At 47.0% G+C, this 71,741-nt stretch overlaps 1 protein-coding gene across 1 annotated transcript; it reads left to right on the plus strand.

Moving 5' to 3' along the window:
• Positions 1-9,659: 9,659 nt before the first annotated feature.
• LOC129148264 (cyclin-Y-like protein 1) lies at positions 9,660-35,538 on the plus strand. The gene is made up of 10 exons (XM_054712881.1): positions 9,660-9,858; positions 12,604-12,666; positions 13,407-13,441; positions 19,113-19,210; positions 22,124-22,159; positions 24,680-24,731; positions 27,206-27,325; positions 30,308-30,474; positions 33,474-33,636; positions 35,288-35,538. Exons 1-10 carry the CDS (start codon positions 9,660-9,662, stop codon positions 35,396-35,398), a joined length of 1,044 nt encoding a protein of 347 aa, XP_054568856.1. The 3' UTR covers positions 35,399-35,538.
• The last annotated feature ends 36,203 nt before the right edge of the window (positions 35,539-71,741 follow it).

The following is a 71,741-nucleotide window of genomic DNA, read 5'->3' on the forward strand; positions in this document are numbered from 1 at the left end:
TTTTTGGTTGGATTGTTTATATTCCTTTTGTTAAGTTGTATGAGTACCCTGTAAATGTTGGAGGTAACATTAGCAAATATGTTCTCTCATGCAGTGGGCTTTCTTTTTGTGTTGTTGATGGTTTCTTTTGCTGTGCAGAAGCTTTTATTTTGATGTAATCCCATTTGTTTATTTCCTCCTTACTTTCCATTGCCCTAGGAGCTATATCGGTAAAGATATTGCTACATCATATGTTTGTTATTTTGCAAGGAAGAGGCAGAAAGAAACATTGAGGCACAGAAACCACATAATGTGCTCAGGAGACAGGAGATTACGATGAGGGGCAGGAGTGGTTCAGCTAAGAGCAAAAATGGTCACAAAGCCACGTGTAAAAGGTTTTGCATCCATGCTAGGCAGCGTGTGCTTTATCCAGCAACAATGAAGGGTTTAACCAGGGGAGAGAGACAAGCTGATTTGCATTTCAGAAAGGTCTCTGACATGCCTTGCTATACTGGACACAGCAATTCTGGTATTCATTACTCAAATGCCAACCATTTGAATGGGCTCTGGGAAGGCTCAAACTGCACCTGTGAGAAGTGCCACACAGCAGCCTGCTCTTATCAGAGAGTGTGGTCCAAGACAGTGAGGCTGGTGCATGCTGCGGTCCCTGGGGGACAGGGCCTCCTCCTTATATTCAGCTCCATCTTCAGCCAATAACCTCAATGGCAACTAGGGTGGTTACAGAGTGCATCACACAGAAACTGCTCCCCATTCCTGCTCCAACACCAATGGCTTCATTACACCAGGGTAGACTCCAATCAGCTGACCCAGCCTCTAGGCACTCCCTAGCTCTTCCTTTCTCTCTGGCTCTTCTCACTATGTTGCAGCCATAGGAGCCTCCCTGCTTCTGTCTGGCATGCCACACTCAAGGCCAGGGCCTTTGCACCCGCCCTTCCCCTTGCCTGGATCATTCTGCCCCTCCTTCTCACAGCACTGGTTCCTTGTAATCCTTCAGGGCTCAGCTTCATCACTTCCACAAAGAGGTCCTCCCTCATTCAGGTGAGTCACTCTGTTATTCTTTATCATAAACCTGCAGATTTTCTTCTGGGCTCCTTTGACAATCTATAATCATTTCACCTGTTACTGTGTTTAACCATTTCTTGCCCATCTCCCCTAAAACACTGTAGGCACCATGAAGGCAGGGATATGGACTATCTTATTCACCTTCAAGTCACCTATACTTAGAACATACCCTGGCATATAATAAGCATTTGATAATTATTTGTTGATTAATTGGACAATGCAAAAATAATACCCAGGGTGGAGAACTGCTGAGAATACCTCATTGTAATTATTGCCTCAATGTTCATTACTAGACATACCCAAGACACAGGAAAATGAGAGAGGTAGTGACACAATACCTTACAATGTTACTGTCCTATATAATAAAGAGGTAATATGCAAATTGACCCCCACACCCTCGCACAAGAAGGCCACCCCCATGTGGTCAAAGATGGCTGCCCCCATGTGGTCACAAGATGGCCGCCACAAAATGGTCAGCAGGGGAGGGAAGTTGGGGACGACCAGGCCTGCAGAGGAGGGAGGGCAGTTAGGGGCAACCAGGCCAGCAGGGGAGGGCAGCTGGGGCAATTGGACCAGCAGGGGAGGGCAGTTGGGGGCAATCAGGCAGGCAGAGGAGTTGTTAGGCGTCAATCAGGATGGCGGAGGAGTGGTTAGGGGATAATCAGGCTGGCAGGCAGGTGAGCAGGTTGGGAGCCAGCAGTCCCGAATTGTGAGAGGGATGTTGTGGGGAGCGGGATGTAAGATGACACGGTCCTTGCACCTGTAGGGGCTAGCAAGGCTGGCACCCTACCCACACAGATTTCCCAGGCCTGTTTAGATGGCAACTAATCAGTATAACGAGAGAAGCCCCTGCCTACAAAGCTTTCCCAGGGTTTGTTTATATGACTGCTATCAGTAGGATAAGAGCTACTTTCATGGTTTGCCAAGAAATATGTATTCCAGTTAGTGAGATTTATTGTAACAAGAAACCTGTCCTTCAACTTATCCCTCCAGTAGTGATTTTAGAGAAACAAAAGAATGTTTTCCTTGTGAGTGATTCCCTGCTTAGTGTCTTATGTTTAAAAAGCACTGTATTACTAATAAAAGTCGCCAGAGATTCTCGAGAGTCCGTGGACCTCCCGAATCACACTGTCCTGTCTTTCTTTTCTCAAATCCCACCTCCCTACCTCAGCCCGGTTCAACCATCAGGCTAGCCCTGACAGGATGTCTAACTGCTGGTTTGGGATTGGTCCTAAACCGGCAGTCGGACATCCTCCAAAGGGTCCCAGATTGGAGAGGGTGAAGTCTGGGCTGAGGGACATCCCACCCCCACCAAACACATACACATAGTGCACAAATTTTGTGCACCGGGCCTCTAGTTTCATTATAATAATCTTTAGAATGAAAGTGTGGTAAGAATTCCTGCCTCCCAAGTTGGCTGTCAGTTTTAAAATAGAAAGGGCTGTAGAAGTAGCACAGGCAGGGACATTTTGAAGCTTAGCATCTTTCCCGACCAGGGGAGGAGGGTCACTACTCAAACTTTCACCTTACTGTCAATCTTCCTCTTGTTCTCTATAATCACATTGTCTAATACAACCCAAATTAGAAAGATATGAGGAAACTTGTTACTACATAGCTTTTCTTCAAAGCTTGATTCATGATTGCTTTATTTTTCCAAAGCCCATAACTTGCTCTACTAACAAGGCAAAAGATGTCCAAATACCTAGCAACCCGTTTCCCACCTTTATTTTAAAAATAAAAGGTACAACTTTTATTTATTTTTTTTTATTGGTAGTTTTTTATTTATTTCTTTTTTTTCAATTAAATTTTATTGGGGTGACATTAGTTAACACAAACATATAGGTTTAATGTGTGGATTACTAAGTTGGTGCACATTTTAGTAATGACCGGTTAAGAACTCACTGTCAGCTGGTGCGGGAAAGGCTTTTCTCCAGGAGCCAAGTGGGAGTTACTGCTTTCGAACATCAGTCTCAGTTCAAGGTTTCCAGACACTCAATGCCAAATCTTCTAGCTAGAAATGTCCTCACAACTTCCTATAGATAAAACCATTTTGGAAATCAGTGAGCTCCTGCATTTTCCATTCTAACTTAGCCATAATGCCCAGACATAGCCAGGCAGACCAAGAGATGACCAAAGAACCCAGACCGCCTCTGCAAAGTCAGAAGCACTGCTTGGAGTTCACACAAACAGGTCCCGTCAGCGTTAATGTGCTGGAAAATTATTTCCTTGTTGGAACCTCAGTCTCCTCATCTATAAGCTGAGGCCATTGAAATGGATTTCCTATATATCTCTTTCAGAACTAATCTCCAGTGTCCTGTATTGAACATCCATCCAAGTGAAAGCACTGTGTCTGAAGGTTCTCCTCGGCCTTCTGTTTTATTAAAGTTGTAGTTTGTATTTTAAGAAAAGAATGTCTCTAGTTCACCTGGGGCCTGTGGACAGCCATGGACGATGGGGGAGAATGTGTTAGGTTGGGGGAGGCCAGGTCCTGGGCCAGTGGTCTAGCTACAGCAAGTAACCAGTGGTGTGGCTTGATTAATCGCTTTGCTGGTCTGAGTGCTATTTTCCTTCACTGTAAAATAAGTCATGGGACACACAAGGATCGATAACCTTAGTTGCCGATTGACAGAGGTTTGTGAGCTGGAGACCAGTTTTAGGTTTCCACTGTACCCTTATACCATTTGTACCCTGTGAGTTTTACACACACACTTGTACCAACTTTTCATTAAGCAAATACATGTTTAAAAATCTGTAACCTAGAGAGTTGACATATTTCCTTCCATAAGCAAAACCTGCTGTTGTGTTCCTAGCCTACAATCTATATGCTTTGGAGGGTTTATAGTGCCCCCTTCATTTATCACCGTCATGATTTTATGAACAAAACTTGAATCTGGCTCTACGGAAAACTAAATAAAATGACAAAGAAAGCATCCCATTCTGATGCAGGTCATTAATAGGCGTGAGGGGGTCCAAAGCTGTTCCCCAGCTTGGAGCTCCCATTCCACAGCTGGCAGCACAGAGCACGGTGACACTGCCATGCAACCGCGCCTTCTTGATTGGGAGTGCTCTCGCAGGGGCAGCCAGGATGTGCCTGGTGAAGGAATGCTGCCGCCACAAAGACAGCCAGGCTGCCAGACAGAATTTTCACTGTCATCACATGGAAATTGGTTTAGTTAATATAATAAATTCCATCCCCAATTTCATTTAATAGGAAATTGGAACCTGTGCACTAATGCCTGGTGATTTCCCACATGTGAGCTGCATATTGTGGGAAAATGTAAGATATGTATGTGTCATATGTGTGTGTGTATGTGTGTGTGTGTGTGTGTGTGTGTATTCTCTCAGATGTATGTTGGAGTGAGGGTACGGAGGATAGAGGAGACAAAATTATGAAAGTTGGCGGCAACATCTCAGAAGCAAGATTTGCAAAAGATTCTATCTAGATTATAATTTCCCAAGTCTATCCCAGTAAATTTCCAGAAACATGACAGGAAGATGGCTCCTTCACCATAGGCTGTTTTATATGAATCCTTTTGAACCCTGACCTCGGAGCATCCTCTGTGTGTATATCTTTGAGATTTGAAAACTGAGTGCCAGAGGCATGCTGGTTGTTCACAATCAGCAATAGCAAAGGGATGTGCAGGATTCCAGGGATAAGTTTTTGTTTTGTTTTTATTGATTTTTAGAGAGAGAGGAGGGGAGAGGGATAGATAGAAACATTGATGAGAGAGGAACATCACTGATCAGCTGCCTCCTACATGCCCCACACTGGGGACTGTCCACAACCCAGGCATGTGCCTCAACTGGAATCAAACAGACGAACTCCTCGTTCCTGGGATGATGCTAAACCACTGAGCTACACTGGCAGGACAAAGTTTTGTTTAATCACTTGATGTAAGCAGAAAGAAACCGTCTCAGAGATGTTGGGCACTCCCTGGTGGTCACACAGCCAGCAGGGGCAAGCAGGAACTACAATGCTTTCAATACGTTTGATGGCTCCCAAGAGCTTCCCATTTCTGGCAGGTGAACATGTGACTTTCCAGGTCAGGAAGAGAAGCTGGGCAGCTGGTAAAGGTAGAGTTTTCCCCAAAGAAGCGACCAAGAAGCAGCGTGCAGTGGACGTTTTATCCGGGTCATTCATGGTTTCTGAACTGTGTCATCTGAATCTTTACCCTTTTTAACAAGTATGAGATTCAGAGGATTGTTGCTGTAGACCCTGCTCTCCGAATGCTCCAGCAAGGCAATCATTTGCAGCACTGGCAGCTGTACTTAAGGCTCCGTGATTTATCCCATCTTTGACCCACCAAGGACTGTGAGGTGTGCCAGATGCTCTGCAGAGCCCGACACGGGGGTTGCTCTTCCGTGGGAATGACTAAGCAGCTCTGATTATTTCAATGAACCTCTTGAGTGAAATAATCACCTTCTCAAAACAGACACCGGATGGGAAGAAGGGATACTGCCATCCAGGTAAGGACACTGTCTGGGCCCAGGCCAGGTGTGCTGAAGGCATGCTCAGTGAGCAGTGATATCCTTGGCCCTGCCAGGACCCGGGTGGGTTTGACACTGCAGTTCCTGGTGCAGCAGGATAAAGAGGTGGTGCAAATAGCGGTACGCAGGTCGGTACACAGGTCGTGGGCAGTGCCTATCCCAACAGTGAGGATGTCCTAATGCTAACCCGTCCTGACTGTTCTGGGTGGCAGGTCTAACCCAGTTACAGACCTACTGTGTATCTGTGTGCGCCTATGGAGGCACTGTGAAGGTGGGAACAGGTCGAGAGGTGGGTCTGTGGGCAGGAGGGAGAAGCTGGGTCAGGAGGGAGGCCTGAGCCACCACACACACCCTCCCACCCTCACCCCCCCAGCCCCCACAGCAGGAATCCAGTTTCCTCCAGGGAACAGGCCTGCACACTGGGGGCTGGAAAGGAAAGGTGGCCTCTGTGAGATCAGGGCACACCCCTGCCCAGGTGCCCCATGTGCCCAGGTTCTCCAAGTCGGTGCACCCGCAGATGCAGGTCCCATGGTCTCCCCGGGCCCCGTAGCAGGTCCACCACCTGGTGCCTCAAGATAAGTAGTGCAGGACCAGCCTCCCCTCCCCTCCCAGCACACCCGACCTGCACAGACATCACTCCTGTGGACAGACAGCCTCACTCCCGAGGGGCCACCGAGCCATGGCTTCTGACAAACGGGAGAAAGAAACTCACAGGGGCGCCTGAGGTGACATCTTTGTCCCTCCCCCCGCACTGGTGGGGGAAGCTCCCCTGGGGCTCTGCTTACCTGCAGGTCCCCGCAGGGCAGGCGGTCACGGCCACACCCAGGAGCCTTCAGCCCGGAGCAAAGGGCGTACAGGGCCAACAGGGCGTCACCACGTGCACCAGCCTCCTGACCACAGAGCTCCACTCCCGCAGCCACTGGCCAGGAAGGCACGAGCACGTGCCCAGGGCATCAGCTCACATGCCCCGTGCGTCAGAGCACGTGCCCCATGCGTCAGAGTGCACGTCCCGTGCGTCACAGTGCGTGCCCCATGCGTCAGAGTACACGTCCCGTGCATCAGAGCGCGTGCCCCGTGTATCAGAGTGCACGTCCCGTGCGTCAGAGCGCGTGCCCCCAGCGTGGAGAGCGTGTGCCCTGGACGTCCAGAGCGCATGCCCAGCTGCACGCGGCCTCCCCACACCCCCGGCAGCTGGAGAGCCACGGAGGGTGCGTCTACAGGACACTTTCCGGGCACAGACCAGGGAGACCGCAGAGAGAGCTGGTCAGCGGGGGCTCTCGGGGCCTGCGCCGGGCCCTGCCTGGGCCGCTGTGGGGAGGGGGAATGGCGTGTGTGGTGTGGCGGGCTGGAGCCAATCTGGCGGACAGGTCAGCGGGGAGGGCAGAGAAGCCGCAGGCAAGGGCCATGCAGCGTGCGGCAGGTGTTCATGGCTGAGAATTCGCGCCTGGAAAACGGTATTTGGAGGGCTAAGTAGACCCGCTCTGGGTGCCCAGGGCCTCACACATCTGCCAACCTCAGAGGGAAAGCTGGTCCAACCCACAGGGACAGAGGACCAGGCCGCCCGGGTCTCCGTCCTCAGGACACGGGAGCGGGCTCTTCCCCAGGAGAGGGGACCCCCAGCTCAGCCCTGAGGACACGGGGCGGGGCTCGCCCACCAGGTGGGGCTCACCTGCCCTCCAGCTCAGCACAGCAGCGTCCCCGCCTGCCCGCCAGGCTCCCCGAGGCCGCCCAGGCCCCCAGCCATCACTCGCCGGCTTCCGTGGGGTGCTGGGACTTCGGGGGGCCCTGAGGGGTGTCACGGGGACCCTGCCCGGTCGGCCTGGTGCTGCGGGGAGACCAGAGCGGGTTGACCGAGTCCACAGTGAGGAAGTGGGTCCTGGCTCAGGGCCTCTGGTCTGTGCGGGTTCGGAATTCAGCGAAGGCGTCAGGCGGGGGCTCCGGGCGGGCGTGGTCGCGGGGCGGGGGCAGGGGCCCCGCTGCCGCCCCCTTGGCTGTGGCTGGGCGGTTCCTGCGGGGCTCTGCGGGGTCCTGTGCAGGACAGGAGGAGTCTGGCAGACGCGGATGTGCCCCTTTCTCCCGCCCACACGCGGATTCCATAGGTCCCCCTCTCCCGGATGGAGGTGCAGAGATGGAAGGCGGGAGGCAGCTCCTTCCTTCTGGGTCTGTGTCTGTGTCCGCAGGCATCCATGGAGCCTGCCCTGCGGGGAGAAGCCAGCAGACACCCGGGGACAGGATGTCTGACAGTGAGGCAGGGCCCTGGCTCCCTGAGGTCTGGCGGCAGTGTAGGGGGCCCTGCTGAACAAATGGAAGGGGGTCCAGAGAGTGGGCTGCCTGGTGCCCTGGGACAGGCGTACACCCGCTCTAAGGGGCTTTCTTCTTGTCCCTCCGCGGAGGGGAGGGCCGGAGGAGGGGCCGAGTCCGCAGAAGGAGCACGTTTTCCTGGGTGACTGGGCCCCGAGGGAAAACCTTAAATGTCTGGTAGAGGAAGTCTGGTTTTTGTTGGGTGTGTCTCTTGTTAAGTGCGGGCACTGTTTTACCACATCATCTTCAGTGTTGTCTCAAGCTTACAAGAGTCATCAAACTGCTGTCTAATGGCATTCCTAGGACTTTAGACAACAATATTATTAACTAGAGGCCCAGTGCATGAAATTTGTGCATGGAGGGGGGGGGGTGTCCCTCAGCCCAGCCTGCACCCTCTCTAATCTGGTACCGCTGGAGGGATGTCTGACGGCCCATTTAGGCCTGATCCCAGTGGGATCTGCCTAAACTGCTCGCCTGCCTGCCTTCCTGATTGCCCCTAACTGCTTATGCCTGCCAGCCTGATCACCCCCTAACCACTCCGCTGCCAGCCTGACTGATGCCTAACTGCTCCCCTGCCAGCCTGTTTGCCCCCCACTTTCCTCCTCTGCCAGCCTGGTCACCCCTCACTGCCCTGCCCTGCAGGGTTGATCGCCTCCAACTGCCCTCCCTTGCAGGCCTGGTCCCTCTCAACTGCCCTCACCTGCTGGCCTGGTGCCTCCCAACTGCCCTCCCCTGCTGGCCATCTTGTAGTGGCCATCTTGTTGTGGCTATCTTGTGTCCACATGGGGTAATGGTGTGTGTTGGAGTGATGGTCAATCTGCATATTAATTTTTTATTATATAGGATAGCAACTAGTTATATCCAGGTCCTACGGATTTAACTGGATGCTATTTAAAAAAAAAAGCACTGAAGTTCATCAGATCATTTCCCATTCCACTGTGGTCTCCACATTTTAAAATATTACTCATTCTTGTCACCAAAACATACTTATGTCTCTTATACTGTTGAATGTTAATAATCTCTGCTTCCCTGATTTTTTGAGGTGACCTTTCTCTCCTGCTATCCTTTTAATAAAGGAGAACATTCCCTCTGGTCCTTTCTGTGTGTGTGTGTGTGGGGGGGGAATCTATTTGATTGAAGGGTTTGTAAACGTTTGTACATTTTGTAATTATTGTATACGTCTTTTTCTTCTTGATTTTTTTTCTATTCTTCTCCAAAACGTGTACAGTAATTGAAAAATGTATTCACTTCTTCACCCAGTTGCCACCGCCATGGGCATTTGTAGGTTTCCTGCCCTCCTGACAGCATTTGACTGTGCTGAGGAAATTCTGTAAGGAACCCGAGACTGGGCCACACGTGTGCGCTGGGAAAGGGGTGGAGGGCTGCAGGGCAGGGAGGGCCCCATTCTGACCCGCTGCCTTCTCTGCCAGGCGGGCACGCGGAGGGAACTCTGCCGTGATTGGTCCCTCGTAACCAGGTGACCACAGAGTGTGCTCTGGTTGGCTGGGGCCGGCCAGGAGCCCTGCCTTCAGTTGAGAAGCGCTGTGGCAGGCGGTGGAGCTTCGGCTGTGCTCTCTTCTTGCAGTGGTTGTGATTCTCAGCAGTTGCCTGATCAGCACGCCTTTGAACTGAGTGAGACTGCCGGCTGTCCTCACCGACCGGTCACCTCAGTGGACGCGGCAGCGGCTGACAGCTGTGTGGGGGGGCGGGGGGCAGCAGGGGCGGGGTTGGCCATTTTGGGGGGAGAGGGTGGGTTGGGGGGACTGTTGAGCGAAGGCAGTGACAGCAGCGAGGAGTAGAGGTTCCTCATGGGGAACAAACTCACCTGCCGCTGCCTGAAGCCCAATGCCAGCCCCAAAGTGGGCCGGAGCTTGGAGTGGGTGAATCCATACCCCGAGTCTTATGTCTGTGAGGTGACTCGAGCTGCCCGGGAACATAAGGACGTGGGTTTGGTCTTCTGCAAATGCCACCCTGTGCTGCGCCTCAGTGACCTGCAAATGCCCAAAGGTAAGGAGGTGGCAGGTGCTCAGTGCTGTCAGTTCCACCTCTGGCCCCTGCTGACCCCAGGATGCTCTAGATGAGCACCACCTCAGACGCCGTCTTGCCTTCTTTCTGGTATCCCGAACCTTTCTTTCTCCCTGTCGTGTCTGGCCACTTCCTTTCCCTGTGCACTACCCAGATGTCCAGTTCTTTCTTCTATACCCAGCTCAGCCTGAGACCCGCCTGTTGTCCCTTCCTGTTCATGGTTCTGTTTAATGTCTCCTGGGACTCCAGGAAGAATTCTGGGTATATGTTCTCCTTTTTTCAATGAAAACTTGAACATCCCAACTGCAGAGTTTCCATCCCATCTCCCTATCCTTATCGAGCTTTATGGTACGTAGTGTAGGAATGAGGTAGGGCCCAGTGATACCCTTGCTCCCACCTGTTAAGATGGTTGATACTCTGGACAGTTCAGCTGCAAAGATTTTAGGGTTTGTTATGTAAACTCAAAATCAATAACTGACATAGAACCTATATGTGTTCTTGCGTAGGCTGTTTTCAGTTGCCTGGATAGAAGCTGTTTACTCCTTCCAACTGTAATTTGAACACAGAAGGAAATGGTGGGAGAGGGAACTCAAAATTTCTCAAATGATGTGAAACATCACTGCCAGACCTACAGAGAATAGTTGTTTGTTTGGTTTTTACATACAGGAGGACCCAGGGAGTTCTGATTCATATGTCCACGTTGACACAAATTTCCCTCTGTCTTACTTCAGTGACCTAACAGACTTCCCTGTCATATCGCTTGTTCTCAAGGAGGGATGGGTTGTTCACAAGAATGTTGGTCAAAAGTTTCCAAAGAAAAACACATACATGTAGACTTTAATTTGTAACATAAAGTCTTGGCAGTTAAGATGTAAAATTGTGCACAAGAATGTTTGTCTTCATCGTCTCTCCTACTGCCAGTAGATTCCTGTTTAACTGTAAGAATGTTGAGATAAAAGTTCTAAAGACCAGATGCCTGAAGAGGAGCTTGGGGAGTGGAGAAGTGGGAGGAGAGAGGGAGAAGAGAGAAGATATGGTACTTGGTTTAAAATAATTCTGGGTAACAATGTAGCTAATGAAGAGTGATTTGTGAAGTAGAAAACATACATTTACAAAGATGTTAAAGCCCCTTTGGCCCATTTTTTTCCATTTAAATGGCAGTGATTATTTAATTATTTCATAGAGAAAAAACATCATAGCTCGTATTCTATTTAAACTCTAGATGAGCTTTTAATTTCTTTAAAAATTAGAATAATTAAGCCCAGGGATTCACCTGGATGATGGATATGCCTTTATAACTGAAAAGTACTCCCTGTTCAGAATATTAAAACAGTGTGAAAAAGTGAATAAATTATGTGAATTAATTAATTGTACCTTTAAACACAAAACAAATGAGAACCTGTGAAATTTCTGTTCACTCTGTTTGGTGCTGTAAAGTATGCCTCTGTCTGAGTGATTTTATAAACCAGTTAGTAGATGGGTAGTATTGGATGCGAGACCAAAATAGGACCTTTATATGGTTCTTTCAAGATTTACAACTCACTCCCATGTATAGCCCATTTGGTCCTTCTAACTGCAAACAAGTCCTGTGTATATTCTCCTATTGCTGATGAAAAAACCGAGACTTAGAGATGTGAACCAACTGTGAAACCAGCTGCTGAACAGGAAAGGCTGACATGCAGATGATAGATGTGCCCAATTCAATTTGGTGATGCATACAAAGCTATTTAGAATGCAGCCTATATATTATAAACTCTCCACAAAGTGTGTCTATTTAACTTGCTCCAGTCTTGATTATTTCCATTTGAAATTGTTGTATACAACTCAGAAGCAACAACTACCACTCCATCTATGTCTAAAACAACAACAACACACTGATGAACAAAATTGATCCAGAGACACAGAAATATGAAACAGCTGATGAATCTCAGAGGGAAGGCTGGAGTGGGTGGGTGGGTGGGAATAGATCAAGCAAAGACTTGTGTGCACATATGCATAACCCATGGACACAGACAATAGGGTGGTGCAGGCCTGGGGGTGGGCTAGAAGGGGACAATTGTGGAAAATAGGGGACATCTGTAATACTTTGAACAATAAAGATTGAAAAAAAATCACTTTGATGAAAGTATAAAAAGTCACTGTCATGAAAGGTTCCCTGTAGATTAAAGCATTGAGCTTTTATACTATTCTTTTAAGTGTGCCACGATGAATAGCCCCAAGTAAGCCACAGCTAACTAAATAAGTTCATTTTGTGAATGGAGTGAGAATTAGCCTAATAGTAAAGAACATTTGCCAAATACAGCTCATGTGATTTGGGCATATTTGATATATGAGCAGGTAGTTGACAATAATTGGCCACAGTTTAACTTGTTTCTTGACACTTTCTGAAATGTGTTGGTAATATTAGCACGAAAGAGAGTGACCATTTCTAATTGATAAGTAGACATGGGGAAACACATACATAATTCATAGATTATTTAGGTCCAAGTTAAAAAATAAAGTCTAAGACATAGCCTGGTTTTACTGCACATGTATAGCAAAATTCTGCAATTTTGAATTTTCCTAGTAGAATTTTTATATCATTGCCTTTACTAAAATTAAAATTGGCTTATTACTATTACTTAAAAAGACTTCCCAACAGTAAGTGATATAAATTGATGTATAGCTATTTTTTAAATTATGAATTTTTCTACTCAACAAAATTGTATGCCTTTTTCTGGGCTTCAGGTTTAATCCCTTCTGACCATCCAAGGGCTGGCACAATTTTCCTGAAGAAATGTCAAATGATTGGTAAGTCAAGATAGAATTTAGGTCACAGGTTTTTGTTTGAACAAATAAAAACATTTCAGTTGTTTATATATGAGGATTGAATTTGTGATCTTACATAGTGCTCAAGCAAAGGATGCTATCTCACATTAAAATTTGAAGCTATTCAAACTCTCTCGCTCTATGTAATGCTACCAGGGTACATCAGAGGAACAGAGCCCTCTTGGGTTCCCCAGAAGCTTAGCAGGAGCATGTGCAACAATGTCCATTTCCTGTGTCCTGTTTGTTTTAGGATAAGAACTCAGAACTGTAGGATTTTAACGCTTCTGCTTGCCTGCTTATTTTCCTTAACATTATGTTCAGTCAAGTTTACTTGCTTTAAAAGGCACACGGATCGAGTCTTTCAGTTGATTGTGACAGCAGAAGTATAGGCAGGGAAGGGTCCATTTTATTTGAATCCATGCAGGTCAATAAAAAGTGGGGGGTTTAACATGCATTTTCATGGCATGTGTACATGACTGTCTGGAGCTGATCATTTTGGTTAGGATTGCTGTATGTCTCAGTTTCTTCCAGAGCCATGGGCTGCTCACCGGTAGAGAGAGGGTGAGACAGTAAAGAAAATGCTATCCTGTGCCCCTCTCTGCAGTCCTAAGGAGTGTGTGCCTCCAGTTTTGTATATTAGTAATCTTTCAGGTAATCAGTAACTTCTGTTTTTTCTATGGCATTTGTATCATTATTGATCAGTTAATTCTTTTTATTCTTAGTGGGAGGAAAGAGAAAGAACAACTATTTCTACCATGTAAGTAAATAGTTGAAAAGTTATGTAAGAAATAGTAATTTGAATTAAAAATTGCCTGCCATAATTGTTAGAAATCTATTATGAACCAGGTATCATTAGCAGGAACCTTTTTTGGAAGATTTTCTTAATCACTTATGTTATCTTAATTAACGAGTTTACATATTCAGGAAAGTTTTTGGCTTAGTAATGGTCATTTTTTAAAGGGGTTCTGACCTTTAAGTTAAATGTCAGTAACATGGTTGTGGTATAAAAATCTGCCTTAATTTTTTGCCTTAACTTTTAATTTTGTTTTTTAACAAAATTAACAACAAGATAATAGCTAAGGCAATTTTTGTGTTATCTATTGACTAATTGTAGCAGCTGAAAGCTTAGCTTCCTCTCTGCAGGGTGGTCTTATTTCCTTTCTTCTGTTCTCCCAACATGTATCATGGTTTTTAGTAAATTAGAATCAGTGTTTCTGTTATCATGACTATGCAAATATTTGTTACTGTTGAGCCATCTAGTTATCTGGCGGTGCCTTTTGCTTGTATACCCTTCATTCTTTTGATCAAAAAATGTATATGCACTCTGCATGATTATGTTGGTGTTTATTAGCTTACTAGAGGCCCTGTGCACGAGATTCATGCACTGGTGGGGGTGTGGCCTGTGGGCATAGGCCCACTGCTGGAGCAGCCAAGCTGCACTCCCATTGTGGGCATGCACTGACCACCAGGGGGCAGCTCCTGCATTGAGCATCTGCCCCCTTGTGGTCAGTGCACATCATAGCAACCGGCCATTCCACCATTCGGTCATTTTGCATATTAGTCTTTTATTAGGTAGGATAGTTCATTTTCAAAATTTGAAAGACTCTACAGAAGTGAATAAATTTTGTCAGTACCTGTTTTCCAACTGATGACCATTCTGGTCCAGGCACTGCTGGCAAAACAAAGCAATAGAATTGCAAATGTCAAGAATTAATTATTTTAGTCGATAATTGTGTGCCCTCAATTTGTCACCTATTGCCAGTTTTATATCTCCCCATTAAAAAATGTCTAGTCAGAGTTTAAAGTAAGTTTTCTTTGTTCAAAGTATACGCTGGCTTTACCTATTAATTTGAATCAGTTAAACCTGAAAAGGAGTAAAAATTGAGTTATCACCGCAGGTTCAGACATTTGGTGTATGTGCTTGGCTGAGGAGCCGATGGGGCAAAGCTACCATCTGTGGGATTATGACTGAACGCCTCTAAGTCAGAATCCCGCCCAGGCGGAACGATATGGCAGCACCGGGGAGCCTCGGTTGGCCTCAGATAGCGGGTTCCCCGCAGTCCCTGCCAGTGGGCCATCAAGCCCAACCGCCTCGCTGAGGTGGCGTGGCACGCTCCGCCATGCTTTGGGACTGGGTCCGGTGCAGAGAGCCCTTTGTCCTGGGAAACGGGGTGGGGCCGGAAAGGGGGCCACCCCCATGCCCTTCACGCATTGCACATTCGTGGGGAACCTGGTGCTAAACCATTCATAGACTACCTGCTTCTGGGTTGGGGTTTCGTACTTTGCAGAGCAGCTCCCTAGCTACAATCTATTGAAAGTCAGCCTTCTACACAAGGGTTTGTAAAGAAAGAAAGAAAAAAGAAAATTGAGTTATCAGCTGTTAAAATGTGTATTCATTTTTGGGACCCCCTATATTACTGAAATTTGAGCACTGCTACACTTCTCCAGGACAATCCAAACCCCTCTTTCTCATCAACATGTCTCACTTAGCCAAATGCAGCAAGTAGGCTGGTCTTTCTCATTTCAGAAATAACTGCTTTATATCTAACAACCTAGTAACTTGGCAGAGAAAGATGACTATTAGACAAATCACTACATTTATGCTACATTAACATAATACCTAGTAAGATTTCATTTTTATGTGTGTGGAATTAATTTTTTTAGTGTAATCACTTCTTTTCTTTTTTTCTGAACATGCTGTGACATTTGTCACATGCCTGTCAAAAATATTTTCCATGTACTAAACACATTTGTTCCATTTCTTATTGGAAGCCATCTTCCTAGCCTTTTGTTATCCTCCTCTGCTATACCCTTGTTCTCCAAAGGCCTGTTCTGTGCCTGCTTTTAAGCATATTCCTTTAAAGTCATCTGGGATCTCACACACTCTTGTGTTGGATCCCTGGTTTCTTAGGTCAGCAATTTTCAACCTTTTTCATCTCATGGCATGCATAAACTAATGACTAAAATTCTGTGACACACCAAAAAATATATTTTTTACCGATCTAAAAAAAAAGTATAATTGTCATTCATTCACTTTTGACATCTATTGTGGTATTGGCTGTTGTCATTTTGTTATTTGACAATGTAAGGGAAAAGGTCAGTGCCCCTGCCCAAATACTCAGGTATTGCATTTTTTTTCTTTTTCTTTTTTTAAAAAAACTTTATTAGGTATTGCATTTTGTAAATATTCTTGCCACACACCAGTGTGCTGGGTGGTACACTGGTTGAAAATCTTTGTCCCGTGTTTATGTTTTCCTCTGTATTGTTATTCTCCTTTTTTTCACCCAAGAACTTTTTCCTGGGAAAGGATACATGGGCAGAAATTGTTTAGAGATCTAGCCTTTCTGAAATGCCTCCTACTTATTAATAAAGCAGATAATTATAGGTTGAAATAAATTTTTGCAGTTCTAAATACATTTCTACTATTTTCTCATTACATTGTTACTCTTAAATATATTGGTAATGTATGATACATTATATATTTGCAACTTTAGTAATTTTCCCCACCCTTTCTTCTCTGGAAATGTTTAGAAGCTTACCTATTCCTGGGATTCTGAAGTTTCATGTTATGTTTTGGTATGAACCTTTTCATTTTATTGTGGCCATCAAGACTCCAGGTCTTATCTACTTTCAGGGAATATTTTTGTTTCTTTTATACATTCTTTATTCCTTCTTTTTTCCTAATATTCCTATTACTCAGAAGTTGGAACTCTTAGACTAGTATTCCTGGAAAAATCTCTAAATATTTCCCCCTCTTATTTCCCATTTTGTCTTTTTCTGCTTCCTGGGGATTTCCTTGAGTTTGTTCGCCAAGACGTTTGGTTTTTTTGCTTGTTTTTTTGTTTTTTAGTTTTAATTGATTTCAGAAAGAGATAGAAACGTCAATGATAAGAGATAATCATTGATCGGCTGCTTCCTGCACCACCTCTACTGGGGATCGAGCCTGCAACCTGGGCATGTGCCCTTAACCAGAATTGAGCCCGGGACCCTTCAGTCTGCAGGCCGGTGCTCTATCCACTGAGACAAACTGGCTAGGGCCACCAACATTTTATAATTCTGTTTTTTTTAAATAAATATTTATTGTTCAGATTATTACATGTGTTCCTCTTTTTTTTCCCCCATAGCTCCTCTCCACCTGATTCCCCACCCCACCCCATGCCCTTACCCGCCGCCACTGTCTTCATCCATCGGTGTAAGATTTTTGTCCAATCTCTTCCCTCACCCCTCACACCCCCTTTCCCCTGAGAATTGTCAGTCCAAACCCTTTCTATGTCCCTGATTCTATTATATTCATTTTGCCACTAACAAAATGTGCCATTTTGCCACTAACAAAATGAAGTATATTAAAATTGTTGGTATTCTATGATATTAAAGAATACTACTATTACTTTCAACTATTTACAGTGACTAGAATTGGGTTTTGGTTTTACTCTAAGTGGATTTTCCCAACATAGTTTTGGCTATTTCCGTATTTGATTATTGCTGTATTGTTGGGCTCTTAACAAATCAATGAATACTTCTAAAAGACATGAGTATTTCTAGTGTTTTAAAGATAATTTATTCTCTAGCGGGTCTCAAAAAGTTATTGTCATAAATCTGACACTACTGCAGGTAAATTCTAATTGTATCTGTAGTAGGATTTACCTTCCAGTTGCAATTGATTTTAGATAATTGGTCAAACACTTGTTGAACTCCTAATTTGCCCCAGATTCTGTGCTCAGCAGTTGGAGGTAGAAGAGGAGGGAAAGTCCTGCCTTCCCTAGAGAAGCTCACTTTTTATGAGGGGGATGCCCTGGAAGCAGTTGATAACATGTAACAAGTAGTAACTCGGGTGTGTAAAAGTAGAGAAATGGAGAAGTTCTGTAGTGTGGCTGCTGGCAGAGGTACCCTGGAAGTAGATGGGAAGTGGGGTTAACCTTGCTGAGAAAAGGTGGAAGAAAAAGGCCTTGTAGTCAGAGAGAGCAGCTGAGTGAGGCAGGGTCCTGATAAGTATCATGTAGCTTAGGGAATCTATAGATATAAAAGCCTAAGTGGCCGAATGACCCAACAGTCGGTCGCTATGATGCATACTGACCACCAGAGGGCAAACACTCAATGAAGGAGCTGCCCCCTCGTGGTCATTGCACTCCCACAGCGAACCTCCCATAGTCCCTCCCCCTGGCTGGCTGGCCCTGATCAGCCCGGATCAGGACTGGGTAAGACGGCCCCAATCGGCCCCGATCAGTGACCAGGCCAAGGGACTCCCACCTGTGCATGAATTTGTGTACCAGGCCTCTAGTAGAATTTGTAATATCATATAAAGTTCCATATTATCTGAGGTTCTCTTTTGAGTAATGTAATAATAGTCTTATTTCAACATGAAGAGAGAGTTAAATTCTCAGAGTTGTTTGATCTGTTTTTGGATGTGAGAGAATCTTAAAACAATACTTTTTAATTCTCAAGGTAAGGAAACTGAGGCCCAGAAGACCTCTTGTCCCTTAACTTATGAGCTACAGGCCAGCCCTGCACACACACCTCTGCCTCAGACACATGTGTTTTGTCACCCTGCCTCCTGAACCAACATTTATTATTGGCTTTCGTGGACGTCAATAAGGTGCTCTTGCTTCAATATTATAAACTAGAAGCCCGTTGCACGAAGTTTCGTGCAATAGACTTTTCCTTCACCTGGCTGCCGGCACCAGTTTTCCGCCAGCAGCAGTTTTCCTCTGGCCACCCGCCGATCAGAGCGCCTCCAGCCAGCACGATCAGCCACCCCGAGAGGAACTCCAATCGGGAGGCGCTCCCATCAGCGGGTGGCCAGAGGAAAACTGCTGCTGGCGGAAAACTGGTGCCAGCAGCCACGCAATCGGCCACCCCGAGTTCCGCCACCAGCGTCTTCCGCTGGCCCCATGGGTCCTTCCGCAGCGCCGGCCATTTAGGCAGGCGGGAGGAGCGGGGGGTCGGAGCCAATCGGCCACCCTGAGTCCCGCCCCCCACGCCTCCAGCCAGCCCAATCGTGGGAGTAGCGGAGTGATGCAATTTGCATATTACCTTTTTATTATGTAGGATGGCAGTATGTCTTAATGTAGAAAATAACTAGCAGAAATAGAAATCTCAGCAGTTTTTATTTTTTAAGGAAAAAACACTGAAATCTTATTTTAAATGTTTTACATTATTATAAAGGGAATTTATCATATGTGTATGCCAAGTTGGATTATAGGTAGTCTGTCAAGGGCAGCATTTTATGATCCCCTCCTCAATTCTCATTGTTGGAAGTTAGAGCATGTAATGGGTTTACCGTAGAGTTGCACATGGTATTGCACTAAAGTAGTTCATAGAGTATGAGAACAATTGTAATGCTTAATTGTTTGACATTTTACCCAAGGAAAAACATACTTTTATAGGTTTAACTTACTGTCATATTTTCTTCTATTCCCCTTCCCCTTCAGGTATCTCCTGGTCACCTTAGGGAAAAGTACAGCTCATGTGCTACTGTATATGTTGACTACTCGATTTCTCAGCCTGATCTGAGAATCGCTGTGCAGTGGTGAGTACAAATAGGGGACAGACCCCTTATCCTGCCCATAGGTACTTTCATTTGATTGTCCTTTTCAGTGCTCAGGTTAAAAAACTGGTGTCAATTATATATTGATTTCCACTTCCATTTTAATCTCAGAGTGGATGGAAGAAGGGAAACCCACTTAACAATTAAAAAATCCCCCCAAAAGTATTTATCTTTACTTGAGGCATTACTGCTTCTGAGACTCATTGTTGAACACAATGAGAGGAGAAGCGCGTTTTACTGAATGTTTCTGGAATAAAGTATTTCTTCATGAGAAATGGGCCTGGAACCATGTGTACTGACTGCCCTGGAAGCTGCTCTAGGAAGGAGGGGCAGCTTGTCCCCTACTGGCACCAGAGTGCATCTGCATTTACAGCTCATTGGATTGTGTCAGATTTCCCCCATCGTGCTTTCTTTATTCCTGCACCATTTCTGTATCGAAATGCACTCTCCTTCCAGGAAAAATGCATCAAACCAGTCTTAAGGAACAACTTTTCAAGATAATTTCTTTGTGTCTTAAACTTGTTCAGCTGAGCTTTTAATTTCATAGATGTATTAAATGTAGTTATATATATATATGTATAGATATATAAATGCATATTCAAGACACTATATCGATCCATATATAACAAAATCAAAGCAGAAAATCATGAGAGAGGTAAAGTTTTGAAAACCTAGTCACAGCCAGGTTTACGTTTAAGCAAACATAACAGTGTCATGATTATGAAAACTTCATTAATTCTGTAAGTTCATAGTCCACAATTGGAGACTTTAAAAAAACACCCTAATCTGAAACCTTCAAGCTTATTTAAGAGAAAAATAAAACCAAACTTGGATGTAGAGCTTCCTGAATTCCATTGGGGTGGTCCAAGGATCATTATCAGTGTCTCCCTGGGATGTGAGGGTTGACTTTCCAGAACACAGTTTGGGAAATGCTACCTGAAAATAATAAAATCCTCATTTCTAATTTTATTTTTCAGTCCTAAAACATAATTTATTTATAAACTTAATTTTGTCTATATTGTACCACCTTTTTTGCTAATTAAATTCTCAGTAACTTCTACGTTAATTAAAAACAGCCAGTTTACAATCATAATGGAAGTTTCTTCTCTCATAACAACAGTTGAGATCAAATTGATTTTCTGCAAAAATTGAGCCCATCTCTCTCTAAAGTCCTGAGTTTTGACACCTATCTCACAATCACTGAGTCTTTTTCTTCAGTCTGACCACTAAATCTGGGAGTAGAAAACCAGTCCACTCTAGCTGTGTTCCATAGCTTCTTTTGAGTTAGATGATTCTGATGTTACAGTATATAATTCAAGAGTCGTTTTGAATATATACTTTTTTCCTCCAAAATTGTCTAGTTTTTGGAAGTACAGTAAGTTTTCATTTGCTCTTATCGAGTTTTGAAAATGATCATTCAGTACATTTACTATTGATAAAATAAAAGTTTAGTGAGAATTTTAATAGAGCTCATTGGCTTTTAGGAATGGTTTTGAAAAAATGTTTATTGTGGGGTAGTAGTGCATTGTTCTCAATGGGATGGGTGAGCCTTATTATAATCACTTATGCAACTTTTATCTAAATGTGTCTCTATACACATGCATTCCATTACTTCTTTCCCAACACACTCTCCCACTCTCACAAGCCTTCTGATAAGCTGAGGAAGGATAGAAGGAATCTTTATATAGAGAAAAGCATCTGGGATTATTTTTATTTTAATCCTAATTCATGTGTTCTCAAACTTTGCTGCACTTTGCCATCACCTGAGAAGCTTTCTGAACAACCCCAGGTCATACCCAATGCCAGATGAATCAGATCAACTCAAGGTGGTAGAAGGCAGTTTGTAAAACTCCTCTGATGATCCCAATGCACAGCCAAGCTTGGGAACCACATTGCCTGGTTAGAGGGTGGGAGAAGGAGAACTGCTTCTCACTCTTGGTGGGACCTTGAGGAAGTCAGTTTTAAGCCTTGATTATCTTCTCTGTAAAATGGGTTGTTGAATTAAATATCATCACAAGTTCATTAGTTTCTTTCACCTTATATGCTTCAAATTCTATGATTTTAAAATCATTTTGAAGATGAAACTGTTTGAAGCACTATAGAAGTGCCCATCTTTGATGCTAACAATGCTACAGGCCTTTCTACAACTGCTAATATTCTATAACCTAGTTATAAAATTCAGATTTGCTTTTCCTCAATTATTTGGAGCTTCATTTTTGACATTTGGGGCAAAGAGAAAAAGCATATAACTTAATCTACAGCACCCCTTTGTTTCATGTTACACAGCATCTGGGAATAACATAGGGATAATGTAACTTACACAGTATCTGAGCACTTACATCTGCTCATTAAAATTGTATTTAAACTAATTTGGAAATAAATGTTTTTAATACTACACTGTGTATAATTTTACTCCATTGTATTCTTATATTTGCCATTAAATTTTCTTAACAATTATGTAAAAGTGACCTTAAATGATTCAGTTTGGTATAGAGCATTTTATTTAACTTTAGGGGAATGAAGGAAAATAGGTGGGCAGGTGGAAAAACTATATGGCTTAAATTTAAGCATGTGTACAAGTAGGTATTACTTGTACAGGATGAAAGGATATATGAGTAGAAAGGCAAATGATAGGGCAAGAGTGTAATAACTTATATGTTGTAATAATCACCCAAAACATGTCTTCTAACAGCATATTCCTTCGCATTTTGGTTTTCCTAATTTTACTAACCGACAAAGAACTGCAACAAGGCAAAAAGTGCTTAGGAGATACTGTTTTGAATGAGGTCTCATGGCTACTAGGCATATGGGATGGTCTTCCCCCACCACAACCCTTTTAAAACTTGTCTTTAGACCTGACATAAAGTCAATTGTTACTTTTCCTTTTCTCCACAGCCTGGCACTAGCAATATATTACCACATAAAGAACAGGTGAGTTTTAAAATCAGTCCTGTTATTCTAGCTAATAAACTTACAAGATATAACGTTAGTGTTAGGTTTTAACTATAGATATTATTGGAGTAGGCTATAGTGCTTTTATTACATTTTTGAAGCGAACCTTTTTTTTTTTTGTCTTAGGACTTCTAATGTTTAAGTTATTGAGGATTCTAAAGAACATTTGTTGATGTGGGCTATATTAATATTTACTGGATTAGAAATTAAAATTGAGAATTTAAAAATAAGTCCCTTGTATGCTAAAACATAGTTTTTAAAGCACTGTTGACATTTTGAGCAGGATACTTCTTTGTTGTGGGGGATTGCCTTGTGCTTTACAGGATGTTCAGCAACATTCCTGGCCTCTCCTCACTAGATGCCAGTAGCACCCTCTCCCCAGGCCCCATTGTGACAACAAAAATGTCTCTACCATGGCTGAATGTTTCCTGGAAGACAGAAACACCCCTGATAGCGAGCTATAGCATTAACATAATTCTTTGTAAAAGAGAATCACTTTCTACAATAAATTGGTCGAATGGAAATTGTGTCACTTATTTACATTTGGCAAATCTCTTTATGTCTGCTTCAACAGAAGACAGCTGATTCTCATGTACACCCTGTCTTCAATCCTTTGTGATTACCTCAGTCATCTCAATAATTTGTTTTGAATAAACAATATGAAGACCCAGCCTCATGTATCTTTATGGCTAGAAAAGTTTGTATTTTTTAAGCCTTCAGATAATTTTGGATATTCTTTGATACTGTACCAGAAGTCCACAGAAGCTGTCTCCTTAAATTAGTTACAATGGTTTTAAATCCTGTCCTTGAACTTGTACTAAGGTCTCTGTTAAATTAGTACCCATGCATACATATTCTATGCTAAATGAATCTCTTACATTGTAAGTAATTTCATAATAACATTATGCATTGGTCATTTGGAAAGTATCAGTTCACATTTCTTTATACGGTATCAAAACTCACTTTTGTTAGTTAGCATCATATAACCACCAGTCTTCCCAGAAAAACCTTTAGGTATTGAAAAGCTGTTAGGTCACAAAAAGGGTACAAGTTTTCCCCAATCTTGATTTTTAGCTTGATAGCTGGAACTGTGCAATTGGCAAGAAATGTATAAGTTATTTTTCTGGAAGTGACAGGCTCACTTTTCAGTCTTGAGAGAATGACACTTGTATTATCAAATAAAAATATTATTCTCTGAAAACAGTAGGGCATTCAGCTCACAACTAATTCCAAGTGCTTTTCCTTAACACAAGCACATTTCAGTATGCAGGAGTGCTTAATGCATACTTCCCCTTATTGTAGAGTATAAAAAGAAGATTCAGTTTTTAATAACAGTATTCATTGTCATTGCTTTATCAAAGATGTGCTTAAGTAAAGCAGATTTCTTGTCAACAAGTGGCAGTGAAGAGTAGAATGACTACTAGTATAGGGTGGGATCTCTGCCTTGATTCTTGCTCAGAAACCAGTTTTACTGACTTTTGCTTTTATGCAGTCATTGCAAATGTCAGTGTAAATGCAGACTATGCCTTAATATTTCTATACAAACAGTTTTGGCCTCATGATTCTCCTGAAAATGGTCTAGTGCCGTGGTCAGCAAACTGCGGCTCGCGAGCCACATGCAGCTCTCTGGCCCCTTGAGTGTGGCTCTTCCACAAAATAGCACGTGCGAGCGCGCATGTACAGTGCAATTGAAACTTCGTGGCCCGTGCACAGAAGTCGGTTTTCGGCCTGGGCGAGTCTATTTTGAAGAAGTGGTTCTAACGCCGAGCCACAATCAAGGGGCCAAAGAGCCGCATGTGGCTCTCGAGCCATGGTTTGCCATTAAATTTTGGCATTAAATGTTGGAGCATTGTCCTGTACACCAAAAGGTGGTAGGTTTGATTCCAAGTTAGGGCAGCACATACCTAGGCTGTAGGTTCAATTCTGTAAGGCCACATAGCTAGGTTTCTGGTTCCATCCACAGTTCAGCATGTATAGGAGGCAGCCAATCCATTTTTTTCTCAAATAAATAGAATGGTTACTTTTAAAATACAAAGGCAAATTTTAAATTCAGACTATTGTAAAGAATCAAGAAGAAATATATAATAAGAATATAGTATAGGAAACTAGTTAGAGAAAAAAAAAAACAGTGAAAAAACAGGGATCTCATTTTCACATGAAGGATTGCCCATCACTACTGCTTTATAAAATATTCCTGGGTCTTTCAATGAAAGGTTAGAGGAGTGGCAATTGATTTGGTTGACTAGCATTGCCTATTAGGGAGGGTCAATGCTTATAAAGGCAGCTCTGGCAGGTCATTATAGAAAAGGTTTCACAGAATTCGATGTGTTGAGTAAAAAGAGGTCATAAAATTCCTACAGGATCTAAGAGAAGAATTTGTAGAAGGACTTTCTTTGTTGAAGGTTAAGCTCCCACCAAAATTCTCTCTACTCCCAACAGATGTGTTGCTAATACAACAATTTCTGGATTACTTTTTAAAATCACGTTCTTATTTTCTAGAGATTCAAATAGATCTAAGGACATTTTTGATGAGAGACTCCATCCTGTCACAGTAAGTGCCAGTTGTATTAAGGTTGTCTCTTTCTCTCAGACACTTGTGTTTATTCCATGCTGATTTGCTTTGAAATTAATCACTAGTAGAAAATTACTCTCTCCAGCTTGGAGTTAACGTTACCTTCCTTTAAGTTTTCTTCCCCACCCCATGTTGTATCTAATTATTTTGCAAAAGGAATCAATATATATAAAAGCATAAGCGACCATCCAACCGGTAACTATGATGCGCACTGACCATCAGGGGGCAGATGCTCAACACAGGAGCTGGGGAGCTGCTGTGACTTGGCAGCTGTGGTCCTCAGGTGATGCATCCAGAACCAGAGAGGAGGGAGCCCGATTCCAGGGTGCGTAACCTGAGAACTTCCCTCCTGCAATCTGGGACCCTTTGGGGGATGTCAGAGAGCTGGTTTCAGCCTGATCCCTGCAGGCCAGACCGAGGGACCCCACCTGTGCACAAATCTGTGCACCAGGCCTTTAGTGTTACATAAGAATCTAGAGGCCCAATGCACAACACTCGTATACTGGGGATGAGTGGTCTCTCAGCCCGACCTGTGCCCTTTTGCACTCCAGGAGCCCTTGAGGGATATCGGAGAGCTGGTTTTGGCCTGATCCCCATAGGCAAGGCCGAGGGATCCCACCTGTGCACAAATCCGTGCATCAGGCCTTTAGTCTATAATAATAAAAGGGTAATATGCAAATAGACCAAACAACTGAACAGCCGAATGACCTCCCAGACTACCTTCTGAATGACCACACTATGACACGCACTGGCGCCAGGCCAGCCAAGGTGGGTGCAATGCAATTGGTCAGGGGGCCCCGCAATCACTCCACGATCGCCCTGCAGAGGGAGGCCCAGGCCACCCTCTGCGAGGTGATCAATTGCCCCAAAGAGGGAGACCCATGCTGGCTGGCGGGGCGATCAATCCGGTGGGTCGGCTCCACAATCGCCCCAATGGCGGAGGCACAGACCATTCGCAGAGCCCCAGGTGGGTGGGCAGAGCCCCACACCCAATCGCCCTAAAGAGGAAGGCCCAGGCTACCCCCACAGACAGCACTGTGGTGGGTGAGCAGGGCCTCCCTCTGCGGGGTGATCAATCTGGGGCACCACAATTGATCAACCCACAGAGGGAGGCCCAGCCCACTGACTAGCGATGTGGTGACGGGTGTGCAGGGCCAGCCAGTTATCGCCCCGCAGAGGGAAATTCCAAGCCAGCCAATGATCCCACCCCACACCTGTCACCCACAGAGTGAGGTGACTGGTGGTGGGGTAGGGGGGTGGCAGTGCTGTACCGATGGCAAGCAGTGGCAGCGGCGGGGCACAACCAGCTGCCTGCAGCCGGGGGAAGGAAAGCCCTGATATGCTCTGATCATCAGCCAAGCCTAGGGACCCTACCCAAGGGGTCCCAGATTACAAGAAGGCACAGGCTTGACTGAGGGCCACCCCCCGCCCCAGTGCACAAATTCGAATTTTGTGCACAGGGCCTCTAGTGTTACATAAGAAACTAGAGGCCCCGGTGGATGACATTCATGTACTGGGGGTGGGGAGGCCCCTAAGCTGGGCCCCTGCCCTTTTGCAGTCTGGGAGCCCTCGGGGGATGTCTGACTGATGGCTTACATCCTTAGTGCTGCTGTGGAGGCAGGGGAGGCTCCTGCCACAGCCGCTGAGCTCGCCAGCCATCATCCTGGCTTCTGGCTGAGCAGCATCCCCCCCTCTCCCCTGTGGGAGCACACTGACCACCAAGGGCAGCTCCTGTGTTGAGGCTCTGCTCCTTGGTGGTCAGTGCACATCATAGCGAGTGGTAGTTCCACCATTCAGTAAATTTGCATAAATTTGCATATTACCCTTTTATTATATAGGATATGTCAGTAAGAACTGAGTTTCAGCTTTGTATAATTAGTGAACTAAAGTGGGTCAACATACCCAAAAAACAAAAATTTATATTTTTAAAAGAAAATTTTCAATAGCATCAAACAATATGAATATTTGTACATAAACCTAGTAGATATATCAAGATCTCTAGGAGAAAATTAAACAGCTATTTAAATATTGAATTAATTAGAATGACAAAAATTTTCAAATGTCTTCAGATTTGCTCTATAACAATATGTGGCTGGTGAGCATTGTACACACAGCACAGCCTTAGAGCCCGATGGTTACATTCTCAAAGTTGATTGCAGAGAACTGTGACATGATGACCAACAAGTCCTTGGAGCCTAAAAATAGTTCACAATTAGACAGAATGTTAGAGGGGGAAGGTGGAAAGGAATATATAAATATTCTGAGGTTGTGCCTGTATCTTTAATGAGCGTCATTATTCAATCACTATTGTTTTTAAGGTCCCATTATTTTATTTAAAAGGCTAAAATACATGTTACCCAATAAAAATTATTTTAATTAGCACATGGGCATAAGTGGAACAGGGCTGTTACAAAAGTACTTAATATTTTTCTTCAATGGGTACTTCCTTTCAGGAAGAAAAGGTTCCCGAGGAATTCTTTCATCATAATCCCGATCCCGAATCAATTTACAGATTTATTCGACCTTTTTTCTTTGCCTATAAGGTAACAGCAGGATATGCAATAACAACTTTGGTAAGATAGTTCTTCTTTCAGAACTTTATTAAGGGAAACCTATAAAAGGAAGTAAAGTTCACACATTTCAGCTTAATAATCACTATGATTAAAAATGTCCTTGCTTTTCTCACCACAAAACGGTTGCTATTAAAGGCAGCAGGAGAGCGAGATTTCCAATTTCTCCTTCCGGACCTCAGGAGACATAGGCGCATGCAGTGCACACAGGCACACTTACAAGGTGTGCTGATGGGGCAGGACGGGGGCAATAACAGAGCCTTCTGGGCCCCAGGGAGAGACAGGTTCAGGGTAGGGCTAAGCTGAGTCCCAGGCTGCATTCCCCGGGCAGTTGTAATGTGTGTCCTGACTGAGAACTAGAGCCCTAACTTCGCTGTTCCTGGGATGATGGGTGTTCATCCGTCCTTGCTGTCCTCTTGTGACTCCTGTGATGTTGCCAGGATTCTAGTGCCAGTAGGACCTGAAAGGGCATTGCTAGTTGCCTGCTCGGCTACAGCTGTGTAAGGACCTTTGTGTCATTCATCCAGGATTCCTGTGGAAAGAGTATCATTTGGAATGAGCGGTCCATTCTAGTGAGAAGGAATGGGGATTGTATCACTCCTGCCTCAGGCAATCCTAAAGGGGAAAGTCTCCTGCTTGGTGTGAGGGAAGAGTACTTAGGTCAGCTACTTTAGAGAGGTGATCAGAAAGAGCCTCTGTAAAGAGAGGACATCTGAACACTGACCTGACTGAACTGAGGAAGATGAGGAGCTCTGGTGTATGTGCAGATGGAACAAGTGCCAGATTCAGAGACGGGAACTTATACTTGGTATTTGAGTAAGAGTGAGGTATGGCCAGTGTGGTCAGAGTGTCAAATGAGGAAAAGAAGGTAGGGCATGAGGGCCAGGAGGGCACGTGCCATCTGATTGGGCCTTTCAGCTTGCAGGCCATGGGAGGAAGTGACATTTTTATTTGTTTGGTGGAAACCCTTTGGCAGAGTTGAGCAGGGTGGGGAAGTGCTCTTGATTAAAAAGGCTATCCTGGCTGCTTTGGGGAGAAAGACTGTAGCTGGGAGTCTGAGTGGAGAGTGAGAAATCAGGAGGCAATAACAGTGACACAGGTGGGAAGTGAAATAGACTGGAAAGCGATCTGACTACCAGTGACAGGCAGAGATAACAAGAATTGCTCACAGATTGCAGCAGGTTAACTCAATTGGAAGTCTTTGGCCAAGCACCTAGGCAAATGGCAGTGCCCACATGACATTAGGGAATGTGTGAGGAGTGAGGAGTTGCAGTGAAGAGCTCTGGTTTGTATGTGCAAATGCACCGATGACCTTAGCAGTAGTAGTTTCAGTCTAGTGACAGTGCCGGGGGCAGACTACAGAGGGTGAAGGGGAGAGTGGGAGATGAGAAGCAGCATCAGGGCATTCACTGTGAGCAAACAGAGAAGAAGCATCCTAGGGGTTGTGGCGGGTGGGATGGGTACCATATAAAGACATTCATATTGGGGAGAGTGTCTGGGCCACAGGGAAGTGTTCAAAAAGAGGTAATTGTGGGAGGTGTTCTTCAGAAGTGGGATGGGATTGATTTCACTGCTAGAAGAGTTTCAGTGAGAAGAGAAATCTCAATTCCAATGACACCAGAGGGCAAGTGGTATAAATGAATGGTTAATGGCACATACCAAGTCTACAGTAAAGATTGCAGGAAGTTGAGTGATTTCCAATGTTGTATATGTATCTAATTATTCCCAGAAAGTTGACCGTTGAATCTTGTAAGGAGGTTCATTCATAGGATATCTGAGAGCATTTAGCTTTGGGATATTGGTGCAAACTTTCACTAATAACACATAATGTTCAATAACCGTTTGCTTCCTAAAATACAGCTGGGTTTGAAGACCTTTGGCTAATGTGAGTTGTCCATTTGAGATTATCTGATAACCTCAGACAGTCAACATACTCTTCTTCAAAGAACCCTTTGACGTAACAACAAATCACAGCTTGCCTCTATAATCTTTGCTTAGCTGTTACCTTCACCCAGTTCTTTGTAGAATAGACATGTAATACATGTGAAGAAATCATGAGACCTCACCAGCTACCTGGCAGATTTAGAGGAGAACCAGGGAGACAGAGACTGGCAGCTCTGCTACCACCTGAAACCAACAGAACTGACTAAGCTTCAGGTTGTGTAAGACAGAGATGGATTTCACAGAATCATGATGGAGATGTGAGGCTTAGGAGACATAAAAGGACTACCCTTGGTGTGCATGTGTGTTTCTTACAAAGGCACTAAATCCAGGAATACTTGACAGTTGTAGAGACCTGCCTCAGACACACCTGTTTGCACTGCCTGTCCTGCTGCACCACACAGCAGCCACTGGGGGAGCTGTCTTTAAATTTTTTTTTTTAACCTTTTGCACTCGGATGTCGAGATTAAAATTACTCTTTGAATGTATCAATAATTTGAAATATGAAAAAATCCCAATAAATAAGTTTGTATGAAAAGAAACTCCAGTTTTTTATTCTACTGCCGCGCTTTGTAAAATCTGGGGTATTTAAAAATTAAATCCCGAGTAGAATAAAGGAATTGAGAAAAAAGCAAGCGAGTGCAAAGGGTTAATCCTTACCAGAGGATATGTTTTCCATTGATTTTCAGAGAAAGTAGAAAAGAGAGGGGAGGAGAGGAAAAAAAGAGAGAGAGAGAGAGAGAATGAATCATCAGTATGAGAGAGAGACATCTGTTGATTGCCTCCCGCATGAGTCCTGACTGGGGCCAAGAGTTGGACCAGAGACTCTTTGGTGAGCAGGCTGTAAATTCACCTGGAAAGTAGGCAATAAAAGTATCTGATTTGCAACTGTTTCTTGGCCTCTGGCTTTTGCTGGCCAAGCAGTCTCTCTAGAACCTAAGAATAAAAGGCATGTCAAAAACTGATGAAATCTGTCATTCCTGTAAGTTCTTATCACAGCACTTAAACTGAACTAGAATCAAAGACCAGTGTTCTACTTTGCAGGTTTACATAGAAAGACTTTTAATTTATGCTGAAATCGACCTTTGCCCATTTAACTGGAAACGCATTGTTTTGGAAGCGATTATTCAGGCCTACAAGTATCTGCACGATCTGGCTATATGGAATACTCACTTCACCCGATTGCTAAGAGGCATTACAATCAAGGACTTGTGAGTTTGCAAGGTTTTGATGAAGTTTCTAACCATTTTCGAATACCTTATTTGCCCCCATAAAATTTACAAAATAAATATTTTGAAAGGTTACATTGTGCAGAGGACTGAACTAGGCATAAAATTACATATATTTTTCTATCCACATTTGCTATAAACATTTCATACTCCTCCTCATTAATTAGTATGCCTTCATGTGTTATTATTGTAATAATCTGTGTGATAATTTGGTATATTTCTCTGGTAGCAAACTTTGTAGAAGCTCACATCCAAAAACAACAGTGATGTAAATATTTTCATGGCTTCCTTAACGCTGTCTACCAGTTTAGGTCTTTTATTTCCCCCTTTTAAAATTTCATTTATTTTCAATAAGACTTTACATTCGATATCTATATATAAAAGCCTAAGGGATCGGCTGACCAGCCAGTAGTTATGACATGCACTGACCACCAGGGGGAAGACGCTTAATGCAGGAGCGAAAACCATAGGCATGGAAACATGGAACAGACTCATGAATCTCAGAAACAAGGGGGTAGAGGGGAGGACGGGAAGAGATTAACCAAAGATCTTTTATGCATACTAGAGGCCCAGTGCACAGATTCGTGCACCAGTGGGGTCCCTCCACCTGGCCTGCGGGGATCGGGCCAAAACTGGCTCTCTAACATCCCCTGAGGGGTCCCGGATTGCGAAAGAACACAAATCTGTGCACTAGGCCTATAGTTATTTTATATTAATCTCAGGTGTACAGCATAATGGTTAAAAAACCATGTGCTTTGCAAAGTGTTTTCCACAATATTTTTAGTACTGACCTGACACCATGCATAATTATTGCAGTATTATTGACTCTCCTTACTATGGCATAATTTATATCCCCATAACTGCATTGCAATTGCCAATCTGTACTTCTCAATTTCTTCACCTTCTCCACCCAGCCCCCCAAACCTCTTCTCCTCTGACAACCATCAAAATGTTCCCTTTACCTATGAGTCTGCTTCTGTTTTTGTTCATTTATATTGCTTTTTAGTGAAATCACATGTTATTTATATTTCTCTGACTGACTTATTTCACTAACATAATACCCTCTAGGTCCATCTGTTCTCTCGCAAATGGAAGGATTTTATTCTTTTTTATGGATGAGTAATGATATTCCACTGCTTTTTTATCCACTCATCAGTTAATGGGCATTTGAGTTGCTTCTACAGCTTGAGGATTGTAAATAATACTGCAGTGAACATAGGGTGCATATATTCTTTCAAATTAGTATCTTGGTTTTCTTCGGATATATACTCAGGGTAGAATCACTGAGTCATAAGGCAGTTCCATTTTTAATTTTTGAGGAACTTCCATACTATTTTCCACAGTGTCTGCACCAGTATACATTGCCACCAAAAGTGGTTTCCCTTTTCTCCACATCCTTATCAACACTTGCTGTTTGTTGATTTATTGATGATAGCCATTCTGACAGGTGTGAGTATATCTCATTGTGGTTTTAATTTGCATCTCACTGATGATCAGTGATGTTAAGCATCTTTTCATGTATATCAGCCATCTGTATGCTCTCTTTGGAGAAGTGTCTGTTCAGGCCCTCTGTCCATTTTTTAATTAGATTGTTTGTATTTTTGGTGTTGGGCTATATATGTTTTTTATAAGGTATTGAGTTATATATGTTTTTTATAAATTTTGAATATTAAACCCCTTATTAGATATATCATTGTCAAATACATTTTCCTGTCAGTGGATTGTCTTTTTATTTTGTTGATGTTTTCTTTTGCTATACTAAAATTATTAGTTTGATGTAGTCCCATTTCTTTATTTTTTATTTTATTTCACTTGCACAGGGTAATCTATCAGCAAAACACTAAGAAATATTCCAGACTTTAGTGCCTATGTTTTTTTCTATGAGTTTTATGGTTTTGACTCTTACATTAAGTTAATAATCCATTTTGAGTCTATTTTTGTATGTGGTGTAAGAAGTGGTCTAACTTCATTTTTTGAATGTATCTGTCCAATTTACCCAACATCATTTATTTAATAGACTGTCTTTATACCATTGAATCAAGTCTCCTCTTTTGTCAAATAGTAATTAACCATACAGGTATGGGGTTATTTCTGGATTTTCTATTTTGTTCCATTGATCTATGTTTGTTTTTATGCTAGTACCATGCTCTTTTGATTACTATAGCCTTGTAGTAGAGTTTGATAGCAGGTAGTGTGATACCTCCAACCTGTTTAGTTTTTCTCTCAACTGCTGTGACTGTTTAGAGTCTTTTGTGGGTCTGTATAAAACTTTGGATTATTTGTTCTACTTCTGTAAAAGATGGCATTGGCATCTTGATAGGAGTTTCATTGAAATAGATTATTTGAGGTAGTATGGACATTTTAAAGGTGTTAATGCTTCCTGACCATGAGCTTTGTATATGTTTCCATTTATTTGTCTCTTCCTCAACTTCTTTTTTGGTGTCTGATAATTTTCCAAGAGTTTTCCCCTCAGAGATAATAGTGGTGGCTCTGAATGGACCCATTTGTTGCTGCGGTGATGTGCCCAATCCTTTTGTTGTCACATCTCTACTTTACTAATCCCTTTCCTGTTATCAGCCTGATGGAAATGTCTGCAAGTTCTTCAGGGCTAAGAAACAGCATACATCATTCCTTCCATCTGAACACTAGAGTGGGGCCCTGTGAGTGAGCAAGGAGAATCAACCTATAGCTACACTAACGGGACTCTGATAATCGAGCCCCTACCCAACAGCAGTTGTGCACAAGAGACATAACCTCCTTCCCCGTGCCCCAAACTCAAAGTCCTGGGAGGCAAAAGGGACCGCGAATTGTTGAACCTTGTTTGCCTGTTTGAACATTAGTGTATTAGCCCAGCTGGGTAGCCTTTATTTGTTTCAAAACTAAACTCAGAGCCAACCTAGTAGCTTAGAATGACAATTTTGAAGAGAACCATGTTGACTAAAATTGCCCTCTGGTGGTTTTGTGTTTTCCTTTTCCCCCAGAAATGAGTTGGAAAGGCAGTACATATGTCTACTGCGGTTTCATCTTTATGTTTCTGCCAGTGTCTATGCCCAATACTATTTTGACCTTCGGTCTTTAGCAAGTGACCATGGACTGCCTATTGCACTTGCTCCTCTTCAAAAAGAAAGAGCACTGAACCTAGAGGTAAGGCTGTGGATTCACAAAGTGGGGTTTGCTGCCAGACACAAAAGCCAATATCTGTGGGTAAATCATATTATGTAGTATTAGGAAAATGAAAAGCTGTTTTAACTAGAACATTGAATAAGACTTATTAACTCTTTCACATCATATTAGCGGTATTTTTTATGGTGTGTATAAGAATCCCATATTATAAAAATTATCTTTTCTGTGACCATGATTCAGAATAATTTAAATCCATTTTAAACTTTGAGGATTTTTTTTGAATCTGTATTCTATTTTCTAGCCATATATGAATAATTTCTTTAAATTGTGTCGCTAATCATATCTACAACCATATTCTACTTATCACTCCTAACTCAGTTTGCAAATTCATGTCTTTTCTGTATAGATCACAGTTCAGTACCTTTAGTTTGTTAGACAAAACTAACCTCAGAGAGTGACACTTAGATCATAGAATATATACTTCAAACACTGGGTGTAGAAAGTATATGGGTTTTCAATGGCAATTGTAAAGTATGTGCAACAAAGTAATATTTATGGCTTATGAATTCTGGGGAGTATACCACAAAATTACAACTGAAATGGACAGTTTCTATGGTACTTTAATGGTCCTTTAGAATAAGATGTACTTCTACCATAATGTGCAAGTGAAATAGAACCTTTATGGTGCTTCAATCACTAGACCTTTCCTATATTTCAGTAAAATTCAGAACTTGCCTGCTTCATTAAAATTTGCTTAGAGTAAATTCTAACTAATGAAGATTGGATAGAATGTAAATAGCTAAGTAAACAATGACTTTTCCCAACTGTATCTATACTAATAAAAAAGTAATATGCTAATTAGCCAGGGAGACCTTCCGGACAAAGCCATGGTGGTGGGGCTGAGGCAGAGGCGGTTAGGGGCGATCAGGCTGGCAGGGGGAGGGGAGAGTGGGGAAGTTGGGAGCTATCAGGCCAGCATTGGGGGCAGTTGGGGGTGAGCAGGCTGGCAGGGGGAACATTTGGGGGCAAGAAGGCTGGTGGGGGGCAGTTGGGGTGAGCTGGCTAGCAGGGGGGCAATTGGGGGCTATCAGGCTGGCAGGGGGGAAGTTGGGGTGATCAGGCCGGCAGGGGGACAGTTAGGGGTGATCAGGCTGGCAGGCAGAGTGGTTAGGGGCAACAGGCAGGCAGGCAGGTGAGTGGTTAGGAGCCAGTGGTCCCAGATTGCGAGAGGGATGTCTGACTGCTGGTTTAGAGTCCGACATTCCCCCAAGGAGTCCCAGATTGGAGAGGTTATAGGCTGGGATGAGGGACAACCCCCCCCCCCGCGTGCACAAATTTAGTGCACCGGGCCACTAGTGTTTATTATATTTAAGGAACCAAGTGTACAGACAACAGATGGTATTATTGTTAGGACACTGTCACACCTTTGACATCTTGGAAAAAACCCAAAATTTAAAAAATTCTAAGTTCCCCTTTGCTCTGTCAATCTAATCAGAGTCCCTAAACTACTTAACTTTGTGAATGAACATAAAATAGGAGTGTAGACCACAGCTCTCCGGAGAAGCAGTAACTATAATCCATGTAAAGAAGTAGGAATGTGTGGCTTTCTCTGTGAAGGCTGCAACTCTTTTATTTTGAATGTCCCTGTGCTCTATCTCATTTCTCCTCCTAGGCCATTTCCAAATATTGTGAGAACAAAAACCTGTGCAAGGTGGCCATAAAAAAATCTGGCAGCTGTGATAACCTTACTAATGTGCAACATGCCAATGCCATCTTATCTTAAGGAGGAATGAGGGCTGTGACATGATGAGCCCCTCATCTGCAAGGACTGGAGAAGAATTACCGCTCCTGCTCCAATCCCAGCTAAGTTATTTCCTTTTAAGGGGGATTTAAGGGTATTGACATAATGAGTTTCTCACTTACCAAAACAACGACTGTTGAAATATAATTTTTCTTGTTCCAGCAAGTTTAGTATTTCCTCTTTTTTTAAAAAAATGAAGGGTTTCAAACCTTATGAGGATCATTTTTAGCCTGTACTTAATTTATGAGCCTTAATATTTTTTATTTCCCTTTTAATTATTTTAATTATCAGAGGATATTACATTTGTTTAATTTTGTTTTCATTTTTGGATAAAAAGGAAATGTCTCTGTTAAACTTTTAAAAAAGTTCTAGTTAACCTTCCCCTTGACATTTTCTTTTGAGCTTTGGTACTCTCATTTAAAAGTTTAAAGTACCTATTTCTGTATACTACTAGTATAGTTTCAAATGCTTTAATGTTTACTTTAATAATGTGGGACATTGATTTTTTTACAATAGAAAATTCCTTAAATATTTTTATTGCTTCCTAGAGCAAAATGGGTACTTTTTTTCTCATTATGTGCTGTTTCCTTTCCTCCTGAACCTTTTGGACATTGTTACTTTATATGAATTACTTTAAAGTAATTTTAATTATGAGTTTTCATTTCAGTTTTTCTAACTTTGTAGATTTCTCTTTCTTTTTAATTGATGTTAGAGGGAAAGGAAGGGAGAAGGAAAGAAATGGAGAGAAATGTGGATATGAGAGAAATATCTATCAGTTGCCTCCCATCCAGTGTCTGAGACTGGGGATCAAACCTGGCACCTGGGTACGTGCCCTGACTGGTCACCGAATCCTGGACCCTTTGGTGCCGGGGAAGACACTCCAATCCACTGAGCCATCTGGCCAGGGTGAAGGTTTCTCTTTCAAAGAAACTAAATAACAACTATTCTCATTATAAAAATCATATATTCTGTGCTCTTTAGCCTTTGAAAATTCTTGTGTAACTGGCCTTAAAACTGCCACAATGAACTAGTAACGTGGAGATTTCTGGTGGTACAGAAGTTGGATTCAAAGGGTGGCTGTTCTGTATTACTTTCCAGGACCTCTTTGCTAGCAGATAGTTCCAAGGGCTTATATTGAATAAGTGACTTACTCTACCTATAATGCATGCCGTTAGCTATCATGTCTAGAAATTGTTTTTAAAGAAATTAGACAAACAATTTCTAGAAAGTAAATTTTCATTGTTTGTGATCTATATCTTGCTTTCCCTGTAGGACTGAATGTGATGCACTATTGCCTTTTTGAGTTAAAATGAGTCTGTGATGTCAGCATTTTCTCTCCTTCCTCTGCAGTTACAATGGCCAATTCTAATAGCACATTAGCAAGGAAGAATTTTTAAAATTTGACCAGTTCCATGATGTTTCTTCTTGAGGCTTTTCAAGCATAACCTTTCAATTTAACATGTTTAGAGTTGATAATACAGTTGAAGGAAGTGAGTAGAAAATATTCATTAGGATGACAGTTAAAAGTGTCAGTAAGATTGGATTCAAATATTTTCCAGGTTTTACTGGGTTGCAAGTAAGCATATTTAATATTTCATTAGTTATCAAAATGTTGGCAGGAATAGTTGAAGTAATTAAAATTTTTGTAAAGATTAGATGCTTAAAGCAAGTCTCTATATTAAAAAGTAAGGAAATAGTAAGATATTTTATTGTAAATTTTTAGTATCTTAGTATATACTGCATACTTACTGTGGACAGTGCTGTAAGTTCCACAGTGATAGGTTAAATGGCTTAATAATACATTAAGTTTGCGGACCCCCAGCTCCTTGCGATCAATACCAGGAGCGAACCCCCACTCTCTGCGATCTATCGCAGGCTCCGCTCCTGCCCAGGGCCGAAAGCCTTCTGGGGAAGCTTTTGGGTTTGTGCAGGAGCGGATGCCAGCTCCCTGCGATCAATCGCATGAGCGGACCCCAGCTCTCTGCGATCCATCACAGGATCCTCTCCTGCCCAAGGCTGAAATCCTCCAGGGGAAGCTTTCTGCCTTGGGCAGGAGTGAAACCCCAGCTCCATGCGATCCATCACAGAAGCAGATCCCAAGCTCCCTGCGATCGATTGCAGGCTACACTTTTGCGTCTGCTGGAGGATACGGCCTTGGGTAGGAGCAGACCACCAGCTCCCTGTGATGGATTGCAGGCTCCGCTGTAACCCAAGGCCGAAAGCCTCCTTGGGAAGCTTTCAGCCTTGGGCATGAGCAGAACCCCAGCTCCCTGCGATCAATCATAGGAGCGGACCCCAAGCTCCCTGAGATCGATCGCAGGACCAGACTGCCACTGCCTGCAATTGATCGAAGGCTCCGCTTCTGCCCAACGCCAAAAGCCTTTGGCAAAGACTTTTGAACTAGGGCAGGAGCGGACCTCCAGCTCTATGCAATCGATCACAAGAGTGGATCCCCACCTCCCTGCCATCGATCACAGGCGGCTTTCAGCCTTAGGCAGGAGTGGACCCCAAGTTCCCTGTAATCAATAGCAGGAGCAGACACCCGCTCCCTGCGATCGATTGCAGGCTCCGCTGCTGCCTCCGGCGGAGGCTTTCAGCCTTGGGCAGTAGCGGACACCCACTTCCCTACGATTAATCGCAGGAGAGGACCCCCAGTGCTCTCTGATCGATTGCAGGAGCGGACCCCCACTCCCTGCAATCGAAGGCAGGCTCCGCTCCTACCCAAGGCCTAAAGCATTAGCCAGAGGCTTTCATCCATGGGCAGTAGCGGACCCCCAGCTCCCTGTTATTAATCACAGGAATTTACCTGCGCTCCGTGCGATCGATCACTGACTCCGCTCCTGAAATTGATGGCAGAGAGCAGGTGTCTTCTCCTGTGATCGATCGCAGGGAGATTGGGGTCCACTCCTACGCAAGACCAAAATCCAACTGGGAACAATCGTAGCTTCCTGGGGGTCTGCTCCTAAAATTGATCGCAGGGAGCTGGGGGTCCGCTCCTGCCCAAGGCTGATAGCCTCCTGGGTAAACATTTGGCCATGGGCAAGATCGGACCCCCAAATCACTGCATTCGACCATAGGAGTGGACCGCAGCTCTCTGCGATTGATCACAGGCACTGCTCTTGCAAAGGCGGAAAGCCTACAGGGGGAGTTTTGGCCTTGGGCAAGAGTGGACCCTCAGCTCCATGTGATCAATTGCAGGCTTTGCTCCTCCCAAGGCCAATAGCCCCCAGGGGAAGTTTTCAGCCTTAGGCAGGAGCAGACCCCCAGCTCCCTGCGATCGATCGCAGGAGCAGATCCCTGCTCCTTCAATCAATCACGGGCTCCGCTCCTTCCCAAGGCCAAAAGCCTTTGGGGAAGCATTCAGGCATGGGCCAGAGTGGACACCCAACTCCCTGTGATCAGTCACAGGAATGGGCCTGCGCTCCCTGCTATCAATCTCAGGTCCGCTCATGCGATTGTTCGCAGAGATCGGGTGTTTTCTCCTGCGATCGATCACAGGGAGAATGGAGTCCGCTCCTCCCAAGGCAGAAAGCCACCTGGACACGATCGTAGGGAGCTGGGGGTTGACTCCTGTGATCGATTGCAGAGAGTTGGGGGTCCGCTCCTGCCCAAGGCCGAAAGCCTCCTGGGTAACATTTGGCCATGGACAAGACCCGAACCCCAAAATCCTGTGATCGATCATAGGAGTTGACCAACACTCTCTGCATTTGATCACAGGCTCTGCTCCTGCAAAGGCGGAAAGCCTACGGGGGAAGTTTCGGCCTTGGGCAAGAGCGGACCCCCAGCTCCCTGTGATCGATCGCAGGAGCGGACCCCCAGCTCCCTACAATCAATCGCAGGAGTGGACCCCAGCTCCTCAATCAATAGCTGGCTCCGTGCCTGCCCAACGCCAAAAGCCTTTGGGGAAGCATTCAACCATTGGCCAGAGCGGACACCCAGCTCCCTGTGATCCATCACAGGCTCCGCTCTTGCCAAAGGCCAAAAGCTTCTGGGGGAATTTTTGGCCATGGGCAGGAGCGGACCCCAAACTCCCTGCCATCAATCGCAGGTTCCGCTCCTGCCAAAGGCCGAAAGCTTCTGGCAGAGACTTTAACCCTTAGGCAGGAGCGGACTACCAGCTACCTGAGATCAATCGCAGGAGCAGACCCCCAGCTCCCTGAGATCAATCGCAAGAGCAGACCCCCGCTGCCATAAATTGATTGAAGGTTCTGCTTCTGTCCAACGCCTAAATCCTCAGGCAAAGGCTTTCGACCATGGGAAGGAGCAGACCTCTAGCTCCATGTTACGGATCGCAGGAGTGGATCCAACCTCCCTGCCATCGATCACAGGCGGCTTTTAGCCTTGGGCTGGAATGGACCCCAAGTTACCATTGATCAATAGCAGGAGCGGACACACACTCCCTGTGATCGATTGCAGGCTGACCTCATGCCTCAGTCGGAGGCTTTCGACCTTGGGCAGGAACGGACTCCCAGCTCCCTACAATCAGTCGCAGGAGAGGACCCCCAGCGCTCTGTGATCGATCGCAGGAGTAGACTCCCACTCCGTGCAATCGAAGGCAGGCTCCGCTCCTCCTCAAGGCCTAAAGCGTTCGCCGGAGGCTTTCAGCTATGGGCAGTTGTGGACCCCCAACTCCCTGTGATCAGTCACAGGAATGGACCTGCGCTCCTTGCGATCGATCTCAAGCTCCACTCTTGGGATTGATCGCAGAGATCGGGTGTTTTCTCCTGCGATCGATCGCAGGGAGAATGGAGTCCGCTCCTCCCAAGGCAAAAAGCTACCGGGACATGATCGCAAGAGGCTGGGGGTTGACACTTGCGATCGATTGCAGAGAGCTGGGGTCCGCTCCTGCCCAAGGTTGAAAGCCTCCGCCAGAGGCATTCGACCTTGGGCAAAAGCAGAGCATGCCATTGATTACAGGGAGCAGTAGTCTGCTCCTAAGATAGAACGCAGAAAGCTGGGGGTCTGCTCCTGTGATTGATCGCAGGGAGCTGAGTGTCTGCACCTATAATTAATCGCAGGGAGCTGGTGGTCCGCTCCTGCCCAAGGCCGAAAGCCTCCTGGGTAAATATTTGGCCATGAGCAAGATCGAACCCCCAACTCCCTGCGATCGATCATAGGAGCGGACCCCCACTCTGTGCAATCGATCACAGGCTCTGATCCTGCCAAATACGGAGAGCCTATGGGGGAAGATTTGTCCTTGGGCAAGAGTGGACCCCCAGCACCCAGCGATCAATCACAGTCTTCCCTCCTGCCCAAGGCCGAAAGCCCCCCGGGGAAGATTTCAAGCTTGGGCAGGAGCGGACCCCCAGCTTCCTGTTATCAATCACAGGAATGGAACTGCGCTCCCTGCGATCGATCTCAGACTCCACTCCTGTAATTGATGGAAGAGAGCAGGTGTCCTCTCCTGTGATCGATCGCAGATAGATTGGGGTCCGCTCCTACCCAAGGCCAAAAGCCACCTGGGAATGATCGTAGGGAGCTAGGGGTTTGCTCCTCTGATCGATCCCAGGGAGCTGGGGGTCCACTCCTTCCTAAGGCTAAAAGCCTCCGAGAGAGGCAGGAGTGGAGCCAGCGATCGATTTCAGAGATCTGGGGGTCTGCTCCTGTGTTCGATCCCAGGGAGATGGGGGTCAGTTCCTGCCAAAGACCGAAAGCCTCCTGGGTAAACATTTGGCCATGGGCAAGATCGAATCCCCAAATTTCTGCGATCAATCATAGGAGCGGACCACCGCTCTCTGCATTTGATCACAGGCTCTGCTCCTGCAAAGGCGGAAAGCCTACAGGGGAAGTTTGCGCCTTGGGCAAGAGTAGACCCCCAACTCCCTGCGATCAATCGCAGACTTCACTCCTACCCAAGGACGAAAGCCCCCGGGGAAGCTTTGTGCCGTGAGCAGGAGCAGACCCCCAGCACCCTGCGATCCATCACAGGAGCGGACCCCCAGCTCCCTACAATCGATCGCAGGAGTGTACTCCCACTCCTGCCCAAGGACAAAAGCCTTTGGGGAAACATTCAGGCATGGGCCAGAGTGGACACCCAGCTCCCTGTGATTGATCACAGGATCCGCTCTTGCCAAAGGCCGAAAGCTTCTGGGAAATTTTCGGCCATGGGCAATAGCGGACCCAAAACTCCCTGCCATCAGTCGCAGGCTCCGATCCTGCCAAAGGCCGAAAACCTCTGGCAGAGACTTTCAGCCTTAGGCAGGAGCGTACTCCCAGCTACCTGCGATCGATCCCAGGAGCGGACCCCCACTGTCTGCAATTGATGGCAGGCTCCGCTTCTGCCCAATGACTAAATCCTCTGGCGAAGACTTTCAACCATGGGCAGGAGCAGACCTCCAGCTCAATGTTATCGATCGCAAGACCGGATCCCAACCTCCCTGCCATCGATCACAGGCGGCTTTCATCCTTGGGCTGGAATGGACCCCAAGCTACCTGTGATCAATAGCAGGAGGGGACACCCGCTCCCTGCAATAGATTACAGGCTCCGCTCCTGCCTCCGGCGGAGGCTTTTGGCCTTGGGCAGGAACGGACTCCCAGCTCCATATGATCTATTGCAGGAGAGTACCCCCAGCGCTCTGTGATCGATCGTAGCAGCAGACCCCCCCTCCCTGCAATCAAAGGCAGGCTCTGCTCCTCCTCAAGGCCTAAAGCATTTGCCAGAGGCTTTCAGCTGTGGGCAGGAGTGGACCCCCAACTCCCTGTGATCAATCACAGGAATGGACCTGCACTCCCTGCGATCGATGTCAGGCTCCGCTCATGCGATTAATCGCAGAGATCGGGTGTTTTCTCCTGCGATCGATCGCAGGGAGAATGGAGTTCACTCCTCCTAAGGCAGAAAGACACCTGGACATGATCGCAGTGAGCTGGGAGATTACTCCTGCGATCGATTGCAGAGAGCCGGCGTTCCGCTCCTGCCCAAGGTTGAAAGCCTCCGCCAGAGGCATTCGACCTTGGGCAAAAGCAGAGCATGCCATTGATTGCAGGGAGCAGTAATCCGCTCCTAAGATAGAACGCAGAGAGCTGGGTGTCTGCTCCTATGATCGATCGCAGGGAGCTGAGGGTCTGCTCCTATAATTAATCGCAGGGAGCTGGTAGTCCGCTCCTGCCCAAGGCCGAAAGCCTCCTGGGTAAACATTTGGCCATGAGCAAGATCGGACCCCCAACTCCCTGCGATCGATCATAGGAGCGGACTCCCACTCTGTGCAATCGATCACAGGCTCTGATCCTGCCAAATACGGAGAGCCTATGGGGGAAAATTTGTCCTTGGGCAAGAGTGGACCCCCAGCACCCAGTAATCAATGGCAGTCTTCACTGCTGCCAAAGGCCAAAAGCCCCCGGGGGAAGATTTCATGCTTGGACAGGAGCGGACCCCCAGCTTCCTGTTATCAATCACAGGAATGGAACTGCGCTCCCTGCAATCGATCTCAGACTCCACTCCTGTAATTGATGGAAGAGAGCAGGTGTCCTCTCCTGTGATCGATCGCAGATAGATTGGGGTCCGCTCCTGCCCAAGACTAAAAGCCACCTGCTAAGGATCGCAGGGAGCTAGGGGTCTGCTCCTCTGATCGATCCCAGGGAGCTGGTGGTCCACTCCTTCCTAAGGCCAAAAGCCTCCGAGAGAGGCAGGAGTGGAGCCAGCGATCGATTTTAGAGATCTCGGGGTCTGCTCCTGTGATCGATCCCAGGGAGCTGGGGGTCAGTTTCTGACGAAGGCCGAAAGCCTACTGGGTTAAACATTTGGCCATAGGCAAGATCGGATCCCCAAATCCCTTCGATCGATCACAGGAGCGGAACACCGCTCTCTGCATTTGATCACAGGCTCTGCTCCTGCAAAGGCGGAAAGCCTACAGTGGAAGTTAGGGTCTTGGGCAAGAGTGGATCTCAGCTCCCTGCAATCAATCACAGGCTTCACTCCTACCCAAGGCCAAAAGCCCCGGGGTAAGCTTTGTGGCCTGAGAAGGAGCAGACCCCCAGCACCCTGCGATCAATCACAGGAGTGGACCCCCAGCTCCCTACGATCGATCACAGGAGCGAACTCCTGCTCCTCAATCAATTGCAGGCTCCGCTCCTGCCCAAGGCCAAAAGCCTTTGGGGAAGCAATCAGCCATGGGCCAGAGTAGACACCCAGCTCCCGCGATCGATCACAGGCTCTGCTCTTGCCAAAGACCGAAAGCTTCTGGGGGAATTTTTGGCCATGGCCAGGAGCGGACCCCAAACTCCCTGCCATCAGTCGCAGGCTCCGCTCCTGCCAAAGGCCGAAAGCCTTTGGGGAAGCATTCAGCCATGGGCCGGAGTGGACCCCAAACTCCCTGCCATCAGTCGCAGGCTCCGCTCCTGCCAAAGGCCGAAAGCCTTTGGGGAATCATTCAGCCATGGGCCGGAGTGGACACCGAGCTCCCTGTGATTGATCGCAGGCTCCGCTTTAGCCAAAGGCCGAAAATTCCCCCAGAAATTTTCAGGAATTTTCGGCCATGGGCAGGAGCGGACCCCAAACTCCCTGTCATCAATCGCAGGCGCCGCTCGTGCCAAAGGCTGCAAGCCTATGGCAGAGACTTTCAGCCTTAGGCAGGAGCGGTCCCCCAGCTCCCTGAGATTAATCGCAAGAGCAGACCCCCACTGCCTGCAATTCATTGAAGGCTCCGCTTCTGCCCAACGCCTAAATCCTCCGGTGAAGGCTTTCGACCATGGCCAGGAGCAGACCTCCAGCTCCATGTTATGGATCGCAGGAGCGGATCCCAACATCCCTGCCATCGATCATAAGCGGCTTTCAGCCTTGGACTGGAATGGATCCCAAGTTACCAGTGATCAATAGCAGTAGCAGACACCCACTTCCTGTGAACGATTGCAGGCTCTGCCAGTCGCAGGGCGAGCACACCCAGATCCGGGACCCAGCGGGGCCTCGCCCTCCCGATCCCAACTCCCATCGGTCAACTTCCTCTCAGCCATTCTTCCGGCCATTGTTCTGGACGGCGTGTGCTCTGCATTCCAGCTACAGCTTCAAAATTGTGTGGCAGGCAACAATCAGGCGTCTGCCCCATGCCGCCATCCCGGTCCTCCAGAAGACTCCCAAATAACCCTATAAATGTGGTTCTGAACACTGTGTTGTCCATAAGTTTACTTTCCTTCATCCCTTCTATTCGTGACCTGCTTCGGTGTCTTCACCTTTTGGCTGCCTCCCTATAGCTCAGCTTCCCCAATCTCCCTAGGTGGTCTCTCTTGATACCCCCCTTTGTGGGCTGAGTGCAAAGTCTTGGTGTTGTTTTGCCTTGATTGCTGTTGGGACACTGGGAGGATTTGACCTCCAGTCCAATTGGCTGTGAGGATCAGCTGTGTCTATGCCAGGAGACAGCCTTATTCAACTAGACTTGCAAAATTGTAAAAGCCTCTCTGAGGAGGCATTAGGCTTTGTTCAGGAGCGGACCCCCAGCTCTCTGTGATTGATCGCAGGAGCGGACCCCTGCTGTCTGCGATCAATCACAGGCTCTGCTCCTGCCAAAGGCGGAAAGCCTACGGGGGAGGTTTCGGCCTTGGGCAAGAGTCGATCCTCAGCTCCCTGCAATCAATGGCAGGCTTCACTCCTGCCCAAGGCCGAAAGTCGCCGGGGGAAGCTTTCAGCCTTTGGCAGGAGCGGACTACCAGCTCCCTGCGATCAATCGCAGGAGCAGACCCCCAGCTCCCTGAGATCGATCGCAGGGATCGCAGGAGCTGATCCCCGCTGCCTGCAATTGATCGAAGGCTCCGCTTCTGCCCAACGCCTAAATCCTCTGGCAAAGGCTTTTGACCTTGGGCAGGAGTGTACCTCCAGGTCCATTCAGTTGATCACAGGAGCGGATCCCCTCCTCTCTTCCATCGATCACAGGCGGCTTTCAGCCTTGGGCAGGAGCGGACTCCCAGCTCCCTATGATCGATCGCAGGAGTGACACCCACTCCCTGAGATCGATTGCAGGCTCCACTGCTGCCTCCGGTGGAGGCTTTTGGCCATGGGCAGGAGCGGACTCCCAGCTCCCTATGATTGATCGCAGGAGAGGACCCACAGTGCTCTGTGATCGATCACAGGAGTGGACTCCCACTCCCTGCAATCGAAGGCAGGCTCCGCTCCAACCCAAGTCCTAAAGCATTTTCCAGAGGCTTTCAGCCGTGTGCAGGAGCGGACCCCCAACTCCCTGTGATCAATCACATGAATGGACCTGCACTCCCTGCGATCGATCACAGGCTCCGCTCCTGCAATTGATCGCAGAGAATGTGTGTCCTCTCCTGTGATCAATCGCAGACAAATTGGGGTCTGCTCCTACCCAAGGCTGAAAGCCACCTGAACATGATTGCAGGGAGCTGGGGGTCTGCTTCTGCGATCGATTGCAGGGAGCTGGAGGTCTGCTTCTGCGATCGATTGCAGGGAGCTGGCGGTCCGTTCCTACCCAAGGCCGAAAGCCTCCTCCACAGGATTTCTGCTTTGGGCAGGAGCGGAGCCTGTGATCGATCGCAGGGAGTGGGTGTCCATTCCTGTGAATGATCACAGGGAGGTGGGGGTCCACTCCTGCCCAAGGCTGAAACTTCCCCCGAAGGCTTTCAGCCATTGGCAGGAGCAGAGTCTGTGATTGATATCAGAGAGCGGGGTTTCACGCCTGCCCAAGGCCGAAAGCCTCTGCTAGAGTTAGGAGCGGAGCCTGCGATTGATCGCAGGGAGCAGGGGTCCTCTCCTGAGATCGATTTTAGGGAGTTAGGGTTCCGCTCCTGCCCAAGGCCGAAAGCCTCCCATGGCCGAAAGCTTGGGATTGAGCGCAAGGATCTGGGGGTCCGCTTCTGCCCAAGGCCAAAAGCCTCCACCAGAAGCATTTGACCTTGGGCAGGAGCGGAGCCTGCCATCAATTGCAGGGAATGGGAGTCTTCTCCTAAGATCGAACACAGAGAGCTGGGGGTCTGCTCCTGTTACTGATTGCAGGGAGCTGAGGGTCCACCCCTACAATTGATCGCAGGGAGCTGGGGGTCCACTCTTGTGCATGGCCAAAAGCCTCCTGGGTAAATCTTTGGCCATGGGCAAGATAGGACCACCAACACCCTGTGATCGCTCATAGGAGCACACCCCCGCTTTCTGAGATTGATCACAGGCTCTGATCCTGTCAAAGGCGGAAAGCCTACTGGGGACGTTTTGACCTTGGGCAAGAGTCGACCCCCAGCTCCCTGAAATCAATCGCAGGCTTCGCTCCTGCTCAAGGCTGAAAGCCCCCAGGGGAAACTTTTGGCCTTGGGCAGGAGTGGATCCCCATCTACCTGTGATCAATCGCAGTAGCGGACCCCACTACTGCCCTCAATCGCAGGCTACGCTCCTGCCCAAAGCCAAAAGCCTTTGGGGGAACCATTCTGCCATGGGCAGGAGCGGACCCCCAGGTCTCTGCAATCGATCACAGGCTCCGCTCTTGCCAAAGGCCGAAAGCTTCCAGGGGAATTTTCGGCCATGGGCAGGAGCGGACCACAAACTCCCTGCCATCAGTCGCAGGCTCTGCTCCTGACAAAGGCCGAAAGCCTATGGCAGAGACTTTCATTCTAGGGCAGGAGCAGACCACCAGCTCCCTGGGATCGATTTAAGGAGCGGACCCCCAGCTCCCTGAGACTGATCGCAAGAGCGGACCCCCGCTGCCTGCAATTGATCGAAGGCTCCGCTTCTGCCCAACGCCAAAATTCTCTGGCGAAGGCTTTCGACCTTGGGCAGGAAGGAACCTCCAGCTCCATGCAATTGATTGCAGGAGCGGTTCCCTTCCTCCCTGCCATTGATCACAGGCGACTTTCAGCCTTGGGCAGGAGTGGACCCCAACGTCCCTGGGCTCAATAGCAGGGCGGGCACTTGCTCCCTGTGATCGATTGCAGGCTCCAATCCTGCCTCCGGCGGAGGCTTTCGGCCTTGGGCAGGAGCGGACTCCCAACTCCCTACGATCGATCGCAGGAGAGGACCCCAAGCACTCTGTGATCAATCGCAGGAGCGGACCCAAACTCCCTGCAATCGAAGCCCGGCTCCGCTCCTACCCAAGGCCTAAAGCGTTCTCCGGAGGCTTTCAGCCGAAGGCAGGAGCGGACCCAACTCCCTGTGATCAATCATAGGAATGGACCTGCGCTCCCTGGGATGGATCACAGGATCTGCTCCTGCGATTGATCGCAGAGAGCGGGTGTGCTCTCCTGTGTTCGATCGCAGGAATATTGGGGTCCACTCCTGCCCAAGGCCAAAAGCCCCCTGATCACGATCGCAGGGAGCTGGGGGTCTGCTCCTGTGATCGATCCAGGGAGCTGAGGGTCCGCTCCTACAATCGATCACAGTGAGCTGGTGGTCCGCTCCTGCCCAAGGCCAAAAGCCTCCTGGGTAAACATTTGGCCATGGGCAAGATCGGACCCCCAACTCCCTGCTATCGATCATAGGAGCAGACCCCGCTCTCTGCGATAGAACACAGGCTCTGCTCCTTCCATAGGTGGAAAGCCTACGGGGAAAATTACGGCCTTGGGCAAGAGTGGACCCCTAGCTCACTGCAATCAATCGTAGGCTTCACTCGTGCCCAAGGCCAAATGCCTCCAGGGGAAGCTTCCAGTCATTGGCAGGAGTGGACCCCCAACTCCCTGAGATAGATCGCAGGATTCGCTCTTGCCAAAGGCTGAAAGCTTCCGGGGGAATTTTCCGCCAAGGGCAGAAGCGGACCCCAAACTCCCTGCCATCAATCGCAGGCTCAGCTCCTAAAAAAGGCTGAAAGCCTCTGGCGGACACTTTTAGCCTTGGGAAGGAGCAGACAACCGGCTCCCTGCGATCGATCGCAGGAGCTGACCCCCGCTACCTGCAATCGATCAAAGGCACCTCACCTGCCTTCATCGGAGGCTCTTGGCATTGGGATGGAGCGTACCCCAGCTCTCTGTGATCGATAACAGGATCCACTCCTCCCCAAGGTCGAAATCATCTCTGGGAAACTTTTGGCCTTGGGCAAGATCAGACCACCATCTCCCTGCGATCGATCACAGGACATGACCCTGAACTCCCTGTGATCGATCACAGGAGCAGACCCCCAGCTCCCTGTGATCGATCGCAGGAGCGGACTCCCACTCCCTGCGATCAATCACAGGCGCTCCTCATGACTCTGGTGAATGATTTCAGCTTTGGGTAGGAGAGGACTGCCAGCTCCCTGCGATCAATTGCAGGAGCGGACCCCCAGCTCCCTGCGATCAATCACAGCAGCGGACCCCCATTCTCTGTGATAGATCTCAGGCTCTGCTCCTGCCCAAGGCTGAAAACCTTTTGGGGAAGGTCTCTGCTTGGAAAGGAGGGGACTCCTGATCCCCGCAATCAATCGCAGGTTTCGTTCCAGCCTCCTTTCGAGGCTTTAGGCCTTGGGCAGGAGCAGACCCCCAGCTCCCTGCGATCGATCGCAGGAGCAGACCCCTGCATCCTGCAATCCATCTCAGGCTCCACTCCTGCCCAATGCCGAAAACCTCTGGTGGAGGCTTTTGGACTTGAGCAGCAGCAGATCCCCAGCTCCCTGCTCCCTGCAATCGATCGCAGGATGCGCTCCTACCTCTGGTGGAAGCTTTCCGCCTTATACAGGAGCGGACCTCCAGCTCCCTGCTATTGATCGCAGGTATGGACCCCCAGCTCCCTGCGATCCATCACTGGCTCTGCTCCTGCCCAAGGCCGAAAGCCTCTGGCAGAAGTTTTAGGCTTTGGACAGGAGTGGACCGCAAGCTCACAGTGAACAATCGCAGGTTCCTTCCTGCCCAAGGCCGAAAACCTCTGGCGGAGGATTTTGGCCTTGTTCAGGAGCGAACCCCCTCCTCCCTGTGATCAAACATAGGCGGCTTTCAGCCTTGGGCAGGAGTGGACCCCAAGCTCCCTGTGATCAATAGCAAGAGTGGACAACCGCTCTCTGAGATCGATTGCAGGCTCCGCTCCTGCCTCTGGCAGAGGCTTTCGGCCTTGGGCAGGAGTGGACTCCCAGCTCCCTACGATCGATCACAGGAGAGGACCCCTGTGCTCTGTGATCGATCACAGGAGCGGACCCCCACTTTCTGCAATCGAAGGCAGGCTCTGCTCCTACTCAATGCCTAATGCGTTTTCCAGAGGCTTTCAGCCGTGGGCAGGAGCGGACCCCCAACTCCCTATGATCAATCACAGGAATGGACCTGCGCTCCCTGCGATAGATCACAGGCTCCGCTCCTACAATTGATCGCAGAGAACGGGTGTCCTCTCCTCAGATCAATCGCAGGGAAATTGGGCTCCGCTCCTACCCAAGGCCGAAAGCCACCTGGACACGATCGCGGGGAGCTGGGGCTCCGATCTTGCGATCAATTGCAGAGAGTAGGTGGTCCGCTCCTGCCCAAGGAAGGAGCGGAGCCTGTGATCGATCGCAGGGAGTGGGTATCTATTCCTGTGATTGATCCCAGGGAGCTGGGGGTCCGCTCCTGCCTAAGGCCGAAAACCTCGGACGGAGGCAGGAGTGGAGCCTGCGATCGATCGAAGAGATCTGGGGTCCACTCCTGTGTTCGATCCCAGGGAGCTGGGCGTCCACTCCGGCCCAAGGCTGAAAGCTTCCACGGGAGGCTTTTGGCCTTGGGCAGGACATGAAGCTGCTATCTATCACGGAGAGTGGGGGTCCTCTCCTGTGATCGATTTTAGGGAGTTAGGGTTCCGCTCCTGCCCAAGGCCGAAAGCCTCCCATGGCCGAAAGCTTGGGATTGAGCGCAAGGATCTGGGGGTCCGCTTATGCCCAAGGCCAAAAGCCTCCACCAGAAGCATTTGACCTTGGGCAGGAGCGGAGCCTGCCATCAATTGCAGGGAATGGGAGTCTTCTCCTAAGATCGAACACAGAGAGCTGGGGGTCTGCTCCTGTTACTGATTGCTGGGAGCTGAGGGTCCACCCCTACAATTGATCGCAGGGAGCTGGGGGTCCACTCTTGTGCATGGCCAAAAGCCTCCTGGGTAAATCTTTGGCCATGGGCAAGATAGGACCACCAACACCCTGTGATCGCTCATAGGAGCACACCCCCGCTTTCTGAGATTGACCACAGGCTCTGATCCTGTCAAAGGCGGAAAGCCTACTGGGGACATTTTGACTTTGGGCAAGAGTCGACCCCCAGCTCCCTGAAATCAATCGCAGGCTTCGCTCCTGCTCAAGGCTGAAAGCCCCCAGGGGAAACTTTTGGCCTTGGGCAGGAGTGGATCCCCATCTACCTGTGATCAATCGCAGTAGCGGACCCCACTACTGCCCTCAATCGCAGGCTACGCTCCTGCCCAAAGCCAAAAGCCTTTGGGGGAACCATTCTGCCATGGGCAGGAGCGGACCCCCAGGTCTCTGCAATCGATCACAGGCTCCGCTCTTGCCAAAGGCCGAAAGCTTCCAGGGGAATTTTCGGCCATGGGCAGGAGCGGACCACAAACTCCCTGCCATCAGTCACAGGCTCTGCTCCTGACAAAGGCCGAAAGCCTATGGCAGAGACTTTCATTCTAGGGCAGGAGCAGACCACCAGCTCCCTGGGATCGATTTAAGGAGCGGACCCCCAGCTCCCTGAGACTGATCGCAAGAGCGGACCCCCGCTGCCTGCAATTGATCGAAGGCTCCGCTTCTGCCCAACGCCAAAATTCTCTGGCGAAGGCTTTCGACCTTGGGCAGGAAGGAACCTCCAGCTCCATGCAATTGATTGCAGGAGCGGTTCCCTTCCTCCCTGCCATTGATCACAGGCGACTTTCAGCCTTGGGCAGGAGTGGACCCCAACATCCCTGGGCTCAATAGCAGGAGCGGGCACTTGCTCCCTGTGATCGATTGCAGGCTCCAATCCTGCCTCCGGCAGAGGCTTTCGGCCTTGGGCAGGAGCGGACTCCCAACTCCCTACGATCGATCGCAGGAGAGGACCCCAAGCACTCTGTGATCGATCCCAGGGAGCTGGGGGTCCGCTCCTACCCTTGGGTAGGAGATGAAGCTGTAAGCGATCTCAGAGAGCAGGGGTCCTCTCCTGTGATTGATTACAGGGATCTGGGGTTCTGCTCCTGTGATGGATTGTAGGGAGCTGGGGATCTGCTCCTGCCCAAGGCCAAAACTTCCCCCAGAGGCTGTCAGCCTTGAGCAGGAGCGAAGCATGTGATCGACCACAGGGAACAGGGGTTCATTCCTGTGATTGATCACAGGGAGGTGGAGGTCCACTCCTGCCCAAGGCTGAAACTTCCCCCGAAGGCTTTCTGCCTTTGGCAGGAACGGAGACTGTGATCGATCTCAGAGAGCGGGGTTCCACTCCTGCCCAAGGCCAATAGACTCTGATGGAGTTAGAAGCAGTGCCTGCACGCGCCCCCGGGTCCAGGTGAGGCCATGTGTCCCTGGATCCGGGTGAGGCCTCGCGCACCTAGGTCCGGGTGAGGACACGCGCCACTGGGTCTGGGAGAGGCCACACGCCCCTGGGTCTGGGAGAGGCCACACGCCCCTGGGTCCAGGTGAGGCCATGTGTCCCTGGATCCAGGTGAGGCTGGGTCCCGGGTCCGGGTGAGGCCTCGCGCACCTAGCTCCAGGTGAGGCCACGCGCCCCTGGGTCTGGGAGAGTCCACGCGCCCCTGGGTCCGGGTGAGGCCATGTGTCCCAGGATCCGGGTGAAGCCTCGCGCACCTGGGTCCGGGTGAGGCCACACGCCCCTGGGTCTGGGAGAGGCCACGTGCTTCCGGGTCCAGGTGAGGCCATGTGTCCCTGGATCCGGGTGAGGCTGGGTCCCGGGTCCGGGTGAGGTCTCGCGCACCTAGGTCCAGGTGAGGCCACGCGCCCCTGGGTCTGGGAGAGGACACGCGCCCCCGGGTCCGGGTGAGGCCTTGTGTCCCTGGATCCGGGTGAGGCCTCGCGCACCTAGGTCCGGGTGAGGCCACACGCCCCTGGGTCTGGGAGAGGCCATGCGACACGGGTCCGGGTGAGGCCATGTGTCCCTGGGTCTGGGAGAGGCCACGCGACACGGGTCCGGGTGAGGCCATGCGCCCCTGGGTCTGGGAGAGGCCACGCGCCCCTGGGTCCAGGTGAGGCCATGTGTCCCTGGATCCGGGTGAGGCTGGGTCCCGGGTCCGGGTGAGGCCTCGCGCACCTAGGTCCAGGTGAGGCCACGCGCCCCTGAGTCTGGGAGAGGCCACGCGCCCCCGGGTCCAGGTGAGGCCTTGTGTCCCTGGATCCGGGTGAGGCCTCGCACACCTAGGTCCGGGTGAGGCCACGCGCCCCTGAGTCTGGGAGAGGCCACACGACCCTGGGTCGGGGTGAGGCCTTGCACCCCTGGACCCAGGTGAGGCCACGCGCCCCTGGACCCAGATGAGGCTGGGTCCCTGGACCCGGGTGAGGCCATGTGCCCCTGGGTCCGGGTGAGGCCTTGCGCCCCTGGGTACGGGTGAAGCCGGATCCTGGGTCCGGGCAAGGCCGTGTGCCCCTGGATCCGGGTGAGACTGGGCCCCCTTGTTCTGGGTGAGGCCACGTGCCCCTGAGTCCGGGTGAAGCCGTGCCCCTGGGTCCGGCCGTGACCAAACCAGAGGGAGTCGGACCTCCGTTGCCACCATTTGTCCACCATCCAGAGCTGGGGGTCAGTGCTGACATGTACACATAAGGAACTGGTGGACATTGAAATTAGGTCTCAAAAGAACTGTTGGTCCAGAAAGAAACTCACTACAGACTGATTCATTTGCCTGTCAGCATAACTATTATTGCTCGTCTCACATTCAGTTCTTATAAGTATATCTCTAGTGACACATGATCTCGCTCATCTAGGGGAAATGATGAACAACATAGACTGAGGTACAAGAACAGAACCAGAAACAAGGAGGCATCAATTGGACATTCGGGCCTCAGAGGGAGGATAGGGGAGGGTGGGGGGAGGGGGGAGAGATCAAGCAAAGGACTTGTGTGCATGCATATGAGCCTATCCAATGGTTAAGTTCAACAGGGGGTTGGGGCATCCGTGGGGAGGGGTGTGGGATGGGAATGGGGGGATGAGGACAAATATGTGACACCTTAATCAATAAAGAAATTTAAAAAAAAAGAACAGTACCCTCACCATGTAAGATTACAATAAATAAATGAAACAAACAAGAAGAAGAAGAAGCAGTGCCTGCAATTGATCGCAGGGAGCGCGGGTCCACTCCTCCAATCAATAGCAGGGAGCTAGGGTTCCGCTCCTGCCCAAGGCCGAAAGCCTCCTGGGTAAACATTTCGCCATGGGCAAGATCGGACACCCAACTCCCTGCGATCGATCATAGGAGCAGACCTCCGCTCTCTGCAATCAATCACAGACTCTGATCCTGCCAAAGTCGGAAAGCCCCCAGGAGAAGCTTTCAACCTTGGGTAGGAGTGGACCCCCAGCTCCCAGCGATCAATCGCAGGAGCGGACTCCTGCTCCTGCAATCAATCACAGGCTACGCTCCTGCCCAAGGCCAAAAGCCTTTGAGGGATGCATTCAGCCATGGGCACGAGCAGACCCCCAGCTCCCTGCGATAGATCATAGGCTCGCTCTTGCCTAGGGCCGAAAGATTCTGGGGGAATTTTTGGCCATGGGCAGGAGCGGAACCCAAACTCCTTGCTATCAATCGCAGGCTTCGATCCTGCCAAAGGCCAAAAGCCTCTGGCGCAGACTTTCAGCCTTGTGCATGAGCGGACTATTAGCTCCCTGCGATTGATTGCAGGAGCGGACCCCCAGCTCCCTGAGATCGATCACAGGAGTGGACCCCTGCTGCCTGCAATTGATTGAAGGCTCCGCTTCTGCCCAATGCCAAAATCCTCTGGCAAAGGCTTTCGACCTTGGGCAGGAGTGGACCCCTAGCTCCCAGCGATCGATCGCAATAGCAGACCCCCAGCTCCCTGCAATCGATTGCAGGAGCCGATCCCTACCTCCCTGCCATCGATCACAGGCGGTTTTCAGCCTTGGGCAGGAGTGGACCCCAAGCTCCCTGTGATCAATAGCAGGAGCAGACACCCATTCCCTGCGATCGATTGCAGGCTCTGCTCCTGCCTCCTTGCTGGGTAAAGTATTCTTAGATTTGGACCCTTGCTTTGCATGACTTTGTATATTTCATTCCATTCCCTTCTGGCCTGATGTGTTTTTGTTAAGAAATCAGTTGATAGTCTGATGAGAGATCCCTTGTAGGTAACTTTCTGTCTCTCTCTGCAGTCTTTAAAATTCTTTGTCATTGGTGTTTGCCAATTCTATATATAAAAAGGCAGTGACCATGATGACCAAAATGATCATTTAACCAGTCGCCATGAGGTGCATTGAGCACCTCTTGATCCCTTCTGCCCTGGCCCGCAGTCTCTGATTGTTGCATGGTGAACAGGGTACCACAGCAAACAGAGCATCAGGGTGGGACTGGTGAGCGGGTGGAATGGTGACCTCTTGGTTACTCCCCCCGGCCACAGGCTCCGTGGAACTGGAGCCATGCTGTGATCAGCAAACCATGGGGAACTGAGGTGATTGGCAGCAGGGTGGGACTGGTGAGCTGGGCAGAACAGTGACCTCTTGATCCCTCCCTCTGGCCACAGGCTCCGGGGAACTGAAGCCATGCGGTGATCAGGGAACCACAGGGAACTGAGATGAGTGTCAGCAGGGTGGGACTGGCAAGCCAGGCAGAATGGTCAACATCTTGGTTCCTCCCCCAGCCCTCAGACTCCAATTGCAGCTTGGTGAACGGGGAACCACAGCGAACCCAGGTGAGTGACAGCGAGGTGGGGAGAGGGCGGACCAGCGACCTCTTGGTTCCTCCCTCCAGCCACAAGCTCCAGAGAACCAGACCCATGCTCTGATCAGGGAACCACAGGGAACTGAGGTGAGTGGCATCGGGGTGGGACTGCCGAGCCAGGTGGGACAGTCGACCTCTTGGTCCCTCTCCTGGCCCTCAGGCTCCAATTGCTGTTTGGCAAACGGGGAACCACGGCAAACCCAGGTGAGTGGCAACAGGGCAGGGAGAGGGCAGAACAGCAACCTCTTGGTCCTTCCCTCTGGCCCACAGGCTCTGGAGAACCGGAGCCATGCTGTAATGGGGAACCACAGAAAACCAAGACGTGGTGGCAGGGAAAAGATGGCCTAGGGACCCTAACTGCACCTGATTTCATGCACGCTGGGCTTCTAATTTAATTTTAATGTGTCCTGGTGTCAGTCTTTTGGGTTCATCTTGTTTGGGACTCTGTGAACTTCTTGCACTTGTGTGAGTTTTTTTCTTCCCAATATCAGAGAAGTTTTCTTTTCTTTTCTTTTTTAATAAATCTTTATTGTTCAGATTATTACAGGTGTTCCTCTTTCCGCCCCCCCCCATAGCTCTCCTCCACCTGATCCCTCCCCAACCCCATGCCCTTACTCCCCGCCACTGTCTTCATCCATAGGTGTAAGATTTTTGTTCAATCTCTTCCTGCACCCCTCAGAGCCCCTGCCCCCTGAGAATTGTCAGTCCACTCCCTTTCTATTCCCTGATTCTATTATATTCACCAGTCCATTCAGTTCTTCAGATTTTTTTATTCACTTGATTTTTAGATTCACTTGTTGGTATGTATGTATTTGATGTCTTTTTGTTGTTCATAATTTTTACCTTTACCTTTTTCTTCTTCTTCCTCTTCTTAAAGAATACCCTTCAGCATTTCATATAATCCTGCTTTGGTGGTGATGAACTCCTTTCGCTTTTTCTTGTCTGTGAAGCTCTTTGTCTGACCTTCAATTCTGAATGATAGCTTTGCTGGGTAGAGTAATCTTGGTTGTATGTTCTTGCTGTTCATCACTTTGAATATTTCTTGCCACTCCCTTCTTGCCTGCATAGTTTCTGTTGAGAAATCAGCTGACAGTCATATGGGTACTCCCTTGTAGGCAACTAACTGTTTTTCTCTTGCCGCTTTCAAGATTCTCTCTTTGTCTTTTGCCCTTGGCATTTTAATTATGATGTGTCTTGGTGTGGTCCTCTTTGGATTCCTCTTGTTTGGGGTTCTGTGTGCTTCCTGAACTTGTAAGTCTATTTCTTTCACCAGGTAGGGAAAGTTTTCTGACATTATTTCTTCCAGTAGGCCTTCAATATCCTGCTCTCTCTCTTCTTCTGGCACCCCAAAATTCGGATGTTGGTACGCTTAAAGCCATCCCAGAGGCTCCTTACACTATCCTCACATTTTTGGATTCTTCTTTCTTTCTGCATTTCTGGTTGGATGTTTTTTGGTTCCTCATATTCCAGTTTTTTGGTTTGACTCTTGGGGTCCTTTGGTCTACTGTTGAATTTCTGTATATTATTCTTTATTTCAGACAGTGTATGCTTAATTTCTGACTGGTCCTTTTCCATTTTTTTGGCATTCTCATTAAGGTCCTTGAAGGTCTCACTAAGTTCCTCTGAGGTCTCTTCAAGTTTCTCAAAGGTTTTTAGAAGATTCTTGAGTAACCTTATAAATGTGGTTCTGAACACTGTGTCATCCAGTAGTTTACTTTCCTCCATGTCTCCCATTCGTGACATGCTTCTGTGTCTTAGCATTTTGGCTGCCTCCCTGTGTTGATGGAGTGGCTTGGTGTGGTAGGTGACCTATAGGGGCTAGTAGCTCAGCTTCCCCAATCACCCAAGGTGGTCGCTCTTGGTACACCCCTTTGTGGGCTGAGTGCAAAGTCTTGGTGTAGTTAAGTCTTGATCGCTGTTGGTACACTGGGAGGAATTGTCCTCCAGGACAATTGGCTGTGGGGACCCGCTGTGTTTATAAATGCTGCGCTGAAGACACGCTTCTGGTGCAGGATTTTTTTCAGTGGGTCTTTGGTGTTCTCTGAGTCTGCCTCCTGAATGTGTCACTTATGGATGTGAGGAGTTGAAGTCTGTGTCTCACACTGACCACTAGGTTCACTGGCTTCTGGATCTCCAATGGGGTGCAGGTCAGCTACTATCTGTGGCTACTCTGCAGGAGCTACAGGAAAATTCCAGTCCTCTCCTCCCTGCTTGGGATTTGGAGATTTTTTTTTAATTTCTTTATTGATTAAGGTGTCATATATTTGTCCTCATCCCCCCATTCCCATCCCACCCCCTCCCCACGCATGCCCCAACCCCCTGTTGAACTTAACCATTGGATAGGCTCATATGCATGCACACAAGTCCTTTGGTTGAACTCTCCCCCTCCCCTAACTCTCCCCTATCCTCCCTCTAGGCCCGACAGTCCGATCGATGCCTCCTTGTTTCTGGTTCTGTTCTTGTTCCTCAGTCTATGTTGTTCATCATTTCCCCTAGATGAGCGAGATCATATGTCACTAGATATATACTTATAAGAACTGAATGTGAGACGAGCAATAATAGTTATGCTGACAGGCAAATGAATCAGTCTGTAGTGAGTTTCTTTCTGGACCAACAGTTCTTTTGAGACCCAATTTCAATGTCCACCAGTTCCTTATGTGTACATGTCAGCACTGACCCCTCAGCTCTGGATGGTGGACAAATGGTGGCAACGGAGGTCCGACTCCCTCTGGTTTGGTCTCGGCCGGACCCAGGGGCACGGCTTCACCCGGACTAAGGGGCACGTGGCCTCACCCATACCCAAGGGGCGCGTGGCCTCACCCGGGTTCGGGACCCAGCCTCACCCGGATGGATCCAGGGGCACACGGCCTCACCCGAACCCAGGATCCGACTTCACCCGTACCCAGGGGCACAAGACCTCACCCGGACCCAGGGGAACATGGCCTCACCCGGTCCCAGGGACCCAGCCTCATCCGGGTCCAGTGGCGCGTGGTCTAACCCGGACCCAGGGGCACGTGGCCTCACCCGGATCCAGGGACACATGGCCTCACCTGGACCCAGGGGCGAGTGGCCTCTCCCAGACCCAGGGGCGTGGCCTCTCCCGGACCTAGGCGCGCGAGGCCTTACCCGGATCCAGGGACACATGGCCTCACCCGGACCCGGGGGCGCGAGGCCCCTCCCAGACCCAGGGGCACGTGGCCTCACCCGGACCTAGGCGCGCGAGGCCTCACCCGGATCCAGGGACACATGGCCTCACCCGGACCCGGCGGCGCGTGGTCTCTCCCAGACCCAGGGGCACGTGGCCTCACCCCATCCTAGGTGCGCGAGGCCCCACCCGGATCCAGGGGCACGTGGCCTCTCCCAGACCCAGGGGCACGTGGCCTCACCCGGGCCTAGGCACGCGAGGCCTCACCCGGCTCCAGGGACACATGGCCTCACCCGGACCCGGGGGCGCGTGGCCTCTCCCAGACCCAGGGGCACGTGGCCTCACCCGGACCCAGGGGCGCATGGCCTCTCCCAAACCCAGGGGCACGTGGCCTCACCCGGATCTAGGCACGCAAGGCCTCACCCGGATCCAGGGACACATGGGGATTTGGAGATTTTGGAGCTGTCTGAACTGGTTGCTAGGTGAAGCGGCACTCCATTCATATGCAAAAGCCGCTGCTTGGAGCTTGGGTGAGTTTGTAGGTTGTGCAGGGCGGGGTCTCAGGACGTCACTAGGCTAGGGCCTGGCAAGCAGCAATGGCTGGCAGCCAGCCTTCCCGAGTCTCCGACCACAATCCCGAGTCTCATGCTGCTGCGCAGGGGGCCAACAATTAATTATTCCTCCACACAGCTCTGCAAGCAAGCCACCCTCACTTTCTGACCTTGTCTCAAACAGTCCAGAGACAGAGAAGCATCGAGGATGTTTCTCCCCGTAGGAATTTGGGTCCCACGCGTTTCCCCTTCGGGTTTAAGGAAGAAACGCCCGCTGCCCGCTGGGATCCACCACCGTGCGCGCCCCGGTACCTCAGCTTTTCAGCGTTTGTGTCCTGAACGCTCCTCTCTTTTGGTCTAGTTGTGTGGCTTTCATTCAGGCAGCCCTCCCGTGGTTCTGGGTGATAGAAATTTTGTCTTTTAGTTGTAGTCTTGAAATTGTTGTGCACGGTCACCTATTAGGTGTTTACCTATGCCGCCATCTTGGGTTCTCCAGAGAAATTTTCTGTCATTTCTTCAAACATGTTTTCTATTCCTTGCTCAGTCTCCTCTCCTTCTGGGACCCCTATTATGCAGATGTTGTTTTGTTTCATGTTGTCACAAAATTCCCTTAGGCTCTCCTCCTGTTTTTTAACCCTACCAGACCGCTGTACCGATTTTTCGGTAATTTCCAAATCTTCAGCTATACCTCTATACCTAATTTTCGATACTTTGTCTAGTACGTGAAAAAAATGCATCACAAACTAAAAATAACCAAACAATCATGGTCAAACCTCATGGTTAGCCATTGCAAATGTATGCCCCCATGTGTTTGAATGGACTTTGTGTGGTTTAACGTGAAAAATTCTGAAAATTCACAATGAAACGAGTGGCTGATGAACCAAGCACTTCAACAGGAAAGCGAAGAAGGTCTAGGCTTATCACAGTCCAACAGGTGATCGATACTTTGGTTGATTCAGACTCTGAGGAGTCAGAATTTCATCAAGAATATGTTTCCAGTTCAAGTGACACAGACCGTGAGAGCTCGAGTGATGAGGAGAATCTTGAACCTTATAGATCTAGAGCTAGATCGATAGTAAGAGAAGGGGGTGTGTTCCTCAAACAGCTGGTGGGGGAGATCTAGGTGGTGATGAAGGTTGGACAAGGAATTTTGTATCACCAAATACAGATCTGAATTTCAATGAGGATGGAAAAGGCCCAGTGAACATTCCTGGATCTATCACAGAGGAGAGTGAACTGATTGACTTTTTATCCTTGTTTTTGGATGATACTTTCTGGCAAAATTTGACAGAGAAAACCAACCTCTGGGCCCACCAATTGCATATAGCAAAGCCCAACTCCTACAATGCCAAAAATTTCAAGGATGCTACAGTGGAAGAAATGAAGGCTTTTCTTGGACTGAGGATCCATATGAAATACTTATGTATGAAGCCCAGCTATTGGGATTATTGGATAAATGAGGGCTCTGACTTTGTTGGGTTTACTCCCAGATTTCGAAATGTTATGACTCCAGACAGATTCTTGGCCCTTTGGAGTTTTTTACACATAATTGATGAGGAAGACACAGATATTGATAAGACAGATAGAATATATAATGTTAGGCCTTTCTTGGAAAGTCTGCTCCCCAAGTTTCTCCACTTCTATCTTCCAAAGCAACATTTGAGCCTAGATGAAGGGATGATCTCGACAAAAATCTGCTTGGCCATCAAGCAGTATATCAAGGATAACCCACAAAGTGGGGCATCAAGTCTTTCCTTCTCTGTGAAGGTGAGACTGAATACATTTTGAATGCAGAAATCTACACTGGTGCTGCACCAATGCCTATAAAAGACTTGGGCACAGTAGGAAATACAGTCATTTGTCTCCTGACCTCATGTGCAATGGAAAATAAATCTCATGTGCTTGTCATGGGCTGGTTCTACAACTCTGTAACCCTTGCTAAATATGCACTGTCAGAATTACACACAGGAATTGTGGGAACCCTGCAGCAAAACAGGAAGCAGCTTCCTAAGTTGCTGAAAAGTGTAAAAAAAACTTGCTAGGGGTGACAGTCGCTATCTATGTCAAGAAAGTGTAACATGTTTAGTTTGGCAGGATAGAAAGCCCATCACATTTATTTTGAATTACCACAATCCAGCCAAAAATGTAGTAATAAACAGAAGAAATAAAGATGGCAGTGTGCAAGAAATACAGATGCCATAGCTGGTGAAGGACAATAATAAATATATGGGTTGCTGTGACAAAAATGACCAGATGACCCGCCTTCACCAGTCTCGTCATCATTACCGCTGGCCCTGGTGGCTTTTCATAAAATTTTCTATGTGGGCCAGTTATAATTCTTATATCTTTTATGCTTCAAAGCAGCAAGCTGCTTCAAAAAAGCCAGTTTATTTCACCAGATATATTCAGAAACTGTGCCTGCAACTTATTGGTGGATACAGGACATCAGCCCACCGCCACCAACAAATGGAAACCTGCCCTCAACGGATGACCCCAGGCAATCATTTTCCAGAGATTCCCCCTGGGACATCATCTAATCATATCTGTGCTGTGTGCATGGAAAAGCACTCCAGGTACAACTAGCAAAATCCTGGAGTGTCTTACAAAGACAGTCCATGCAAGAAGGTGAAGAGCAACATCTGGTGCTCACTTTGCAAGAAGTACCTCTGTGTGAAACAAGGCTCATCCTACTGGGTGGATTGGCACACAAAGGTGGAATATTGGTGCTAGATAAAAGGTAGACCTATTTTCTACAATGTCTCCAAGCTCCATCTTATTCTAACCACTTGTTTGCTTGTAACTAACATTTTTCTATATCATGTTGGTTTTTTCTCTTTAATGCTCAGGAGCCCAGGTATAGGGGACAGTTAGGTTCAGGGCCTCAGATCTGGTAGGGTTAAGTTTTTTTCCCCAGTTGTGGCTCTTCTTGGGTATTTTTTCCTACCTTGTCTTCTAGCTCACTGATGCAGTCTTCTGCTTCTTCTAGTCTACCGATGATGCTTTCTATTGTGTTCTTTATTGCAACAATGTCATTTTTCATTTCTTCTTGGTTCTTCAATTCCTCTTTTTTCTTACACATATTTTTTAATTTGTCTTCCATCCTTTTCAGTGTCCTTATGACCATTGCTCTGAATTCTTTCTCTGACATATTGATTGCTTCCATTTTGTTTACTTCCTTTTCTGGTGATTCCTCCTTTTTTTTCATATGGGAGCTGTTTCTTTGTCTCCCCTGATCACTCCTCTCTGGGTGTCTGGTTATGTAGCTCTCTCTCTCTCCTATGTTGACTTAAAGGCAGAAAATACAATATGACAAGACACAATGTACAGGGAACCAAACGCAAATGTATTCATGATACCAATAATCCCAAATAAAACTGACCACTAGAGAAAAGAGAATTAAGGAGAAAAAAGTGCAAAAATGATATTGAGCAAAGAAAAAATATAAGAGAGAAAAGAGAAGAAAAAATAAGGGGGAAAATATATGTATATGGAGAGAAAACTCCAAAAAACCAACAACTTATCCAAAAAATGCAAACAACCAACACCAATTAATCCAACAAATGCAAATAAGAAACACCCAAACAACAAATACTCTGATGAATCTGAAGAGGCAGAGCTCTTTCTAGGCCAGTAGTCGGCAAACTCATTAGTCAACAGAGCAATGCTTGAAATTTCTTTTGAGAGCCAAATTTATTAAACTGCAACTTCTTCTAATGCCACTTCTTCAAAATAGACTCACCCAGGCCATGGTATTTTGTGGAAGAGCCACACTCAAGGGGCCAAAGAGTTTCATGTGGCTCTCGAGCCGCAGTTTGCCGACCACAGCTCTAGGCTCTCTCTGACAATTCCGTCCACAGATTGCCTCATCAGCTGAGTTTAATTAGCCAATTCCGGGTGGATGTTATTTGATTCAGCTGTTCCTTCTATCTGCTCTATGAGAAGTTGCAAGACCCATCCACATATTCGGTGCCACTTTGTCTCCACCTGGATAAACTTTTTAGGTGCCCGTGGCTGGGGAGGCTGGAGTCTCAGTGTCTGTGCGTTCAAAGCTGAGGCAGCTGGTACTTGGAAATTGTGACTGTGGGGTCCCAGGAGGTATCCAAAGTTTCCCTGGTTGAAGGTCAGCCTGGGCTTCTAATCACAGCCGCTCTTCCCTTCAAGATGGCACGGTCTCTCTATAAAATTTCTTAAATAAAAACAGTTTGTGATCTTGCAAAGATATTTTTAGATAAGCTCAACAAAACATGAAACATAAATATATAAGTTGGGACTTTTCATTAAGAAATGTTCTTTAAAAGGAATCATATATACAATTAAGGAAGAAGTTGCTAAGCTGCCAGATGTCAAGGTGGTAAATTAGGACAATGAGCCAAACCAAAAGGAAGAATCAAAGCTTTGTTCACTTACTGTGTGCCAGTTTATGAGGACTGCCATAACCAAGCGACACATACTGGGTGGCTAGAAGTCTGAGATCAGGTGTCAGCTAGTTATTTCTTCTGGGGCCTCTCTCCTGGACTTGTGTGCATCTTCTCCCTATGTCTTCATAGGGTCTTCACTCTGTGTGTCTCTGTCCCAAATATCTCTTTTATAAGGATGCCAGTCATATTGGATTAGGGCCCAATCCATGACTTCACTTAAACTTAAGTGCCTCTTTTTGGTTGGTTTGTTTTTTAATCTTTACTGTTGAGAGTATTACAAATGTTCCCCTCTCCCCACCATTGCCCCTGTCAACCTGGTTCCCACTCCACCAAAGGCCTTCACCACCCTACTGTCTGTGTCCATAGGTAAGATCTTTGGTTAATCTCTTTTCGCCCTCCTCCTCCGCCCCCCCCCCCCCGCACACACACACCCTTCCCTCTGAGATTTGTTAGTCTGTTCCATGTTTCCATGCCTCTGATTCTATTTTATTCCCCAGTTTATTTTCTTCTTCTTTTTTTTTCTTTTCTTTTTTTTTTATTTCTCCCAGTTTATTTTCTTCATTGGATTTCTTTTTTGCTTATTTTGATTTTTAGATTCAATTGTTGATAGATATGTGTTTGTTGCCATTTTATTGTTTATATTTTTTATCTTTTTTTTTTCTTCCTCTTCTTAAAGAATACCCTTCAACATTTCATGTAATATTGGTTTGGTGGTGATGAACTCCTTTAGCTTTTTCTTATCTGTGAAGCTCTTTATCTGACCCTCAGTTCTAAATGAGGGCTTTGCTGGGTGGAGTAATCTTAGTTGAATATTTCTTGCTATTCCCTCTGGTCTGAAAAATTTCTGTTGAGAAATCAGCTGACAATAGCATGGGCACTCCCTTGTAAGTAACTAACTGCTTTTCTCTGCTGCTTTTAAGATTCTCTCTTTGTCTAACCCTTGGCATTTTAATTATGATGTGTCTTGGTGTGGGCTCTTTGGGTTCCTCTTGTTTGAGACTCTGTGCTTCCTGGACTTGTAAATCTATTTCTTTCACTAGGCAGGATAAGTTTTCAGTCATTATTTTGTCAAATATGTTTCCAATATCTTTCTGTCTTCTCCTTCTGACATCCCAGTAATGTGAATGTTGGTACATGCAAAGTTGTCCCAGAGGCTCCTTACAGTATCTTCATATTTTTTTATCCTTTTTGCTCTTCTGATTAGGTGGGGTTTTTTTTTTCATCATATTCCAAATTGTTGATTTGATTCTTGGAATCTTCTCTTCTACTGTTGAATCCCTGAAAATTATTCTTTATTTCAGTTAATGTATGCTTAATTTCTGACTGGTCCTTTTCCATGTCTTTGACATTCTCATTAAGATCCTTGAAAGTCTCACTAAGTCCCTTGAAGCTCTCATGAAGATCCTTGAGTAACCTTATAACCATGGTTTTGAACTCGGTACCCAGTAGTTTGCTTGGTTCCATTTCTTTCGTTTGTGATATGTTTCTTTTTCTCTGCATTTTGACTGCTTCCCTGTGTTTGTTTCTATGTATTAGGTAGAGATGCTATGTTTCCTGGAATTGGTAGAATGGCCTTGTGTAGTAGGTGTTCTATGAGGCCCAGTGGCTCAGCCTCCCTGTTCACCTGCGCTGGGAACTCTAGGTGTGCCCTTGTGTGGGCAGTGTGTACAGTCTTGTTGTAGTTGCGCCTTGATTGCTGGCGCAACTGGGAGGAGTTGATGCCAATTGTCTGTAAGCAATGATTAACTTCAGAGCCCTTTTTACATTGATATAATGAGAGGTAGTCCAGTTGAGGTGGCTTTCAGGCCCCTCCTTAGTCTCATATGTCTGAATAAGAAGCATGGCAAGGAGAGTGAGTGAGCTCTCTCATATGCCAAAATAGAACAGGCAATAAATGTTTTGTTTAATCAGTCAACAGGCTAGAAGCCAAGGCTACAAATAAAATAAATAAATAAATAAATAAATAATGGAGGCAAGGTCCCGTTCTAGAGAAGTTCATATACTAATGTGGAAGTAGAGCATAAATAAATCTTTGCTGTTCCATGTGATAAATGACTAAAATAAAGACATGTACAAAATGCCATGGAATCCCAAAAGAAGCAGGGTCCTTGAAGAATTTTATACAGGAAAGCTGTGTAGCCATATACCTCTCTGGCAACACCATGAAAGAGTAGAAACCAGGAGACCAAAGGGGGTACTCTGACACAGCCCAGACCAGAGTAGTTGAGGAAGGGAGGTAATTCAGGGGCAGTGGAAACAGGCAGAAAGGGGTGGGATCCTTCCAGGGAGTAAGTTATCTCAATAATAGATCAGATAATGCTCATCCTAGATGGAAAAAGTACATTTGTGACCCTCTGGTAGCTAATCCCCCAATGGAAGTATTTGTATTGTATGTGTGTTTTTCTATAGTTCACCACTGTTCTAAAGATAATTCTGTTGAAGGTGCTGTTATTCTTCAAGTGTGTAATTGAAAAAGCATAAAAATGTTATTTTAATACACCTTTGTATCTGAAGTCTGTGTTCTGATCTGAGGCTATAAACATACTATAGCATTCATTTTGAGTCACCATTGTTTGATCATAATGGTGGTTTTACCTATTGTCCTTAATGCTTAGTAAGTCATCAGAATGGATTGAAAAGGGTCTCAGAAACAGGGTTTCTAGGTTCTACCTCCTGCTCCACCTCTAATGAGGTCTGAGATGTTAAACTTCTCAGTTACCCCCTCTATGCCCTGGTTTTCCCATTGATGAAGTAATTTTGGGGTCCCTCCCAGTCCTAACCTGCTGTGTCATCCAGCACATTTAATTAGCCTTTCTTCTCCTTTGTCTGGTGGAATTAGTTGATTCAGTAAGTGTGTCCTATATCTGCTTACTGCCCTACATCTACCATTGTATGCAAGATTGCTAGTGAACCCTTTGTGTTCAATAATGGTTCATAATTACTATTCATGAAAATTATTGTAACTATAGAAAGCCCAACGCTTCATCATAAAAAAAAAAAGTTAGTTAATATCTATGTTCTGCAAAATACTTTCTTTGTGTGTCCAGAGGGCAGACGCTCAACACAGGGGCTGCCCTCAGCCCACAGGCCTCAATTGCCAATGGGGCATGTGAGCCAACCTCCTGGTCCCTCCCCCTGGCTGGCAGGCCCTGATCACCTGATTGGGGCTGGGCCCCTGGGCTGGAATCAGGAACTGTGGGTGGATGGCGGCAGATGCGGCCCTTTCCCGGAGTGGGGGGCGAGGGCCAGCTCCCTCCTTTGGGCCAATGGGCAACCTTCTGTGTCCCTGCCCCCATCCCTCCCCTTACCCAGCAGGCCCCTATGGGCCCACAACCCACCCTCTGTGGTGGTAGTTGGCCTTTCCTGCTGGCCCACCTCCTGGTCCCTTCCCCGGGCTGGCAGGCCCCTATCACCTGATCAGAGCCAGGACCCAGGTTGAGGTGGGGAACCAGGGATGGGTGGCAGTGGATTGGGGCAGTGAGGGAGGAGAGGGGAGGTTATCAGGGGAGGAACTTGATTGACCCCGATCGCTGACCAGGCCTAGGGACCCCCACTCGTGCGTGAATTTTGTGCACCTGGCCTCTAGTAAAGATAATTAAAATGATCATTTTTCAAATGACTATGAGAAGCAAAGACTTAAATAATGCTGCCCAACCCCAAAACTGAATTTAAGCATACCTCATCTTACTGCACTTTGATTTACTGGTATTGGTCTTCACAGATATTCCTTTTTTTTTTTTTTTTTTTAACAAATCTAAGATTAGTGGCACCCCTGCAGCAAGCCTCTTGGCACTATTTTTTTTTGTAACATACTCAGTCAATGGTTAGCATTTTTAACAATAAAGTATTTTTAAAGTATGTATATTGTTTTTAAAGACATATGCTATTTCACACTTAATAGACTGCAGTATAGTGTAAACATAAGTTTACATGCACTAGGAAACCAAAAATTCATGTGGTTTGCTTTATTGTGGTGGCCTGGAACCCAACATACAATATCTTCAAGGTATGATTACATAAGAAAATTTGCCATCTATATTATAAAAGGCCTGTGGCCATCATGCCCTAACACAAAACTACCAAACCACCAGTCACCAGGAGGTCTATGGAGCACCTCTCATGGGCTGGGACTTACGGCTCTTGTGGCAAGGTGGGGCTCATGTGGGGGTGGCACAGCTTGTGTGGGGCTGGCAGGGCTCACACAGGACTGGTAGGGCTCGAGTGGGGCTGGCGGGATTCATGCGGGGCAGGGTGTGCTTGGGGTACCGCAGCTCACACAGGGTGGGTCTGAGGTTCCACCAGTGTGGTGGGTCTGGGTCTCGTGCAATTTTGTGCACTGGGCCTCTAGTAACATGATAAAAAGCAGAAAGGATGCTTATATTAACACATACCTCACCTACTCAAACACATCTAGCTTTATATAGGAAATTTGGAGTATATGTACATTATTATTCACCAAACTCCATCCTGAGGCTTAGAAACATAATAGAAAGCTTTCCCCTTTTTTGTTTATGTTTTAGTGATGACTTGAAACCCATGAGATACCAAGACTAAGTATAAAAATGCCAGATTCTGCCCTAGCTGGTTTGGCTCAGTGGATAGAACATCTGCCTGTGGACTGAAGGGTCCCAGGTTCAATTCCATTCAAGGGCACATACCCAGGTTGTGGGCTTGATCCCCAGCACTGGGTGTGCAGGAGGCAGCCAATCAATGATTCTCTCTCATCATTGATGTTTCTATCTCTCTCTCCCTCTCCCTTCCTCTCTGAAATCACTAAAAAATATCTTTTTTTAAAATGCCAGATTCTACTCTAGGTTTATAATGTTTACGTCAAATTAAACCAGAAGTTCTTTTCCTTTATGGTATTAGGTCTCTTAGTTTGGTTCCTGCATCCAGAATTTAAAAAGAGGTAAATAATAAATTATATTTCAACAGTATTATAGCCATGTCCCCCGTAATGAATATTCACCAACACTGTGGATTTTAGAGAAAATGTCCTATCACTTTCCTCTGGGGTTTGAAGGGAGTAATTAGCTTTCACTCTATTTGTTGTGCCTTCTCCTAATTCAGCTAAATAATCTGGCAACATGGGAAAAGATCTGGTTTATTTTTTAGTGATTAAATAGAACAATAAAAAGAATGTTTAAGGTTTTTGAGTCCAATCCTGAATGCAGTGGATGGATGAAAAATATAATTAGATTACCAATTGCAGAAGAACAGGTATTTGTAGAATCCAAAATACATGAGGAGTTGTTTTGGGCTTAGAAATTATTATTTTTATGCTAGAAATGGTTCAATCTAACAACTCCCCTTGAATATTATCATTGAATTTAGATAAAGAGAGAAGGGGGAAATCACATAGAACATATACATGAATAACTGGGAATGTTGTTTGAAATGTGTCCTTCATCCTCATAGGGAAGCTCAAAATTTTTTAACTGGAAAGAGAGCACTTTGCAAGCCATGGGACCCCAAAATCTTAGCAAGATCTGACATCAGTTTTCAGATAATACAGATACAGAAGAGCAAGGTGAACAACCTGGGACTCACTCAACAGCAAAATCCAAACTGTGGGAAACTCTAAAGGACAAGCCATCCAGTTTTTTAGTAAATAAATATAAAGGAGAGAGGAAATAAATGGCAAAGGAATCCATATTTAAAAGATATACCAACAATTGCAATTTTGGATATGACTTAAATAAACCATAAAAATGTTATGAGACAATTATGAACATGTGTATTCTTACTGGTTATTTTATTAATAAGGACTGACTATTAATTAGTTTTGTATAATCATGTTATTTCCATTATTTAAAAGAAAAAATTCTTATCTTTCAGATTAAGATCCTAGAATGACAATATATGCTTCAAAGAATCTGGGAGAGTGGAGAGTGTGTGGGCAAATAGGCCTGGATGATTCAAGAGGACCATGAATTAGTAATAATTGTTAAAATTAAATGGTAAGAATATAAAAGTTCATTATTCTATTTTCTCTATTTCTGTATATATTTGAAATTTCAATAACAAAAAGTTCTTTTAAAAAGTGGGGGTGGGGGTGTTGACAGTCTTGGGAGGTTAACAAGCAACCAAAGTTCTTAAACATAGAGATCTGAAGTCAAGTGGAATCTGTGCACGCCTACAACCATACCGTTCCACTCCTTGATGTTTAGAAAATTGAAGTTCTGAGAGGCTGAATGACATGCTGAAACTTTTTCAAATTCTCAGGCTATGGCCTTCTAATATCTTAAAATTATTAATGCCTATAAGAAATAACACAAGCTACATTTAATGAGGAAATGGGAAGATAAACTGGCTGCCATGACTATAGATATCGGTTATTATGTTTTGTTGTTTTTATGAAATACCTAAGGTGCAAGCAATAAGCAGGTTTATAGGAATATCTCACACAAACAACGATGTGTGTTGTCTGTAGTGAAAATTTGGAAGTGATATAAATATGCATCAGAGGAAGAATGGTAATGCACTCAAGGTGCAAATGTAAAAATGAATAAACTAGATATAAATGTGTGTAGTTTTCCAAAACATAATGTTGAATGGAAAAAAAACGCAAGTACAAAAGAGCAAAGTCAGGCCTTGGCTGGTGTGGCTCCGTGGTTAGAGTGTCAGCCCGCACACCAAAGTGTCACTGGTTCAAGGAGTCAAGGACACATACCTGGGTTGCAGGTTCAATCCCAGGTCCCTGTTGGGCATGGGGGGGAGGCAACCAATAGATGTATCTCTCTTCTCACATCAATGTTTCTCTCTCCCTCTCTTCCCTCCCTTCTATTCTCTCTAAAAATTAATGGGGAAAATATTCTTGGATGAGGATTAAAAACAAAAGAACAAAGTCAGTAGGATAGATGACAAAGACATGAACAGAAAACTGAACTTGAAATACTAGGAAGTGAGAACAATGAGTGCAAATAGGAATAATGCATATGGTGTTCAAGTGTACCTGTGATCTTTTTTCTAAAGCGTGTATGTTTGTTAGATTAGCTATACTTTTTGGTAGCCCTGAAATCTATCTCTATCTATCTATCTATCTATCTATCTATCTATCTATCTATCTATCTATCTAAAACCCTAATATGCAAATAGACCAAACAGTGGAACAACCGAACAACAAAACAACCCTTCGCTATGATGTGTGCTGACCACCAGGGGGCATGCACACAACATGGCAAATGTCAGCAGCAGGCAGCAGAGCATAAAACATGGTGAGCATTGGCCCCATGGGATGGTGGAGAAGGTGAGCAGGGGCGCTGGACCAAGGCGGGGCTCCAGTTGCTGTCATCGGAGCAAGCCTCTGGTGGTTACTGAAAACTCTTTGCTCCCATGTGCCGCCGTCCTGCCCAGCGCTCGCACCTGTTGCCTGCGCCAGTCCTGCTCGCACCCGCTGCTGGTGCCCGGCACTGGCCCTGATCACTCAGCGCCATCAGTGGGTGCGAGTGGCTGCTGCTGGTCCCAATCATCCCTGAGGGCTTCTCCACCTTCCCCTGCTCCTGAGGGGCGATTGGGGCCGGCAGCCACCTCTCGCCCCCACTGCTGACAATGGGCCCACTCGCACCTGCTGCTGGCACCGGAGCCGAGCTTGCCTGCTGCTGGTGCCCGGTGCCAGTCCCAATCACTCGGTGCCATCAGCTGGTGTGAACAGTGACAGCTGGCCCCAATCACCCCTGAGGACTTCTCTACCTCCCTCTGCTTCTGAGGGGCGATCGGGGCAGCAGTTGCCACTTGCACCCGCTGATGCTGCTGGCCCCAATCGCTCCGCGCCATCAGCACATGGGAGCAGCGGCAGCAGGAGTGGTAGCATGGCTGCCAGCAGATAGGGGACCAGGGTCCATGGCAGGAGGGGCTGAGCAGGGGCATGGAGGATGGGCCAAGACCTGCCCCTGTGCCCACTGCAGCCTCGTGGCCCTCAGTTCCTTTCAAGGTGCATGGATTCATGCACTGGGCCCCCAGTTTTAATAATAAGACAAAAAAATTGAACAAGTTGCCTATTAGCCAGTTCTAGTAACAGGCCTGGGGGTGGCAGGAAAGATGCTGCAGTCAGCCAGCTTGTCACACATTTGTTCACTCATCAGATAGAGTTTATCCTATTGTTAGTGTTAGCGATATTTTAAAAATTGAAAGGCTGTTTTCTGGGAGGGAAAATTCAATTTTCAGAGTAACGTGACTTCTCTGGACTTAGTTGTTTTATGTTCTGAAAAAAATAGTAAAGGATTTGTGATGGCATTCATCTACTTATCTAGATTTTAAGACCTGGAGAGAAAATATTAGCAGAATACATTCAGAATCTCAGATGACAGGTATTAAAGATAAATACCCAAGTAATGGATGTTTAGACAATATCTCTGTTTACTCAAGACACAAAATTTTTAAAGGATTTGAAAAAAAGGAGACTTAGAATCTCAGTTGGTACCTAGTTAGAACTAGGTTAAGAGATCTGGCTTTTCCTCCCAACCCCTGTGCTAAGATTACAAATTTCTGATGAGGGTCCTAGAAA

This window comes from Eptesicus fuscus, chromosome 24, assembly GCF_027574615.1.
Source record: "Eptesicus fuscus isolate TK198812 chromosome 24, DD_ASM_mEF_20220401, whole genome shotgun sequence".
Taxonomy (NCBI): domain Eukaryota; kingdom Metazoa; phylum Chordata; class Mammalia; order Chiroptera; family Vespertilionidae; genus Eptesicus; species Eptesicus fuscus.

Excerpts from the sequence above, each read along its gene's own strand:
- LOC129148264 (XM_054712881.1), top strand. The coding sequence starts at position 9,660 with ATGGGGAACAAACTCACCTGCCGCTGCCTGAAGCCCAATGCCAGCCCC. Across the intron at positions 22,160-24,679 it reads TATTACCACATAAAGAACAG|AGATTCAAATAGATCTAAGG; the intron begins GTGAGTTTTAAA and ends CTTATTTTCTAG. Across the intron at positions 30,475-33,473 it reads GGCATTACAATCAAGGACTT|AAATGAGTTGGAAAGGCAGT; the intron begins GTGAGTTTGCAA and ends CTTTTCCCCCAG.